General features: G+C 42.2%; 1 protein-coding gene across 1 annotated transcript; it reads left to right on the forward strand.

Annotated features, from left to right (window-relative positions):
- The first annotated feature begins 15,324 nt into the window (after nucleotides 1-15,324).
- On the forward strand, nucleotides 15,325-39,537 carry TFAP2B (transcription factor AP-2 beta). Its single transcript, XM_034990301.1, has 8 exons — nucleotides 15,325-15,411; nucleotides 17,650-17,676; nucleotides 18,898-19,356; nucleotides 24,140-24,200; nucleotides 31,697-31,916; nucleotides 33,557-33,675; nucleotides 35,843-35,984; nucleotides 38,899-39,537. The coding sequence occupies exons 2-8, from the start codon at nucleotides 17,650-17,652 to the stop codon at nucleotides 39,197-39,199; spliced, it is 1,329 nt and encodes a 442-aa protein (XP_034846192.1). The 5' UTR covers nucleotides 15,325-15,411; the 3' UTR covers nucleotides 39,200-39,537.
- The last annotated feature ends 32,552 nt before the right edge of the window (nucleotides 39,538-72,089 follow it).

Below are 72,089 nucleotides of genomic sequence, written 5' to 3' on the forward strand. Positions count from 1 at the left end.
TTGTTTGTTTGTTAATTTTCACAATGCCTGGCACCCATTCCTCCTGCGTCTCTCTTTGTGTTTTTCCTTCTCCCCTGCTTCCCTCAGGTTTTAGCTGTACATCCACCTTTTCATAGCAATTCTCTCTGCTTAAAATCATATCCTGACTAGTACCAGCTTTCCCTCCTGTCCATTTTCCTTTTAGACTGGGTCCAGCATTTGACGTCAGTGCACAGTTCATTCATGTATTTGATTTTAACTTTTGAGCTCCATTCTCCCATGGTTAAGTTACACTCAGGAGCAAGTTGTACGCATTTGAAAAGTTCATTAAATGAAGAGCAGGAACGAATTAGTAGTGTTTTCATCAGTTATTCACAAACTACCGGGGCACCTGGGTGGCTCAGTTGGTTAAGCGTCCGACTTTGGCTCAGGGCATGATCTCTGGGTGGTGAGACTGAGCCCCGCATTGGGCTCCCCGTTCAGCAGGGAGTCTGTGTCCCCTGTCCCTCTGCCTCTTCCCCCTCACACCCCTACTCGTGCATGCTCTCTCTCTCTCTCTGAAATAAATAAATAAATCTTTCCCAAAAAATTTCACAACCAACCATCATCGCAAAACCATAACTTGGTTCAATCAAAAACAGTCCAGTACTTCATCATTATTACATTTCTCAGAGGAAAGAGCAAATATTTTATCAACCATCACAAAACTTTCAAGAGAGTCTGTAAATGTTCATGTGTGTGTTAGAGATGTGCTTGTGTCCTTGTGTGCTTTTTTTTTTTAAATTTTATTATGTTATGTTAGTCACCATACAATACATCATTAGTTTTTGATGTGGTGATCCATGATCCATTGTTTTTGTATAACACCCCGTGCTCCATGCAGTATGTGCCTTCCTTAATACCCATCACTGGGCTAACCAATCCCCCCTCCTCCCTCCCCTCTAAAACCCTATTTGTTTTGCAGAGTCACAGATGAATGGATAAAGAAGATGTGGTCCATATATACAATGGAATATTACTCAGCCATCAGAAAGGATAAATACCCAAATTTTACATCAACATGGATGGGACTGGAGGAGATTATGCTAAGTGAAATAAGTCCTTGTGTGCTTTTAACTAACAGACCTGAGGAATCATAAGGATGGACGTTTAAGTGTTTCCATGGTACGTGTTAGTAGTGAATTGCAGGAGAAAATTTGCTGGAGGAGAAGAACTAAGAATCGGAAGGTAGAAGAACTGGAGATTCGCCCCAGCCCAGCCACTTATGACCTTAGGCAAGTGATTCACCTTTCTGAGCCCTAACTTCCTCCTCTGTAAAATGATGGGCCTGGCATAATGGTTTCTTATGTTCCTCCCAGTTCTAACACCAGGCTTTAAAGTCTCCATGCAGAACAGTTAGAACATTGTTCAGTCCAGTTCTGCTTCCTTAGAGTTGACTGCATTTAGTTGAATTGCAAATTCTATTAAAAAACATTATATAGGATGCCTGGGTGGCTCAGTTGGTTAAACAACTGTCTTCGGTTCAGGTCGTGATCCCAGGGTTCTGGGATCGAGCCCCGCATCAGGCTCCCTTGCTCAGTGGGGAGTCTGCTTCTCCCTCTGACCCTCCCCCTCTCATGCTCTCTCTCTCAAATAAATAAAATCTTTAAAAAAACATTATATAGATTCAATTTATAGTAAGGGTATAAAATGTATCACTCCAAAGCTACATTATACAATTTTTTTCTCTCTTAGACCTTCAGGGAAAGAAAGAGGTTAACAGTACTAAGGCTTCTCTCAGGTCTTTGTGTACCCCAGACTTGTTTGAGGATTATGATGTAAGATCTCTTAGAGAATTACAGTTATTCCAAAATGTCCCATCTTAATGGTTGGATCATCAAACCCTAGACCAGGGTTTCTCAACCTCAGCACTATTGACATTTTGCTAATTCTTTGTTCTGGAAGCTGTCCTATGTGTTGTGGGGTTTTCTAAAAATATTTTTTTAATTTATTTATTTTAGAGTGAGAGAGAGAGTGCCAGTGAGCTCAGGGAGGGACAGAGGGAGGGAAAGGAAGGACTCCACACTGAGCTTTGAGGGCTGAGTGCAGAGCCCAACTCGGGGCTCCATCTCACCACGCTAAAATTGTGCCCTGAGTGGAAAACAAGAGTCCGACACTGAACCGACTGAGCCCCCCAAGGCACCTGTCCTATGTGTTGTTTAATGTTTAGCAGCGTTCATGGTCTCTACCCACTAAAGCAGCAGCACCCCCACACCCCGAATTATGACAATTAGAACATATCTCCAGATGGGGGCACCTGGGTGGCTCAGTTGGCTAAGTGTTCAACTCTTGGTTTTGGCTTAGGTCATGATCTTGGGGTCCTGGGATGGAGCCCTAACTTGGGCTCCTCGCTCAGCATGGAGTCTGCTTGGGATTCTCTCTCCCTCTCCCCCTGCCCCTCCTATTCATGCTGTCTCTCTCTCTCAAATAAATAATAAATAAAATATAAAGAAAAGAAAAGAAAAGAAAATGTCTCCAGATGTTTCCAAATGTCTCCTGGGGGTGAAGGTCATCCCCACATTATGCTCACTGCCTGGACAGAAAGCCAACAGCCTACTACATGTGTACCTGTTTTCTTTCCTTTCTGTTCATTTTCTCTCTTTTTCCATTCATCTTTCTTTCCTTTCCTCCATTTGACTCCTTTTTACTCCTCCTTTTATTCTTCTCCTTTTCTCTTTTCTGTCTCTAATACATGTGACCTAGTTTTGCCATCATCTACACCACTGGCCCTTGGAAGTCAGAGAAAAGCTTACTCTGGGCCTCAATGAACACCCATAGACCAGCTGTCAGGCTAAAGAGACAGTTCTGAAGTCAAAGTGGGACTCAAGGCCTACTTCTGTCATTTACCCATTTTATGACAGTTTGGGAAGGTTGCTAAATCTCTTTGGGCTTTGGTTTCCTCATCTGAAAACTGGAGTAATAATGCCTTTTTCATAGGGCTTGCAAAGAGTAAATTAAGTTAGCTCAAGTGCTTAGTGTGCTTAGCTTAAGGCAGGGGACACGGTGAGGTTTCAGTTGGTGACAGATATTATTGAGTAATACTAGGTTACTAGAATGAAGGAGGCTGTGCTTTGATCACAGTGAAGAAATTTAAGAGTGGAAAGGTCATAATAGAAATTGAAACATTATTATTGTCAGCCATCAAATACATAGAATCTAATCAGTCTAAAGAAAATAAATGTTAAGGGCAAAGTTAATGATGGTTATCCTCTGAGTCTTTCTGCCCAGTTAAATCCACAAATTGATAATTTAATTGAAGTGTCTGTAATGTGACCATTTCATAGAGGAAAAAGCTGCATTTATTCTCAAATGTAAGCTGGTGTTACTTGAATTTATTAATAATAATCCTTCCAAAAGCAATTGTTCTCTTCTTCTTTTGAAGAAAAAAATAAGCGTTGTCTGGGAACAATAGTTGAACTAACCAAATTATGTTCAGAGAAAATTTTTGAAACACCCAGATTCCAAAAGGCTAGAGCTAGTATGCTTCTACCCTTCAGATAGATCTAATATGGCTGGGAAGGCCTTAGACCTCTTGTCTCTGTAGCCGGTCAGTTTGTTCTTTTGAGTCGCTTGAGCAAAAGGCCACTTTGCATCATCATCACATTCTATAAAATTGTGTTTCTCATTTTCTGGTACTGTCCTCATAACTAGATCTGAAATGAAAGGTATTTGCAAAAATAACATCAAGCTCTCTGATTTAAAAAAAAAAAAAAAAGAGCCATTGCCCCAAGATACCAGGTTAAGAATAAACAATGGTCAGACTCGTATTACAGTTGTGAAAATCAGAAGGGTGACTGCCAGGTAAAGCTGTAAGTCCTGAGACAGATCCTTTTTAGCATTTCCACATATCTGACTAGTTGCTGCCTCATCCGGCTGGTTCCAGGAGCTGTCATTCAACCTGCCATCACACTCACAGAATCTCACTCCGAGATGCTGAGACCCAGGGAGGGAAGAAGACCAACCAAAGCCAGAGGATACATTGGTGTCCAGACCAAGACTTGCCCCCTTATCGGTACACAATCCAATGCTTTTTGTTTTCCAAGGGTCAAGGGCTAAAAGCTATGAAGGTAATAGAGATGTGGCCCTAAAGATAGGCTTCCTCAGGTGAGTGCATTAAGCAAGACCTGGAGACACTCAGGATGAAGGTTTATGGGACAAAGTCACCCCCTGGTAGAATACGGAAGTTGCTCCTATTAAGAAATGGAAAAGGGGCACTTGTGTGGCTCAGTCGGTAAAGCGTCTGCCTTCCACTCGGATCAAGATCCCGGGGTCCTGGGATGGAGCCCCGCATCGAGCTCCCGGCTCAGTGGGAAACCTGCTTCTCCCTCTTCCTCTGCTTCTCCCCCTGCTTATGCTCTCTCTCTCTCTCTCTCTCTCTCTCTCTCGCTGTCAAATAAATAAATAAATAAAATCTTTTTTAAAAAAAAGATATGGAAGAGTTTGGGATCTTAGCACCTGATAGGGAACAAATAGACACTCCCCCACACACATACACACATACATGCATTTCATTTACTAATCACTAATCATGATTTTTGTTTAAAATTAAACAAAACTCTTAAGCAAAAAAGTAAAATTTGTCAAAAATAGGGCACCTAAATACTAGATAGAATGTGATAAGTTTGGGGTGCCTGGATGGCTCAGTTGGTTAAATGTCTGCCTTCAGCTCAGGTCATGATCCCAGGGTCCTGGGATCGAGCCCCATGTTGGGCTTCCTGCTTTGCGGGAGTCTGCTTCTCCCTCTCCCTGTCACTCCCCCTGCTCATGCTCTCTCTCTCCGTGTCAAATAAATAAATAAAATCTTAAAAAAAAAATGTGATAAGTTTAGAAACTTTAACTTAGAAACAAAATACCACTAAATACATGTAGTTTCATAGTCAAGATCACAAACTCCTCATCCCATAATATTTCGTTTTCTTTACTAAGACAGAAAACATTCTAAGCTATTTCCTTCTCTGATGTATGTTCATATCTACTTAATGCATTGCAAAGAAAATAGGCCCTGAATACATATTTTTTGAAAGGATGAGCCATAGAAAGTCATCAAATGGCTTCAGAAGCTGCAAATATGACCTCACTAGAGTCCCTATTTCAATTCCTTGGAAGATTTCAGGTAGTTTTCATGATGAAAAGTCCATATTTCACATATTGACCAAAATTCTGAAGGAAATCAGAGAAAGAGGACTAAAACCTGCCCGTTCTTGGGGTGCCTGGGTGGCCTAGTCAGTTATGCACCTGCCTTCGCTCAGGTCATGATCTCAGGGTCCTGGGATCAAGCCCCACCTCAGGCTCACCAATCCATGGGGAATCTACTTCTCCCTCTCCTCTAACCCTCCCCTCCCAATACTCTCTCTCTCTTCTCTCAAATAAATAAAGTTAAATAAACAAATAAATAAAATAGAAAGTGCCCATTCTTAATTAGGTCTTAAAACATTTTTTTTATTCTTTGTTTAGTTCATAATGCTGGAGTTAAAATATTTTACAATACAGCAGGAAAAGAACATGCTTCATAATTTCTTCATAAGTAACAGTGAAAGTTTTATTAAGAATCTTCACATTCCTCTACAGTTAAGGAAAGTCTTGGAAAGGATTGCTTTTCTATTTGTTATGTGCTTATTAAATCACCTAAAGACTTTTTGTTTTTATTGTTGTTTTTAAATTATTTACTCTTTTAATATACCTTTCTGTGAATTAAGATGACACAGTGTTCCTGTCATACGGAGAGCAAAAAGATTTGCTTATACAAAAAAAACCCAGAAATAAAAATTACTGTACATTGTTTAGAACAACAAACCTATAATAGCTTAAAGATTTTTGAAAATTGCTCAAAGGAAGTCTGGCTTGGAGTGTGATCATTGGATAAATCTTCTACAAAGGATTTATTTCTTTTAGGGATCAAATAAATGTTCGCAAAAATGATTGCAAATAAATGCCTAAAAGGCCCTTTATCCATACTCCAAATAAACAAATTTCTTTTTTTTCATTCTATAAAACTACCCACAGAAATTTAATTAAATATGGGGGGGAAAGTGATAATGACAGAAGCAAAACAATCAGAGACTGACAGACCAATAAGACTATTGAGTATAATTACTGTGATGTTATTCCTACTAATAGAAATCAGATAACATATGCAGTACATAGAAACATGGGCTCAGTAAATGTGTCCAATTCCCCAATCAGATAATACTTATACAGATGCAGAAACAATGAGATCTTCCACATATACATCTCAATGCTAGTCCTTTACAATTATTAATCTGCTAAACTCAAAATTCAGCATCCAGCTGAGCACATGGAGTAGAATCACAATATGGTGGCCTTCTAAAGGACCTCCCGCCCAGGCAGGCAGACCTCCTGCCCAGCGCTACCACATCCCTGACAGAGGTCATCCAGCCTCTGTTCAAATCCTGTAGGGATTGGCAGTTCAAAACAATCAAAGCTGTTTTGTCCAGTACATCCAATTTTTAGAAAAATGTTTTTTTCTCACACCGAGGTAAATCAACCTCCTGGGGTAACATCCCTCTACTGATCTTTGTTCTATATCTTTAGAGGGAGAGAATTATTTCACCTAAAATGCGTTGAGCATGTTTGGGCCAGCCACTTTGCTATATGCTGGCTATAGGGCGATGAACAAAACAAATACCAACTTTTTTCTCCATCCACTCCTTCTCCCCCAAGACCAACCCCAGATATTGGAAGACAGAGTTCACATCCCTACATTTTCTCTGGTCTAGGATGACTATCCCAGTTTTCTCAACTCTTTGTCCTTTGACATGGCTTCCGAGACTTTTAAAAATCTGATTGCTTTCTTTTAGAGAGCTTTTGGTTTATCAATGACAATCTCAAGGCAGTCCACTTGAGCTGAACACAGTGCCTAAAAATGCAGTTTGTCCAGTATATAGGACTATGGGATTGCAACTTCTCCAGAACTGAACACAGGAACTTTGTTAACATAACCTGGGAGGTCACTCACTATCCACGTTCACCAGTCTCAATACATTGTTGGATAGAATCCTGATGTGATTATTGTGTTCCAGATACCATAAAGACCCTGAGCAGTGGAAAACTATAGGTGTTTTCCTTTTCCTTCCATTCTTTCTTCTTTCTTTCTTTCTTTCTTTTGTCTTTCTTTCTTTTCTTTTTTCTTTCTTCTTTCTTCCTACCTTTCTTTGTATGTTGTTGTTGTTGTTGTTGTTGTTTTGAGGTTGGGAAGGAGCAGGGGAAAAGGAAGAGAGAGAGTCTCAAGCAGCCTCCATGCCCAACGCCCTGTGTGGAGTCTGATGCAGGACTCAATTTCACAACCCTGAGACCATGACCTGAGCTGAGATCAAGAGTCGGACACTTAACTGACTGAACCACCCAGGTGCCCCAACTGTAGGTATTTTATTATCTTCCTCTGTCAGTCTCTGATTCTCCCCTTCACACTTACATATTTGGTACTTTTGTGTTTGTTAAAATTATAGATTTGGGGATTTGTTCCAGAGTATTATCCTGTTGAAATGTTTTAATTCCTTAGCCCATAATCCAGTGTGTTGACTGTTCTCCCCAATGTTTAATACCTGAAAAATAAAGAACACATCTTCTGTTTCATCTTCTGATTCACCAATTTAAAAAAATATATATTAGAATAAGACTAAGGACCAAGTCCCACAGAAACTATTGAAACTACCGCCTCAATTTGGTTTTCATCAATCAATCAATCACTTTGGGAGAGAATTATTCAAATAGCTGTAAATCTATGATGATAACAGTAGACAGAACATACCAAGTGGTTTCCTTAAGCTGGAGGCCATGATACATATTTTATACGTATTATCTCATTTAATCATCATGACAACCTCATACATTGGTTATTGCTATGTACAAGTTCCACATAATTATAAGTCTCCTAATTGTAAATATGTTTCAAATGTTTCATATAAGGAAATTGAGGCTGAGGGAGGTTAAGTAATTTTCCTACTATCCAAGAAAGTATGTGGCAGATCTGGAATTCACACACATCTGTCCCACTCCAAAAGCTCATGTCTGTAGTCAAAAGGCAGACTGCTTCCAAATACCATGTCATCACTCAACTCAGATGTGCGAGCCAATGAGAAATTCTTGACATGTCTCTGTGAGCTCCAGATACATTATGTTCCTGATATTTATATAACAAGAGGCAATGGGACAATCTGTTCTTCCTGAATCTATGTTGATTCCTAGGGACTTCCTCTTTCCCTTCCAGAGTATGTGACTAACCACTCTGAGAGCCTAAACTATCATTTTTCTGGCTAAACAATAGCACGAGTCCCTACCTGTGGTTTTCTCTCTTTCTGAAAAATGAAGTGTTTTCCAGCCTCTGCTATTAGCCATTGCTTCCCTTTTGCATATTTTATCAAATGTTACTGGCCATAATTTCAAGATCAAAACCACAAACTCTTTTAGTACATTAGGATGTAATTCTTCTACACTTAGATGCTTGACCTCTTTCAAAGTGCCAATTAGGTACTATTAAAATTACATCCTCAGGTGCCTGGGTGGCTCAGTTGGTTAAGCGACTGCCTTCGGCTCAGGTCATGATCCTGGAGTCACAGGATCGAGTCCCGCATCGGGCTCCCTGCTCGACAGGGAGTCTGCTTCTCCCTCTGACCCTCCCCCCTCTCATGCTCTCTCTCTCTCTCATTCTCTCTCTCAAATAAATAAATAAAATCTTAAAAAAAAAATTACATCCTCTTCCTAGAGCTGTATTCTTATCCTTTCTTTGTCTGCTTTCTTCTCAGATGATATTCCTAAAAACTCTGTGTGTGTGTGTGTGTGTGTGTGATTAGTATTTATCAAAAGATCGGGGTCAATTCTCTTAAACTTTCCCCTAGAGAGTCCCAGAGAGTTGAGATTTTGTTGTAACATGTTCAAAAAGGAACACTTCATTTTAAACTTTTCTTTAATTACTATTTGATGTTTTCGTTAAATCTCATAAAGTCCATTCCTAAGGAAGAAAATTGGGTTATCACCCAGTAAATCTGCTTCATTTTATAGATAAGAAAACTGAGATCTGGAAAGGTCAAAGGACATGCCCATGGTGGCATATCTGATAAGTGGAAGAAACATCTTATGTTAAGGGAGTAAAAAGTCATAAAATGAATATCATTTTTTATTTCTATCAAAATGCATAAATGTGAATTTTAGCAAGTAGTTCCATGGTAATGTTAATTTCTCCCAAATGTTCCTTGTACTTAAGAGACATTTCAGTCCTGATGTTATACATTGTATGTGTTTATTCATGCTTTAAAGGTTATATTTCTGCTCTACATCTTCCCACGTCTTTATTTGCAAATTTTTACTTACAGATATGTATTGGTCTATTGGTTGCATTTTGAAACCAAATTGTTTAGTGTTCTCACCCTTTGAGATTGTTCCTTCTTAAAGCAATAATATGGAAAATGTCCACAATGATGGAAATACCTGTCCTCCCGCATTAGTCACGCCAGGGAAAGCGCACACCTCTCACATTTTGTATATGAAATATCCCTTAGTCTTGGGAACAACTGTGCTGTGGCTGTTTGCATCATTTACTCCAACTCCCCATCTTCCGTTTCTTAACCTCTTTATCTCCAGGAGATAGAAATTTGAAAATTGTCCCCTTGGCAACTTCATACCCCCGTAATTAAACAGAAAAGCCTAAGGACTTCAGAGCATCTAAAATATGTGATAAAATTACTACTGCTCCTCAAAAGTCCAAAAGAAAGTAGGAGTTTCTACAGTCACAGTGATTTTCATTCTTACAAGTGATTTCAACTAAATATCACTTTACAAATTCACAAGTGCACAACAGTTTTAATATTGCAGTTAAAATAATAAATGCTATTTCCTTTCCAATGTTTGCCTCACTCTGTATAATCATGAAGAGTCAATAGTCACTTTGTATAGTCACGAAGAGATAATATCGTCTTCGTTTAATTTTTTAAAATGCTCCTGTGGAAGAACTAGCTCCTCCTATTTTGTTTCCTCAAACCTAGACCACTGCAACCTATGTGGTAGCAAAGCCTTGTATATCCAAGGACAGGTGCTTGAACTGTGCTTTCACACATTTGACAGTAATTTTTCCAAATTGATGTTAAAAATATATGATCAAGGGGCACCTGGGTGGCTCAGTAGGTTAAGCATCTGCCTTTGGCTCAGGTCATGATCCCAGGGTCCTGGGATGGAGCCCCACATCGGGCTCCTTGCTCAGCAGGGGTCTGCTTCTCCTTCTCCCTCTGCTGCTCCCCCTGCTTGTGCTCTCGCTCTCTGTCAAATAAATAAAATATTATATATATATATATATATATATATATATATATATATGTGTGTGTGTGTGATCAAGATTCTCAAAAAACTATGATCATGAGAAAGCTTCAAGATAGAAAGGTGTTAGAAAAATAGAGTCAGGCTGTCACCAATAAAAACTGCAACTGTCATGTCTTATTAACCAACTTGGTGGAGAATTAATGGTTCTGATGGGTGAGAGGTGAGAGTGGAATCTGTGCATGTCAGAGTAAGTCAGTGCTCCCTTTTCTCTCCTCCTTTGCCTGTTTGTAAATCCAGGACAAAAACAACTCTGGAAAAACTTAATCCAAAAATACTATCATCTTAATTTCAGAAGGAAGGGAGGAACGAAGGAAGACAGCCTCATGGTGCTGTGAGGAAAGTGCTCAGTACATAGAGGACGTAAATTGGTATTTCCACCCCCAATTTCCAACAGGGCCCTTACCCGAGGCCCTGGCACCTAGACTGAGAAAGGTCAGGGTCTTGACTTGGCACAATAATCCTAATTCTAAGTCTTGGCTTTTTCCATTTTATTATTCTTGTGTTAGTGGATGATTAAAAAAAAAAAAAAAAAAGGAAACCCAGGTGGTTCCATGTAATGTGTAAAAGAAAAGGTAGTCCATCAGGCAGCTAGCTGCAAAGGGAGATAGTTTATAAACCTGAAATCCTAGGTGCTAAGGTGAAGAATAGGAGAAAGAAGAAGTCTGAGAAAATTAGTTAATTCATAATTAGATTTTTAGAAAAAAGGAGACATGAGAGTGCTAGTAGTTGATCTTGAATTAATATAATGTTATTTTTCAGTAACACTTTTTATGAGACATTATAAACCTACTCGAAAGCCACCAGCAGAGGGCTCTATCCTAGGTGCATTAGCTTTCAATTACTGCCGCCTACGTCTACCAGAAAATACTCCCTCCATTTGAGACTGAGAAAAGGAGGGCATTATTAACTCTCCTCTCCGCTCTTATAAACTGAAATAAATATAAGTGAAAGGGGGAAATACGAATATAACTATCTTGAATGTCTCCAGCAAGCTTTTTACCTAGGCGACCGGATGCGTGCCCTGAAATAGAAATATAGGCACAAGGCAGGACGAAACGAAAAGTGAAATGATGAAAATGCATATTTTACTCGTTTATCTTCCTTTTCAAACCAAAGTTTGTTTAGCCTTTACGTTTGCTTTGTTTTGCATTTATTAAGTCCTCCCGGGGATCTTTTCCTACATCATGTGATTGGAGGTTAAAGCGAAATGCATAAGAGCAAAGCAAAGCAGGCTCAAGTAAGGAAAATTTTCTCAGTAGAGATTGAGTTTTCATTTGTACATTTTTGAAACTTTTGAACCTTTTAGATCTTGAAATAATCGCTTCAAAAATTAGTAGATATAATAAGAATTGAACTTTTAAAACGCTTTTAGCGATAACAGGTTTTCAAGAGTGGAAAGAAATCGCTAAAAAATAGAGCGGCCGTGCAGGATTTGCTTGTATAAAATCCCGACAGAGGGCGCTGTTGCCCGTTCGATGACTGAGCGTAGGCCTCCCAAGGAAAGATTTCCCTTGCAATTTCTAGGATTTTTTTGAATAATGCCCATGTTGAAAAACTGACGCGGGTTTTAATTATCGTTATGTACTTCTTTGCATATCTCTTTATATATGTGTATATATTTTTAAATTTATGCTTCGTTCTTAATAAAACCAGATTGGTTTTTTTTCAGTTTTCCTAAATAATTTATATAAATTTTAACTAAATATTTCAACATGTTTCTAATCTTAAAAATACCTAATATTAGAAAAAATTCAATTACATATGTAAATTTTTAAATTATACATATACAATGCTATAAAATAGCTATGCTAATAATATATTTTAAATAGTTTTACATATAAAAGTATCTTCATGGGGTTTTTTTCTTGCTTTAAGCTTTAGAGTTTATTTATTTTAGACTAATCAATGATATACCAGAACGATTTAAAAGATTTTAGAGGAAAAAATTTTTTTCAAATGCTTTTTATTTGGGTTGGAGTGATCTTTAGATTTAAAAAGATAATGGAGTTAATTGACTTGAAAGGAAAAAGACAATTATTCTCATTAATAAATTTGTGTCTAGAGCATCTGAATTTCCAAGTCTATAATATCTGCCACTGATTTTAATTCTGGAAAGGGTGGGAAGGAATGGTAAAACCGGTACCAAGTCCTACCACACAATGAAATTAGAAAGAATGCCTTCCCATGTCCAAACCAGCTCTGGGGGCAAAGAAGAAATCTTTGCTCACGCTCCCAGTGGGAAATCTGTATAGATTTTGTATGGTTTAAGATGTTAATATTTAAAGTAGAGGAAAAGAAGAAGGAAGAAGGGATAACAGGATGGAAGGAAGAAAAGAAGGCGGGAGAGAGGAAGGGCAGGAGGGAGGGAGAAAAGGAAAGGCGAAACATGAAAATTACAACTGGAAATGAAGAAAAAAGGGTTTATTCCTGAAGTTCTTTCTGAAGCACCTTTGCACCTATTTTTGTGTTCCTTTTATTGGACTTATCGTTAAGAAATCAAATCAAAAGCCTGCAGAATTTTTCGTTCTGCATTATATGAAGCTTCTCCTTGGTGTTTATCGAGTCCACCGCGGTTGTCCGGAGCCCTCTCCTGGAAGAGCGTCCGTCGCGGCGCGCACAAGGCAGCGCTCAGCAGTCGTGAGATTCACAGACAATCGCCCTTTGCAGATTCACTCTTATCAGGTTTAATAACTTCCACCCCAAATTGCCCCGGTCACTCCTCATTCCCTCCTGTCATTTATTTTCTGCCCCAGGGGCAGAGATCCTCCACTGGATTTCCCTTCTGGCTGTGGGAATCCTCCCGGACCCTGAAAGGGAGTAGAAAAATAGAGGGGGTGGGAAAAAGAGGAATGAGGTTGAGTATTCACTTTGTGATGAAATTCAGAAACCCTGTGCCTTAAAGGGCGCCCATTTTCAAGGTTTGGTTAACTTTGTTATTGTTGCTGTTTATGTGTTCCTTTTTGGAAAAAAAAACAAACAAACCTACACAATTCACCTCCCTAAGGAAAAAAAAAATACACTAAAAACAAAAAAAAATCCGTACATACTAAAATATTTTTCACTATCTCTTTGAAGAACATTTTGCTTAAATCTTCCAAAGGTTCAGGTGAACATTTCTTGACTGTCCATGATTAAAACCACTTAAAAGTTATAGACAACAGATGCAAAGAATTAACAGTGTGCGAATGTGTGTTCCCAACATCTGAAAAAAAAAGAAAAAAAAAAACACTTCATAATATGGAGCCTCTAGCCAAGGCACAAGGAATTCGTTGAAAATGCACACAAACAACCCTTAAAACGACAAACAAGACAGACTGAGGTGTTCATACAGTATTTAAGTTTCCAAATGTGTAGGGCAAAGTGACCAAAAAATATTAGAAATGGTCACTGTGGTGAGCTGGCTTTTGTTGTTGTTGTTCTACACTGATAGAGGTACAGTTAAAAAAAAAAAAAGTTTGTAGACATTGATACAGAGAGATTGCCCTAAAAAAATCCCCAAATCCAGCTTTCAAAATACCCTCCTGCTGAACACACATGAATAGGAGCTTTTGTGTATAAAAATCTCAGTAATGGTCCCCCTTTTAAAATCTACATAGAAAATGGGGGACTGTTGGCCCCCTGGTTTCTCATTATGAATTGTAAAGACTTTAGTCAGTGGCTACAATGATTCATCATTTTCCATATAGAGGTTTTTAAATGTGTATATTTATATTAATCACACTGAACAACTATCTCTCCTTTAAATGGATGTTTAGAGCCTGTAGACTCTGCGTGACCCAGGGGTGCTTATATAACTCAATGTGGGTGTCTGGGTGTAAATACGTGTTTATGATTTTTATAATATATATGTCTGTGGGTTGCATCTAACTCCTGTGTGTGTAATAATGTTTTTCTCTCTGCTGAGGCTTACTTCTCCAGCCTATTGTTTGAGACAACAGATATAAGTTGCGATGGGAGAGGAGCGTCGGATTTGGTGTGTATCCCCCATTTCCAATTATAGATGGATCATTACAGACAGCGGAGTCCTGAGAAGCCAGACATCTGCTCCTCACATGAATGCACTCACCTCCTAGAGACCAGGCTGCCATCATGCTCTGGAAGCTCGTGGAGAATGTCAAGTACGAAGATATCTATGAGGTGAGCCGACACCCCCAGATGCATCTTAGAGCTTTGCAGATAGAGAATTTGAGCTTCTTGACACCCCAACTGATATATATTTTTCAGCTATTTAGTCGTAGATTTCAGGCCGGTTTTCTCAGCTTTCTCTAACTTTTAGAAAAGCTGGCTGGGGGGGAGACGTCGCGATTCGGAAAAAGAACTTTAAGGTCGAAATCTGGCTACTTTAAGTTAGGAGATTTTTTCTCTCTTTCTCTCTTTTTCTTTTATTTTTCTTTCTCTCTTCCTCGCCCCCACCCCCCCTTAAGGTTCTGATGGGAAATGTGGTGCTACTGAATGTGGGCAGAGAAAATAGAGACCGATAAAGGCAGAGGCTCTCCTCGTTTTGAGTATGGGAGAGAATTAGATTTTCAGGCCTCATTCGTAACAGACTCAGGCTTTTAATTTTTATTTTCAATAATATTTCTGAAATCAATAACAAACGGATCCAAGTAGAGGACGGAAAATTAGGAGGAGGGAAGTAGATAGAGGGCTAGATTGGTGTAGATAGAGCACAAGCCAAGGAGCCCTAGCAGATCTCTTTTTTTCTCTTTTCTTCTTTTTTCTTGTGTTTTGCTTTTTGAGAGTCAGTGCGTCCAACCACCCCATGTCCGGGCATTTTTAACTCAATGTTCTGCCCTTGTTCAGCGCGCACTGCTCTCCAGCGCTGGGGTTAGCGCAACTCTTCCTCGGGCTGGAGAAGTTGCCCGCCGCCCGGCGGGGCCGTGGCCCCGCTCGCCGCCGCCCTCCGCGGTCTGGGGCGCCCACTGATGCGGCGGCGGGGCGGCTCCGGGGCTCGCGGGCGAGGCGGGCGTCCGGGCGGGACACGCGGCGGGACGGGGAGGCGACGGCGGCGGAGGCCCGCGGAACTTCGCTCGGAGCGGAATGGCCTCGCAGACCCGCACTTAGGTGCCAGGGGAAGAGGGAATGGAAGGCTGGAGGAAACGTCGAGGGAGGGAGGACAGAAAGGAAAGCTTCGAGGAAAGGCGCCGCAGAACTAAGGCAGGGGGGAGGTCGAAGCTGGCGGGCCGGGCGACGGAGACTGCAAAGCGGGAGAGCTGGAGAGAGGAGGGAGGCCGGGAAGCAAAGTCCCGGGCGAGGAGCGCGGGTAGCTAGCGCTCTATCGGTCGGACCGAACGGTCGCGGTGGGACGCCCAGAGGCTCCCCCAAACCGGCGGGGGGAGAATATGCGACCCCCGCGCTCCGGGACGCCTCCGGAAAGCCCGGCAGGGAGCCGCCTTGAGGATGAGGGGCCGCGCACTGAAGCGGCCGGTAAGCCCCGACTGACGCCGCGGGCCAGGCTCACCGGGCGGACCCGGCCCCGAGGCCCCGCCGCAGCCGGGCCGCCGCGTCCCGCAGGCAGCTCACCGACCGCAGCTCGCGCCAGCCCGGAGTACTAGTTTTAGTGTGTGTGTGTGTGTGTGTGTAAGAGAGAGGCAGAGGCACAGAGACGGAGAGAGAAAGAGAGATCGAGGAGATTCGTCTTTCTGCGGAGCGATGATGAGGCTTTTCCTTTCCTCTTTGTGGCCGTGTATTGACTGTAACGAAGAGCCGCGCCTCCGCCTGGTGCGTTTTGTTTCGGTTCGGCCTCCTTTTCTTTCTTTAACACGCGGGATAATGGTAAAGTCGAAGTTGCTGGAACTATCCTAAAGAATGTGAGCGCCCGAAGTGGGCATGAGAACGGGTGAAGACGGGGGCACGGTGTGTAAATAGCTCGGAATATACATAGAGGGATTTTAGTGGGTTCCCAAAAGTAAGCAGGATAAAACTTGTTCTTTGCTTATGAAAAGTAAACTGGCTAAATGGGAAAGGAGGGAGGGAGAGCAGAAAGGACGGAGGGAGAGAGGAAGAGGGAGGGGTGAAGTGGAAGAGGGGCAGAGAGGAGAAAAAATAGGAGGGAGGGGGAAGAGAGGGAGAGAAGACAGGGGAGAGGGGGAGGGTGGAGAGGAGGGAGAGGAGAGAGAATATTGCAGGTATCCCTATTTGCCTAAAATTTCTGCTCAAAAATATAGGAGAACCCGCAACCCTGTGGAAGGAACCTTTTTAAGTCGGGAAGAAGGTTGAACTTTAACAGAAATGGCAGTCAGGCCAGTTGAACGGGTTCCTGAAACATCCAAAAAGGTTTTCTGTTGCCCCTGGCTTTGCCTTTTGAAAAGGATAAGTTTAGTGTACTTGAAGATTGATTGCATATATTTTAAATTGAGGTAAAAATCACGGATTGTATGAGCAGTATAAGGAGGGAAAGGCTACACAAGGGATGAAAAGCCCCCATCTTGCCCCTGTCCTTTAATAAGTAAGCATAATTTCCAGTATTCAGTGCAAGTCTCTAAACGTCACTGTAAACAACCAGGCCCACCGGTTTACTTTTCTCTCCCCTCCAAATGATGAGGCAACGCCTTTTTATTTTGTTTTTTAATCTGCACACAAAGCACCTAGGGCAATCAGTTCTTCCCATTAGGAAAGTCCCTCTCCAGGAACAAGGACACCTACGTTCTGTACAAGCCCCCCCTACTCCCTGATGCTCTCCCTCACTGCCTTGTCCAAAGGAGCAGGGGCTGCTTTACGCCTGTCCCCGGCTCAGTTAATTGAAGTTCTGCCTCTTTCCTGCTAAACTTTTTCCCCAGTCTGCCTTTGCCAGCCCCCTCGTCTGATTACATCTAGTAATTCTCCACTGAATGAACGTCATTTACAATAGTAGGGGAGCTCTGCGCTCGCTGCTGCTTCACGCTCCATTTGTCCTCCATTCTCCCTTTAAAGTACTCGTGTAATATTAATAGTCATGAATATCAATTATTATGAGGCAGTGTAGGCAAGCGGAGGGAGGAAGGGGCGCCCGAGCAGTCTGAGCCCAGCTTCGGGTGGAAGAGGACTGCATCTGGAGCCCCGAAGAGCGGCAGAAGAAAAGAGGCCAAAAAGACAGCAAGAGACCGATGAACAGCTCTGTCTGTGTGTGACAGGCATCGCCAATCTTGTTTGGGGGTGGGGGGGGGATTTTTTTTTTTTTTTTTTTTTTTTTTTTGATGGCTTGTCCTGGAAACCCCTCAAGCTCGGCTCCTGTGTCCAGCTCGTTTCTCTGCTGGACTCCTTGATTTTTTTTTTTTTTAATCATTGTTTGATTTTGAGCAGTAACCAGGCTTTTTTTTCCAGATGTTAGTCCACACCTATTCATCCATGGTGAGTTTGGATTCACATTGTACCAGAATTGCATGCTCCCTCCTCTCACTGTCTCTCTGTCTCTCCATCTCTGTGCGTGTGCCTCACTCTCTCTGTCTCTGTCTTCCTTTGAGCGCCTTTGGCTTGGTAATTTAGCACCGTAATTGGACGAGGCTGCAGCTGCTTCTCTCTGCATTGTGTGCTCTCCGTCTGAGCTCCATGAGTCAGCTGGGGCGGGAGGAGGCCGCAGAGAAAAACTTTTTATTTGCCATTGCAGTTTGGAAATTTAGGTGACTATTTCTCCAAAAAGAACCAGAGGGACTTTACCAAGGCATTTCCACAGAGGAGAGGGAGAAACTTAAACACTCCTCTCACACACACACCTCCCCCTTCTCCTTCCACTTAGTTTGCTACTCCAGATAGAACCAACAGTAAGTTGTCTGGGCTTTTTCTTGTTTTATCCTCCCAACCCCAGGTCCTTCATTTTCACACCCTGGAGTATAATAGCATTAGATACAGAAAAGCAACCTTAGAAATAACTCCTCAGAACCACAATTCAACGTAATTTGACGTGGGGTCAAGGTATGATTTCAAATGAGATCCATTTCAATCAAACACTATTTAAATTATTTAATTCCTCTTGGGGAGGGAGGGGTGACTGGGAACTCAGATCAGGCAGATTCCTCAGAGCTCCTGGAATTACCAGGTTTGTGTGGGGAGCTCTTGGTCAGCTGGCTGGGTTGCCACTGAAGGCCGGAGTTGGTTTTGAACAGAAGCAGCACAGCAAAAAGTATGACGTTTAATTTGTTATGCTTTGGACCTCCGAAAGATTAGGAAAAATAGTTTAAAATACCCAGAAGAGGAAATACTCTGTGTAAGGCTCCTATATTTTTAACCAAGGAATTTAGAATCTCTTCCCATACATAGTTACTTTACCCTCACCCCTTTTGCCCGCTTTGCACTCCCAACACAAGGCTCAGATGTTGGTTAAGTGGATGGTGATTCTCCCCATTTTTCCCCCAAAGCCTGGCGTTTGGAATTGCTGAAATCATGTGCCCTCTGAGTCAACTTGGGAGTATAAGTTTCAGACTCTTGCTTCCCCTGTCCTGGGAAGAATATACGGAAGCCGGGCTTCTCCATTAGTCGCTTGTATTTTTTTTTTCTTTCTTTCTCTCTCTCTCTCGCTCTCGCTCTGTCTCTGTCACTCTGTTTCTCTCTCTCTCTCCTTCTCTCCGCTCCCAGGACCGGCACGATGGCGTCCCGAGCCACAGCTCCAGGCTCTCCCAGCTGGGCTCGGTATCCCAGGGACCTTACTCCAGCGCCCCGCCGCTGTCCCACACCCCGTCGTCAGACTTCCAGCCGCCCTACTTCCCGCCTCCCTACCAGCCGCTCCCCTACCATCAGAGCCAGGATCCCTACTCCCACGTCAACGACCCCTACTCCCTGAATCCACTGCACCAGCCCCAGCAGCATCCCTGGGGGCAACGGCAGCGGCAAGAAGTGGGTTCGGAAGCCGGCTCTCTCCTGCCCCAGCCACGGGCAGCCTTGCCCCAGCTCTCCGGCCTCGACCCCCGGAGGGACTACCACTCGGTCCGCCGGCCAGACGTGCTGCTGCATTCGGCGCACCACGGCCTGGACGCGGGCATGGGTGACAGCCTCTCGCTGCATGGCCTCGGCCATCCCGGAATGGAAGACGTCCAGGTAACCACAAACAAACAAATGAAAAGGACAATAAATAAATAAACAGTGAATGCCCTGGGAGATGAGAGGGGTGGGGGAGGGGCGGCTCTGTATCCTTTGGGGGAGGTAGTTTCCATCTTTAGAACAGGAATAGCTGGACACCACATATATAACTGTTTCTGTGTTATACATGTATGGCTCTGTAGTGGTGATTTCTGGAGGTCCATTTATGAAAGCTGGAACCACTAGAAATGAAATCATGAAGGAGAAAAATATATGTGTGTGTTGATAGTTTAGCATCACCAGAATTAAGGCTAGATGTTTTTTGTCTTGCCTTAGCTACTTCCTATTCTCCTGCACTTTGTGCTAGCAAGCTGGGCACCCTTCCCAACCCACTCCCCATGAGTGTCCCATAGTGGGCCTGGCCTCCTGACAAGGCAGGTGAAAGACTGGGCTGCCTAGAGTATGGAGCGTCAGCAGAGAGGCACAAGGTCCTCTTGGGCTCCAGAGGTTCCTGCTGGATGTTAAGCATGACAATGCACATGGGAAGAAAAACATGTGCTATGATTGTCCAAACCAGGTCCTACTTTGAATGTCTCATAAGCTGCTGAGCCCTTTTTCAAGATAAGTGAGTTCCAGAGTCATCTCCTGAGAAATGGAATAATTGTGGGGAGAGACCCAGAAAGCCATAATTCTGCTTGGGAGTCCAAGAGCACACATACCATTTTGGAGATTGTTTTCACCTTTTGATCCATTAAATGACTGTGGAACAATATTCTCCACATCCCTCCTCAGTCCTCCCCCTCCGTTAATACTCTCCTCTCCCCAAAGCCACTATCCCAGTTAAAGAGGCATCACGTGTTTGTTTCTTAAAACAAAAGGCTCAACACACTCCCCCCACCCACTCCCTAACCCATCTGCAACCTACACAATGGAGCCTGATTTGGTTGAGAATACTTGGTTAAACTAAACAAAGAAACATCAAAGAAACGATTTCTAAAAACTGTCTGGGTGATTCTGAGCAGGTCTCCTTTTGCTCCCTAATTTAAATAGTCTGCATAAAAGATAAATATGGTTGAAAGGTATTTGACACTTCTGTCTCATTGGCATAGTTGTGTATATTATGCATCATTTTAGACATACCTCTAAAGCAAAGAAAAATGAAATGGGGAAGAAAAAAAAAGTACTTGAGTCCTTTTTTACCTTACTTGAAAAAAAAAGTATTTTGAACAGTTAAAATGTGGTGACAGCATCAGATGCTGCCTGTGTGTAGTCTATGATGGCTTATTGTTTTAAAGGAAGTTCAGTTATTTATTATTTCCAAAAATGATGGAATCACCTGATTTGTGGCTGGATTTACCTGTAGTAATAAGAATGATCGTTTTGTTGGTTTAATCAAGCTTGATTATCCCTGTCTGGAGGGATTGCTCGTTTCGGAATACCATACGAGAAGGAAATATTTAAGAGCTTTTTAAAAAAAAAAATGTACTGGGGTAATGTGTGTGTTGGGGGGGGCGCGTAAGTTCTGAAATTAACCTTTCTGAGTACGCTCAAAGTGCTAGATAATGAAAGTGGATCAACTCATCACCACTGCTGTTGGCAATGCCAACACACTGGCGGCGTCATCATCACCCTGCAGGCCGAGTGACTCAGTCAACTGAACCCAGGAATTCTCTCAAAAGAGGGAATAGATTTCTCTGGTTTCAGTTTAGTTTAGGTTTAGTTTAGTTTTTAAAGATACAATTGTGAGGGGTTTTGAGTGTTTGGCCAAATGCAAAGGACGAGAGAACAGGACCAGTTCAGTATGTATTGGGGAGAACAGCCTCGTCAAAGCGTCGCTCGGCTGGCTGAATTGTTGCGTCGGAACGCGGACCGCGAAGTGCAAAGAGCCCAGAGCAGAGAAGGTGCAGGCCCCGGCCCACGCATGCTCCCCACCCACACACCTCTGCCCTGTTCCTCCCCCAGAAGCTTCGCAGCCGCTCCTCTGGCGACGTGGGGTGGCACGCGGGACTTTATCTGGACGACCCTCAGTGCAGGGGGTTGGGGGGAGACACCCCCCCTCCCGCCTCTCCCAGGCAGCGGGGACGATCTCGGTTTCCGTGGCGATGACAGGCGTCCCAGGCCTGGGTGTGCTTGCCGCGACACGGGGCAGGTGACAAAGAAAGACCGGGGAGGAGATGTACCTAGGACCAGAGCCCCGAATGCAGAGGCTGTGCCTCATCAGCTCCATCCCGGAGGATCCACTTCCGAATTAGGGATCTGGAGCGCAAGGGGCGAGGTGAGAGGGGGGAGCTGAAGTTACGAGCCTGTCGGGATCTCGCCGTTACTTGTAGCTACCGATTGGGTTGGCTGCGCCCGAACAGTCTTTGAGAAGGGACCAGAGAGTGCCTCGGCCTGGACCTCAGTCACTTGTTCGATCTCAAGAACCTATTATGTGTTCCGGATTCCTCCCCCCTCCTTCCAGCCGCGGACCAGACAGATCCCCAGGGCGCTGCTGGGCCGGTGGGCCTCTTAGCTAGGGGTATCACCTGGCCGAGGGTTGGTATGGGGCTATGTTGGGTGACCCAGACACACACGCGGAGGGCCACCGCCCCGACCGTGAGAGAAGAGGAGGAGAGGAGCTAATTAACCAAATGCTTCTAATATTTTTTTAAATGAAACTATAAAACCCTGTCAATTTCTATTTCAATTTACTCACAGGGGCTATTAAACGAGCAAATCGCTGTTTGGGTTCTGGGTATGCTACATTTCACCCATTGTGTGTATGTGTGTTGGGGGGATGCAGTGTTAAAAACTCAGAAAAACAGCATCAGAATGGAGTGAGATGACACCTAGTTTGGAGTTTAGTTGTCATGAACACCTCTTCTTCCGATCTTTGCTCTCTAACCTCTCTCACCTCTACTACCCCTGAGTATAAACATATCAGGATGTTGTCAAATCCACCACACACGCACACACACACACGCACACACACACACACTCAAACACATCCTAGTGTCTTAAAGCAACCCCTGGTATCACTTTTAACTAAAGAAGTCTAGTAATTACGAGTCTGAGTTGTTTTTCTGCGCTTCCGCATGCAGTCCTAATTAAATCTTTACGATCCTCCCTGTGACGATTAAGCGCCAGCATGCTGCGTGAATATCCTGTACAAAAACCCAGCAGGCGGCCGTAATTAGATAGAAAATCAGACAAGAGCCTTCTCATTAACTACCACAACTACCCCCACGTCGCTGATGAGGCGTATATACATATTTACGTATCGACGTGAGGGTGAGGTGTGGGGGCGCCCGGGTCCTGGCCCCTGAGATCCCGGGCCTGCCCGCCCACAGACACAGGCGATTACTTTTGTCTTGAGTGGACACCTCGCGTTGTAGACACGTGAGCATAGCAAGGCGTGAATCTTGTGTGTGTGTGTGTGTGTGTGCGCGCGCGCTTGTGCGTGGTGGGGTCTCCTGAGGAGTTTTGAACAAGTTATATGAAGTCTTTTTTAAAGAAGCTTTTACTATTTCTTAATATGTACATGGCATGTTGCAACATGGAAAACGGTTCTTACGGAGAATAACAATTTTCCTCACCTTTCCGACAACTGAAGAGTGACTATTAAAAACGAAAAGAAACAAACTAACGTGCTCCCTTCGTGATTAGATCATCTCATTTCTAATGCTGCTTGTTTGGGGTAGACAGTCTCTTGCTTGTGATGAACACACGCCCTGTCTGGGGATGCACTGTGAGTGGGTGGAAGGTGCTGTGAAAACACAGCCTCACTCTCAAGCCCTTGCTCTTTACTTCTCTGTAGAGTGGGTGACAAATTGGTCCAAACTTGGGTTTCTAAGAATCAGGGAAAGCAGCAGGACATTTCAGAAAGACGTAGCATTTATCTTTCATTGGGGGGTGGAGGAGGGAATACAATGCTTTTGGACGCTCTGGGATGCACAGCCAAAACTCTGTTCTTGTGCATCCTGACAGTAAGAAACTCATCCCAACAGCTCTTTTCCCTCAGAAGTGCTGCCAACACCCAGCGTTGAAACTTTCCTTCTTTAGGATAAGACTGTGGCACAGAAGATGAATGCTCTTTGCCATTACCTAGGTGCTGACTGGGAGGATCTGAGTCTCTATCCGTGTGTCTGTAGTTATTACTGCCATCCTAACAGGTGCGCTTCTTGCTGGGAAGTAGCAGCGGCAGGTCTGGGGGGGTGGAGCAAACTGTGCAGGTTCCTCTCAGGGATTATCACACAGCAAGAAATTCATAGCACACAAGGACATGTATGGACTGCATGGGCGTGTGGTCCTGCCAGTTTGCAAACGTGTTCCTATGTGTTGCTGTTTGCATTCCATTCCAAATTGCTCAGACTTTAATTAAAATCCCATAATGTAAACTATTATGTATTTGTAAAATGACTCTAGGGTTAAGATGCGCTGGGATAAAATTGAAAACAGAAATTATTCTTTCTAATATTGGTGAAAATCTTTCAGCTATTGCCAAATTTTCACAATTCATAAGAGCAAATAATATAAAACTTTATATGTCTGTGTAACATCTATGTTTAATATAATAACTAAACCAATACTGCATCCCAGATGTCTCTCACAGTTCCTTTTTCCTCTGCTTCCATTGGAAGAATTTATAATTTGGGTGAATTTCATTTCTATGTTGATTTGGAGGTAATAATAATAATAAAACCTCCCTTTGTGAATTAATATAAATGGAAATAACAGGAACTCCAGTTTGGAATGACATGATTTATGTGTGCAATTCTTTAATATCCAGTCAATTTGAATAGTGATGTTTTTATATTCACAGTCAGTTGAAGATGCCAATAACAGCGGCATGAATCTATTGGACCAGTCTGTCATAAAAAAAGGTATGGATTATTCCTCCCAAAAGTAAGCAAAGTTTTCCTGTGCAGTCATGTCTTTATGAGTTTTCACTTTGGGGGAATTAGTTATTTTATAAGACAGAAATGTTTGTTCACAATCATAGGACAGGGGCTGTCTAGATGAAAAAGGCATGTCGGGAAGAAGGAAATTTGGGGGTGGGGGCAGCCAAAGGCAGAAACCCAGATAAGAGACAGAGGGACAGAGACTATTGACATTTTTCTCATGGTACATTTGGTAGCAATTCTAGATATATCTTAAATAATTGAACTACCATCATGTATGAAACTGACTAGGAAACACTGCTTTCAAAAATGTGCTATAATTATTTCATTGATAACTGGAGTTTGCTGAGCTAAACCCTATGTTGTTGAGATAGTTCCTCTTCTTGTTTTTGCATTTGATTTGTGTGTGTGTGGTAATTCTGTTTCCAGTTCTCTGTGTTTTATGAGTTGTTTCTTATTATTTTTTTAAAAAATTGTGCCAAATGTGTTGCTAAATATGCACATCCTAAGGAGTTGAGACAGCCTATGCACATTTCTAAATCTTTCTACATATGCATTCATGATTTAGTGTGACTGTGGAATCACCCCATACTGTTAAAGGGCATGTGATATTAACAAATGTTTGCAGTCTCTTGTACAGCTGTAAGCAAAATAATTAACTAATTAAACTAATTAAATGTAATTACAATAACTCATTTCGGGCGTATTGCAGCTGCTTAATTTTTCCCCCTCTCTTCTGACAGTCACTGAGAGAATGCCTAGCGATTAGTGTGGCTGCCGAAAGGCCCGAATGTCACTCACGTGCCACCAATTTAGGAGCTTGAATGTGTAAACAGTGCAATCTTTAATTATCGCAAGAACTGCTATTTGGAGATACAATTTTAACTACTGTAACCCTTTCTTATCGATTCTGGAAAAGGCCCGTCCTTATATTTGGTGTCAACAACCCCTAGCTTCAGTCATTTATGATTAATTTGAGCCACATGACACTCAAAAACAATTAAGGAAAAAGCACTTTGGAAAGTAACCCAAAGTCAAGGCATTACAGTAGGAGGGTCGTGAAATCAGAATTCCAAACAGGGTGAGGTATTCTAAATTATCTTCTTTTACAGAGACAGAAAAAGTGGCTTTAAGAGGTGGAGGATGGGAGGAGGGGAGCTGTACTTGGAATAATGCCATTTGGCTTTGGAATGTAATATCTTGAAGAAGAATAGTAAGATTTGGGGCAAAACTCTTTATTCTAAGTGTTGCTCCAAACATCCCTCCCTCTATTCTTTAGATAGTATCATTTCAGTTTTTAATGCCAGCTTTTGGGTTTGCTCAGACACCCAGGCTTGGTGCTTAGATTCGCAACTGTCCTGACAGCTCACTTTCACCATTTCCTCTGGGGTCTTCTCTTTTGGTTAATTGCTGGTCAATGGGGGTAAGTAGGGGAGGGTGGGGAGGCACTGCTCCATTGGCTTTTTTATTTCAGCTCCCCCTCCCTTTTCAGGGAAGGCTAGAACCCCTTATCTCAGGGCTCTGTATCCTAGAAACAACATTTGGGCTGTCAGTGGGGCATGCCCAACAGATGACCAATCAGAAATATTATTAATAGGTAGGCAAATAAAAATATTTGGAACTTAGCTTGCTTAACAAAGCGGAGCTGAAAATATTCTTAGATGTGGGATGCTTTGGTTTCAGGGCTTGTATATGTTTGTCAGCAAAAGGTGATTATCTATGTAGCAGGGTATCTCCAGTAATAAAGGAGAATATGGACTAAAGTTGCTGGTTCTGTTTTGAAAACACGGAGTACTTTTTCTGGCTCTGAAAGCCCCTTTTTTAAATTGTGCAGCTTTAAATAACTAAGTGGCACCCCAGTCACTTTATTGATTTAGGGGATAAGGTATGAATATGAAGTTTTAGGTTAACTCCATTATTTAGTATTTTAGGTATTTGCTTTATTACATGAAGAAAAGATCCTAATATATGTTTATCTCTAGAGAGTCATGGGCAAAATAGGAATAAGTGGTTGATTTACTGTTATAGATAACTATGAACCACTTGAGGCTATGGATTCACTTGCTCCTTCCTGGCCCTCTTTGTCCCCTCCCCTCCCCTTACAAGGGATAGCTCCCAGAGATTAATTTCATAAAAAAGGAGGTGAGAAAGTTTCTGAACTAAATTTTCTAAATTTCAACAACTGGCAAGGAACTTGGTTGCTTAATTTATTTTCTAATGGGCTTTTAGAGAGTTTTTATAATTTTTGTTTTTTGTAGAAAGATTTAAAAAGTCTACCTCATTAATAAAAAAATTGTAGCCACTGATCCAGGTTCGCATGTCTCTGCCATTACGTATACTGAAGCCAGAAGACTTGGGCAAAAAAGATATATGTCTCTATGTCTCTCACTCTAATTATGGAAGGACTCTCTCCTAAAATTTAACCAGCCCAATTTTTCACCCGTGTCGATATCACCCCATAGATTATAGGCTAGCTCTCTTGTTATGTTTGCTATCTGGGCTTAGCTGACATTTCTGAAGTAATTTAGTTAAGAGGAAATGAGTTGTTCCCAGTAGAGAGAGCAAACGAGTGGAGTGAAGGTAGCCAGCGTGATAAATGGCTCTTTCATTTGAAGATCTCCAGAGCTCGTTTACGGCTAATTTTCTGTATTGGCCCCCTTTGAGCTATTAATGCAATCGGCAGGGACCGTGGCCCCTCTCCTCTTAGCTGCCCCATTAGAGCTCCCATTAAGATGTCGAGTCTCAACTCCAAGGCAGGAGTGGAGGGAGTAATGAAAGGTGCTTTTTAAACTCTCCTAATCTAAACCGGCAGAGGGTGGTTAATACGATTTGAAGGGGGCTGGTCAATGAGCAATCAATAAAGTAATAATGAGAAGGATTCGGTACATTAACAGTCTAAAAATCCAACGAGACATTAAAAAATCATTCTTAACTCTCAGTTCCATTAAGATTAGGAATCTGGGCTGGGGAGGGGGTGGGTTGGTGCCCAACTAATATAAATGATCACTGCTAACATCCTATAGCCTAACTAAAAGAAGGCTCACCTAGGCTTTAAGAAAAAGTTTTTGGTGCAATCAGAGGCTAATATGCAATGGGTCTGACACCTTAGAGAGCAGAAAATATGCTGGGATTTCTTGGAAAGGCTAGCGTGGCTGGAGTCCAAGGTTCAAATGTGACTGTGGGGCATTTTCATTGGTCTTAGGGATATCCTGTTTGGTTAGTTTCAGTTCAACCTCAGTTCTCTCCCACTTTTTTTCCCGTTAGTTCTGGCCCCTTCCCCATATAAACACTTTGATTAGTGTGGATTTTCTTTGGGGCGGGGGCGGGGGGAGCGCTATGAAGAAATTGCCAATTTCAATTACAATGTTGGGATTCTTCCTTCTGACCTAGAAGGTAAAAAGCACCAAGAGTATGTCAGAGCCTCTGAAAGGGTATGAGTTTCCCCTCAAAAGAAGAGGTTCACATTTCCAGGGCTGACTTGGATCCCAACAGGTATTTATTCAACCCGAGACTCAGATACATTCCAGCCACCCAGGGAGTAATCAGAGTTCACAGAATTTCAAAGTTGGAAAGGTTAGACACTCTACTCCAACTCCCACCCCTACTCCCGGTGAAAAAATTGAGACAGAGAGAAGATAAATGACTTGCTCAAGATCCTACACACAGAGTAAGTGATGGAACCCAATTCAGTTTCCAGACTCTTAGACTTCGCCCCTAAAGGATACTAACCCTGGATGTTTGTAGTTCTTTATATTCCAGATTTCTTTGTGAGAATCCTTTTATTTTTCTTTCCAGGATTTTGGTGCTCACATTTATAGATGTGCTATATATCCATGTGAAATAATATTTAGCCCTCAGGTAGATGAGAAACAATGCAAGTATAAAGGAAGGGGGTGCTCTGCTGGTGAGAAGTAGTTATTTCAAGCACTGTTCAACCTCTTGGTGGCTTCCTGGTGTAGCTTACATATTTAAGTCTGAGTATCTTTCAGAGGGACTTACCCTTGAATCTTTTAAATGGGTTCATTTCTTCCCTTCTTCCCCACCAGCAGATCAGAGCCACAGAGGGTCTGTTTGCAGTCAAACACAAAGATAGCAAGGCTCCAATTTTATACTTAAGTTTAAAGAATACAGATTAAGAGCTAGTCTATTAACACATTGGCTCTCTGTAGTCCACTAATGAATATTTTCCCTAATCAGTCTTTCTTCCTCTCTCTCAAATAAAACTCCAGTCACTGTAATGAAATATTATCGGTTTTAACCCTTTTTTTCTTCTCCCCGATATAATGCAAGAAAAAAAAGAGGGGAGCAAGGTTTGTGGATGTTACATCCAGAAGTTGGTCATGATATGCAACTGAGAACCGAATAGGAAAAAAAAAAAAAAAACGGTTTTAATGTATGCACAGAAAATTGTAAACATGTAAAGAACTGAAAGCTTCACGCTGAGTTTTGCTATGCTCCATTTCCTTACCATTTCCTGCTGTCGCTTTAAACCTATCTTAGTCATCTCTGGGTTCCATGAGCAGGAACAGTGTGCTCATAATTACTAACAAATCAACCGGGCCCTGTTGCTCTCTGGGTTTATTGATAAGCTGGAGGAAAGCAGAAGGGAAAAGACAAAGAGAATAAAATACGGGGTTAATCAGCTGAGCTAAGCAGGTGTGAGAGTGGAGGGGAAGGTAGATAACAGTGCGATGGATTTTAAGGAAAGTTAGGACAAGAAATGGGTAGGGTCTAGTCTAAGATACCAGGTCTAAGGCCAGAGTAGGAGAGGGTTAGAACCTGAAGATGAGAGAGTAGATGGTAGGAATACGATTTATACTTAAATTAAAAAAATGGAAATATAACCTGAAGCATGTCTGCTCAAATAGTTTGCATCTTTGTGGGGAAAACAACAACAACAAAAGAAGACGGCAGTGTGCTGACAGAAGCTAACTGGATTGGTGATATTTAGGTGATAATGCATTTGCGGAAAGGTACAGCCCAGGGAGGGAACAATATACATTCCCCATAGGAAATGGCTCTTGTCAGGTAAATCAAGCAATTAACAATAGTGAAATTAGAGGGCAGGTTATAAAGTGTCTCTTAAGGCCTGGCTTTTCAAGAGATTTGGCAACTGGGACTCTGAGAAGCAGATAAATTACAATCCTAAGGAGATATTTGGTTGTCCGATATGGGAAATAGGAACTGAACTTACTATTTTCAGCTTAGTGAGGTTTTTTTATTGTTAAAATATTCTTTCTCAAGAATATTTAATAGTATAAAATACAAAATACTAAATATAAAAACATTGCTGAGTGTTGAAGATGAGATTTTTGTGCAGTTTATTTCTATAGTTCTTCCCATGTTAAAATTACAAAAGGCCATCATCTATATTTTGGGGAAAAGTTTCTCCAAGGTTATCTGATGCTAATTCCCATGATCATAAATTATTTGCTTAGAGTTCTTGAATATGAATATGAATCTGAAATATGAAAATATGAAAATTGAGAGTATTGCAAAGAATAAGACAGATCAACATAGATGTGGATGTTGTGTAAGAGAATTAAATGATTTGTTCCCACCCAAATCACTGTCTTTTAAATAACTTTAACTCCATATTTTACTCAAATTTAATTAATACTCACACTTGGACTTTTCATTGGTTCACTCTCAAATGGGAAGCAGCTTCACTGATAATATGATGAGGGGAATCAGAAAGAAGACAGCACCCTCTGTAGCTCCCCACCACCACCATAGCAGTGCAGAAGATCCATTCTGTTACCCAACATCATTCACCTGCCCTGAGACAAGGCTTTGGACTCTGTAGACAGATCCAGAAATACTAAAATGTCTACTAAGGAGTAGCAAAAGGGACTGTTCCAAGACCCCCATCCATTCTCCTAGGAAAATCCTTTTCCACAAGGTGTTTGTAAAGGGCCAAATGCAATTCCTAATAAGTAAGGAATTTGGGACCTACCTGGGTTTCAGTCTCTAAACAATCATGGAGGTCTGAATGCCAGAATCCGTAGTGGAGAGAATAGCTGTTAAAAAATACTCAGTGTAGATTGGTCTGTTCTATACAAGAGAGGTCATGCAACTTGTCTGACATATAAGTGTTCTAGGCTCTAGACGGTGGAAAGAGCATATCTTTCCCCTACCAGGATTATAGGATGAGACACTGTTGTTTATTAAAGAACAGGAATGGAAACCTCCTTTTTCATGCCAGATGCATGTTTCAATAAATCCCCTGGACTGGTGATCAACAAATACCGTTTGAAGATTTGCGAGTTTCATATCCCACTGGAAGAAGCTAAGGTTTGTAAGGCAAATCAGGAGAAGTCCCCTGCCCTGTGGCTTCTAGAGCCTGCAGAAATTCAGCAGTGTAGCACTCCAAGGGAGTAAGACTGCCAGTGAATTGGGAGGTTGACCATTCATTGTTCCTCATTCCCAGCCTTCTGGTTCTACTGAGCCCCGCCTCTTCCTGAGGTGCAGATGACACTGAAACACAATTAAACAGAAATACAGGCTGGTGAGACTGAATGCGCCTGGGTAGCAGTGGCAACCAGCTGTCAGCTCTTATTAACTTCTGCATAAAACATACCTTGAGTGCGGTTTGTTATCAATTACTTGCCGAAATGAAACAACTGGGGCAAGGCAAGACCTCCGCTCACATGAATTAGAGTGATTGGTTGATTGATCAGGGCACCTGTTGTAAATCATAACTGCTCCAAACAATCACCAGCCGGTGCTTTAGTTAATTTGTAAACAAAATTCATGTCACCGTGGAATTGCTTTCACTGGAGAGGAGCATTTGGGTTCATTTCTAAATGAATGTGTTGTTATGATGTAGGAAAGAATGAGATCCACTTTAGAGAAATGAGCAGCTCTTTTGAGCCCAAGCTTAACGGTATTACGAGGCTGTTCTTGAGCACAGTGTCTCTGATAGGGCCCACTCTCCAGTGCTCTCCAGTGATGACCACAGATTTGGGTCCAATAGGAAAGGAGGGAGGGGTTCCCATAAAGAACACCGGTATTACCATTTTATACCATCGATAGTATAATCACTCTCAGGCTTCAGCACCAAAGGTGATTATTACCTCAGGAGACGGATGAGGAATCTAAGATTCAGAGAGGCTCCCTGAGATGTCCCAGGTCACAACCTAGCACACGATGGAATAGGACTTGCTGGGTTTCACAGCACAATCCAGACTCTGGGCTGCGTGTTTTCTTGATCTGTATAGCGAGCGGGGCTGTGGCAAGCGACACTCACAGGTCTACACACATGGGTAAGTTTCCAGAGGAGTGATGGCTTTTCCATTTGTTTGTACACAGTGCTCTGAACGCACCGCAGCCCCACTGGAACAAACACTTCCTCCTCCAGCTTTCCACTTGGCGCCCGTCCTGTGGCCTCGCCCCTGCGCACGCACCGACACATTCTATCAGCCGGTCACCAGGACTGAAACCCGGTCACCTTTATGGCATATTTTTTCTCTCTCTAGTTCCGGTTCCTCCCAAATCTGTGACTTCGCTGATGATGAATAAAGATGGCTTCCTGGGAGGCATGTCCGTCAACACCGGCGAGGTCTTTTGCTCGGTCCCGGGCCGTTTGTCTCTGCTCAGTTCGACTTCAAAGTACAAAGTAACTGTGGGGGAAGTTCAGAGACGGCTTTCGCCCCCCGAATGCCTCAATGCGTCTCTCCTCGGCGGCGTCCTCAGAAGGTAAAACCCCCAAACCGGTTACTGCGGGGTGAAGGAAGAGGGCTCTCCCGGAAGCCTACAGCGAGCCGGACGCAGTTGCCTAGCAACCGGGCGTCCAGAGCGCGGCCCCGCGCTGCGCGCGCGAGGAGCCACGGCCGCCACGTGCTGGGGGCCGCGCGCGCAGACGCCGCCGCCCTGGGCCCCACGCGCCGCCAGCACGCGCCGCCGCGCTCTCCCGCTGTTGTCGGCGCTGGGAACCTCCCTCTTTCCCTGCCCTGTGCCTGGCGCCCGGCTCTCTCCTGTCCTCGGGACGCTTGGAGGGCACTCTCTAGCCTGGGTGAAACTCAGAGCCTACACACACTTACCTAAGACAGACGTTTCATGGAGTAGCCTGCCTTGTGCCAGTAACGTACTGTAACATTTCTCTGTTTTGTTTTAAAATACGCTTGGCGGACGACTAAATTGGTCACTACCTACCAAGGCATTGTGCCCTGAAGTTTGAAAAAATGCCGTGCTAGACTTGCGACCTCCTGTCTTCAGTAAGAACACCACCAGTAATAACGATGCAATAGTAATAGCTATTTTGGGGGGCATTCGAGTGCTCCATAATACGGGGAGAAGACATTCCATAGACTTCCTTGTGGAAAACGGGGGAAGAGATGGCTTTTATCTTCAGATTTAAAGCCTTCACCCAGAATCTCTGCCAATGCCTGGACAAAGGACACTTTGGTAGTGTCTCTGATATGAAGGTGACACTGTAGGGGATGAATTTTTCAAGTTAGCCTCTTTGGGGAGTTGAAAGTCCCTTTCTTTCCTAAAAGTGGCTGTGTGAACAGTACAAGAGAGGTCAGAGTAACTGGTTTTTTCTCTTGTATTTTTGCCCAGAATTTAGCACATACAGGGAAAGTCTGGGGAGGAGGTAAGGGTGTGACTCATGGATTTTTCTCACTTCCAATCCTCTTGCCCTGCTCTCCTGAAGTGAGTCCTTTGAGCCCTGGAGTGTGGAAGTTTCTTTCAATCACCCCTGGGCATTGAGCGTGTGTGTATAAAACCTGCTATGAGATTAAGTGAGATAATCAATATACAGTGCTTATCGCATAACTAAACTCCCTAAAGTGTTAGTTTAACTGTTATTGCGATTACCATCATCATGCTGGTTTCATGTTTCAGTCTTCCTTCCCCTTTTAACCCAACTCCATTTTATAGTGACTCTTGACCCCTTCCTTGCTCGAAAACCCCACCTGTTTCAGCTAGTTAGTGCCTTCTCTCTGAACCACCCAGTTCTTTCCCTCTTTTCAGCAAAGTTGTGCTTGCCCAGTTTCTGTTCACCTAACTGGCTCCACTACAAGGAAAGAGCTTCTGTGTTGCATGTGCAACTTCTACCTTTTCTGGACCCACAACCTACACCGTAATTATTCCCATCTGGTATCATTTTTTTTCTCACGAGATTAAAAAAAGACTCATTTTTTTTAATGCTCTGTATTGCAGAAATTAAGCAAACCTCAGCAAACTATCAGCAAATAACCAAAAGGAAAGGGGGAAAATGTGCTAACCTCAAGTTAAAACCTCTTCAAGCTCCACTGGGCTTTAGATTGCTAAGTCTAAACTTTGTTTCAGGAACACTCTGAGGTTAATCAGAATGTTAATTCTTGCAATTTCAGAGCCAAATCGAAAAATGGGGGGAGATCTTTGCGAGAAAGGCTAGAAAAAATCGGTTTGAATTTACCCGCGGGCAGGCGCAAAGCTGCAAATGTCACGTTACTCACCTCCCTGGTGGAAGGTAAGCAAGACGTGTGGCCATTTCACGAAGTTTAACTGTTGGCTGAAGGCTGACATTTTACACGTTTCATGATTAACTGGAAATCACTGCGATTGTTGTGCCCTTATGAGTTGGATGTCAAGCGGCTGCCTGAGAGAAGTTCAAAGGTCCTTTTACTTAGAGGGAGCTGGCAATTGTAGAGAGGCCAAGGGACGTGTGCGAAGGTCCCTAAGCTCTGAAGAGTGCTCAGGTCCAGACTCTAAGGCAGTGCAGGGGTCACTTCTGCCACCAGATGCAGGACAGAGTGCATGAAACACCCTCTGTTTGAACTCTTGCAAGAGTAACTCTGGAAGCAGCAATCCATTCTATACCCCTCTCCTTCCCAGGTTCTACCTCTGTAGTAGAAAACACATTGTCAGTTTATGAAACTATTATTGCATTCATGACCCCTGTGGTTATTTTAAAACTCATGCCACTCCCAGGGTCCTATCTCCTGCTGGTTACCTGGGACTTACTATGAATGAAATATGGCTTAGTGAAGCCAATGAGGCCTAGGAGAAAATGGAGTCAAGGGTAGGGTGAGGAAACAAGGAGGGGAGTCACGTATGATCTTCGGTGTAGATCCATCAATTGTGAATTAAAGGCCCATAATTATAACAAGCACATTCTAATTTACTCATCATTTTGGGGTTGGGGGATGATATTTATGGTATGTAATAAACAGGATCTTCTACACAGTTGAGAACAAGAGGATCTGCAGTTAATTTGCGGGATGGGGAAGGGATAGGAAATACAGCCAGATGGTCCTAATGAAGGAAGTTGTAGAATTTTCTCTAGAGTCTAACATGTTGGTCTTGGTTTTTTCTTTTATTTTTATGGATGTGATATTATGACACTCCTGTGGGGAATTGGTTTTTGGAGATCTTAGAATATGCAAGGAGCAACCATAAAGTCATCACATTTATAGGCTTTGCACTTTGCCATCTTCAAGGCAAAGTTGCCTGGCCCAAATTTACCCTACAGGGGCAGCAGTCACCAAATTTCCTGAGCACGCTTATTAGCAGTTGACTCTCAGCCGGGCTGGGGGTGGGTTACTTTTTGCCCTTCAGAGAATTGCTAATATCACCATCCTTATTTTGTAAAAGCAGTCAAGGTAATCTCTATCCAAGACATGAAACTGGGTGGAGAAAGGACAAAACAGGGAAACTACTGAAATGCCAATATTCGTTTAGCAGTTTTCAGTTTTATGGATCTGGATCACTATAAGCATCATGCCTGAAGTCTTTTGTTGTTACTATAATAATGATGATTAAAAGTAAGTCATGCTCCTTAAAAATAACATAGCTATGGGACAATTCAACATGTCTCTTTTTCATGTTTGGTATCTTCCCTTGAACACCCAAGGCTGTGCATTAAAGGGTAATAATGCTTTATTTGAAAGGGGCTTCCACATAAGCTGAGGAATCTCTCAGATGTCCAGGTTTTCTATAGCTGCTGTGTCATCTTGTGCAGTAGAAAGTCCTTAAGTAGGAAGATGATGACAGGAACCTCTGAGGAGAAACCTGAAACCTATCAGGAACCGACAAAGAATAAATATTTCATTGCTGGACAGAAACACTCATTCCATATGTTATTACATATGTTCTTTAATATGTGTGGACATGTACACACATGGAATTATGTTTGTATATATTAGTTATTAATAAGAGGTTTTTTCCTAGTGCAGTTATAGGAAGATACAAAAGATAATACAAAAGATAGGAATACTTTTAAATTTTACTTAAAGCAGGTGTAACAGGTGCTTTTAAAAGGGGGAGGGAAATCTGGCTTGAATATCCAGCCAATTGTCTAGGTGCAATTGTAAGGTGGCTCCTGAACATATATGCCCATCTTTCCCTTAAGAGAAAGCATGGGGTGTAGGAGGCCTGAAACTATTCAGAGGATGCCTAACTAGGACTTGGCTAAAAGGATCATCAGGGAGAGGCTGGAAAGAGCAGCAGGGGCAAAATTTCTTCCATCAACTTTATGGCCTGAGAATCATTTTTATTTGGGCATCAGTCTGACCTTTGCTTTTGCCCCCAACAGCTGGCCTCTTCTGTAAATAACAACAGTTGACCAGGAAGGATCTCTTGTCCTGGGATGATTCGGGACTAGGTGCTGAGTATTACCTCTGCTGCTGTCTTTTCAGGAGAAGCTGTTCACTTAGCTCGGGATTTTGGGTATATTTGTGAAACGGAGTTTCCTGCTAAAGCGGTTTCTGAGTATTTGAACCGGCAGCACACCGACCCCAGTGACCTGCACTCACGAAAGAATATGCTGCTGGCTACCAAGTGAGTGTCCCAGACCCTCAGCCCTCCTCCCTGACTCCCACCTTGCTGCGTCACCTCATCACCTCGCTTGGGGAGGCGGTGTTGGGGAGCTGGGGAGCGGCAATGCAGACCTCATTTGTGGAGCAGGGAAGCAGCTCAGTGGTCAAAGTAGCTTTTGCAGCCTGTGGATTGCTGGCTAGGAGCCCTCCCGGCTCCACCCTGCTGCCCCTCTCTCTCTCACCCCCCTCTCCACCCAAGTTGATTATGGGCTATGGGTTTCTCTTGGTCTCCTCTATTACCAAGTTTCTGGGGGAGAATGGCCTTATTAATATGAGTCCAGGCTTTTTACAGTTCTTATCGCGTTCTTCTGGGTTGGTCCTTGTTCCAGTTCTTCCCTGGGTCCCTAGGTGCACATTTCTGCCCGGTTTCACATCTCCCTGTCATATCCACGCTCGAGGTGTCTATATGTCACCCACGTGTACCCATCTCTACCCGCAGCTCTAATTATTCTCTTTCCTACGTTGCTGTTTGGCATCTTCCACTGATGTAAAATTTACTACAACTCCAGAGGGGAAAATAGTAAATCTCTGGCTAAATTTAGGTCTAGAGCTCATTTGAACTTTTACAGTGGGTTTTCTATTTATTTGATTTACTCTTGTCTTTGGCTTTGGTGTCATATTGTTGGTGGTTTATGGCCGGCTCAGGCCTGCAGTGGGCGGCGCTGCGTGCATCCGCACGTTTCTCTCGCAGGCTCGGCCCAAACAGCGGCGCTCATTTATTTAATGCTGGAGGACGCGGTTTGTTCCGTTGACAGCGTAATTTAAAGAAATATATGGAAGGCTGAAAAATCATTTGCTCAAATTTGTCCAGATGTTTTTGAGACGTGATTGGAATTTGATTGCCCCTTTCCGCAGGGTCAAAAAATATTAATGTCCCAGAACTTTAATTGCTTACAGACCCTGCTTTGGGCTTTGAAGATTTAGAATGTTTGACTCTAAGCATTTGTTCTCCCCAGTTCAGAATTTCCTTTTTGGCACTTTGGTAATGAGTACAAACTTAAGGAAAGACTTTAACCATCTCTTCAAATGATCAAAACCTGGCACCCATCCTGGTTATGGAAGGTTTCCTTCTGATCCACCAACTAGCAATATAATAGATCTATTGCCCTCCTGCCCCTTGCCTCACTGTCTGGTTGTGGGGGACCTGTCGGTGCTTTATAAAAGAGTAAGTGTACTTTGGGGAAAAAATAAAACTAAAGTGCATAAATTAGGTAATAGGAGTCCACAAATGCTATCATTTCCCTAAGGAATGCTTGTAACTTCCCCCACCCCATCACCTCTTGAAACCCTGTGACTTCACTTAGGACACCACTTCTTAACCTGGGGTGAGTATCAGAATCATCTGGGGAGCTTTTCCAAGATACTTATTTGTGGACCTAGTCCCAAGCTCCCTGAATTGGAATTGTGGGGACAGAGGCATGGATGTGTGCATTTGAGCCCCACAGGTGATTCCAAGGTACCCCTGGCCTAAGAACTGCCCTATTTAGATAGAACCGTTACCTATTTCTTCCTAGTTGTAAGAATGCATGTGTGCATTTCGAGTGGAGAAACCAATAGAGGGGAGGGTAGAGAGAGGATACCTGTTAGGATTCTCTACCCACCAGCCTTAAAACCAAAACCCTTTCATCTGCTGCAGATGGGGGTGGGGGAGGTAATTCTCTGTCTTGTTCAGGCATTACTCTTCCTGAGAGTAATCCCCTTGGCAAAGGATGCCCCAGGGTCACTCATATGGGCTTCTAGGTAACTGCCTTGTTTACCTGTTGTCCAGGCCCCACGTGTCCCCAAATGTCAGGCCACGGGGAGGGCGGTGGGGGGTGGTGCGGGTGCTGAGACTGGACTTCTGTAGTTTTTCTTTCTCACCACCCCCGCCCCCTACCAGTGGAAGCAGTCTGCCGGTCTGTGAAAGGCTATGGCCTTTGGGATGCCATTCCTCTGACTGGTAGCCGAGCCAAGCCATTGGACCTTCCGGGCTAAAACCCTCCTATATTAACCCTCTTGTCCTCCTCCTATATTAAAAATTTCTCAAATAAGCTCAATTCGTAGTTAGGCGCATAGGATTTCTAAGGCTGAGAGATTCCTCTAAATTGTAGTTGCCTTGAGGAAATAAAAACCTTCAACAAATAAAAAATCTACCCTCCCCAGTGTCTTAACCATCTACCTGTAGGTTTTATTTAAACAATGTAAGAATCCTTTTATATTGACAACAATCCTGTTGTACAAAGATTTCAGTAGCCTGTGCTTAAAAGAAAGGGGGAAAAGGGGAAAATATACCTTCCTTCCCAAATACTGCAGGTAAACAGATTTTTGCTTTAAATGGAATCAGCATTCTCTCCTGGAATAAACAGTTGCTTGCCCTGGGCCATTCAAGTCTCCCGCAATCTGCTTCTGTGCCAGGGACAGGCTTGTGGCTCAGGGGCCTAAATCTTTCAGGGCTTTTTGAGCCTGATCACCAAGAGGTTAGAGAGGCAGAGGAGAGAAGGGGGAAGGGGTTTTTACAAAAACTGGCAGGTAAGAGCGAAACATTACTGAATATTCAAAACCCAACGCTAAAGCCTAGCCGATTTCCCAAGCAGAGTTTAAGCGGCCCTGGAATGAAGGGGGGGTGGGGGGGGGGGAGACTGGGTTTGAGAAAAAAGGCAAGGCTTTGGGATAGAAGGGGTGCCTAACTTCCCCACCCCCCGCTTTCCTTCTAGTCCCAGCTGCTCCAGAAGGGAGAGCTCTGGGAAGGGAATCAGAGCGGAATCGTCCACATTAGCCTTGCTCCCCGGCTCTATGGTGACCGGGCGCCTCTGGGCTTGTGTGAGCGTCTCCTTTCTAATGCCAGTGACAACGACACTGAGGGTGATTTTTTTAATTCCTCTCCCACCTCTTTGCAGGCAACTCTGTAAAGAATTTACGGATCTGCTGGCGCAGGACCGGACGCCAATCGGGAACAGCAGGCCTAGCCCCATCCTGGAGCCGGGGATCCAGAGCTGCCTCACGCACTTCAGCCTCATCACGCACGGCTTCGGCGCCCCGGCCATTTGCGCTGCGCTCACGGCCCTGCAGAACTATCTCACCGAGGCACTCAAAGGCATGGACAAGATGTTCTTGAACAACACCACCACTAACAGGCACACGTCTGGGGAAGGCCCAGGTAGTAAAACTGGCGACAAGGAGGAGAAACACAGGAAATGAAAAATTAAAAAAAAAAAAAAGAAAGAAAAATGTTTTAAATACAAAAGGAAAACAGAAAAAATTTAATTTTAGCTTTAAAATGTTGGATTGGCTTTGGAAGAATTATATTAGGTAGAATACACATACAATCAAATTTTAAAAAAAAAGAGCTAAATAACTTTTAAAAAAAACTGAGGCGTACAACGGAAGCAACAATATCGGTTCTCAGTGTCTATTTCAAGATACACTTGGAGACAAACGTCCGGATTTTCCACTTCGGTTCTTTCGAGCTTAGTAATACTGATAATAAAAGAAAACCATGATTTTCCCCCTTTGGAAAATAAACGTAAGACTAAACATGAGAAAACGCTAACTTATTGGAAGAAAATCGGAGAAACATTGTTGGTGTCAGTGCTTTGAGAGTTGGTTGACTGAGACGCACGAACTTTTTAATTTTTAATATTTTTTTAGGAAACACTCTTGCAGTCCCCGCCCTTCCACCTCACCTCACCCCTCTCCCAGCCACCCTTTTCTACGTTGCCCTGCCTCCCTCAAGCTGTCACAGGAATTTTCTGGGATGAAAATGAGTGTGGTTAGCCCCTTTGCGTTGTGTTTCAGTCCCCTGGGTACCCCCGCCCCCGCCCCGCACTGCGTTCTTAACTCACTGGCGCCCAGCTCCCAGGCCATTGGCACCCTTGGGAGGGCGAGGGTGGGCGGGGAGGGAGGCCCGCGGTGGTGCCGGTGGGGGCTGCCGCTTGTGCCGGGCGGCTGAGCAGAGGCTCCTGCGGCTGAGGAAAATCCGGATCAATAAGTTGATTCAGACTCATCATCAGTTCCTTTCAGAAATGTTACTAATTCCCAGCCTTGCCGGCATCTGCATACAGAGAATCTTGCATTTGTTATATTTGTGTCATCTACCAATTTTAAGAACAATAGTAAAAAAAAAAAAAAAAAGCACAATATGAATACGTTGATTAGTATGTAATTCCTTCGGAGGGGTATGTACCATTTCATTCTCTTCTGTTTTCCAAAGCTTTGCCCGCATGGTTTATGAGCTTCTTCAAAGAGGACTTGGGCTTCCTACACAATCTATAAGGTACAGAGAAAAAAAAAATCCGATCCCTTTTTAATCAAAGCCTGTGTGTCAGAATTCTGCAGGTGCACTTCTTTAAAGAAGCTCAAAGGGAATAATTTAGAAAGTGGCCAATAAGAGATTGAAGCAGCTTTGAGTCTAGTTGCTAACAGATACCTCAACATGGAATTCCACAGGAGGGGGAGCTGAAAAATGAATTTTAGGGGAGAAGAGTAAGGGTTCTTGGAGCCCAATATTTTTAGCAATATTGACCTGCCTTTGAAATAGATTCCATTTCCTTGGGCTCCTTGGTGATTGCTGTTTTAGCCGGTGAAGAAGCAGCTTTTTGAGTGGTTGTGGGGAGGAGGGTGATGCAAGCTCCTGTGTTTTAGCAACAATCGCTTTCTTACAAGATGCTTTATGAATGAGACACTCCCCCCTCTCAGACGTGCACTTGCTGTGGCATATAATGGCAAAATAATGAATGCAAAGTGAAAGGAGATGTATTTCAGCTTTGAATTTTACTGTCTGTATACACTGGGACTATTCTCAGTGGATAAAGTTTCCTGCATTTAATGTCTCTCATTTTGGCAGCCCTGCTCCTTTCTTGGGCTTCATCTGAGCATTATCATGAAATAAGATCTGGAACCCATTGTTCCCACCCTCCCCAAAGCAGTGGGGAAATCCACACCCAGTGGTCTCTAAACTTAGTGTTGATACACCTCTTTATACCAACTAGACCTTAGGACCTTTGCAACAACCCTGAAAGATAAAGATCCTGTCTGTTCTGCAGGGTTTACACTTAAGATCCACTGGGACTCTCAGTTCTGCTGCCCCCATGGGCTTTGGCTTTGGGGGTAGGTTGGAGAATTGGGGTTTAGGCACCTGCTGAGAGCTTTGCGCTGACACTTTTATGGGGGAGGGAGTTAGGGAGCTGGTTTCAGATCACCAGGAAGGTCCAAGCAACGGTTTTGGTCACATCCCAGCCCATCTACCGCTAGCTCCTTTGGGGACTTCTGGGTGTGCAGGGCTCAGCCCTAGACGAGGTGAAGTACAAAGGCTGGGAACTAAACCTAATGGAGAGTGTAGACACTCCATCTCTCCCCAGCTCAGAAGCCTGCGCCTTTGTCGGAGGGCCTGGCCGCTTGCGTTATATGTATTCTGACTGCAAAAGGCCAGGAGAAACCGCACTGAAAACCATCGTCTCCTTTCCTTGCAGGGCAACGCGCCCCACGCGTGTGACGTGCGAGAGACGCGATGGACGCGCCTTGCTCTTACTGTGCAGGTCCTGAGAGCGTGTGGGCCACTCGCGCCCAGTCGTGTTGAGGACATAGAATCAGCCGCTGGAGGGGCCTCGGGCCGCGCGGGCCCTTTTCGCTCTCGGTCTCACCCTAAGGGCTAAGGCGACCGAGAAAGCCCCATTCTCCAGTAGGTAATGGGGCGGCGCCACGCGGGCTGCAGGCGGGGAGGGGTCTCAGCGTTGCCCGTGCCCTTTGCTACCAGCGGCCGCTCCGGGCGCTTGCTCCCGGAGGGCAAGTGGCCTAGAAATGTCCGGGGAATCGGAAGCTTCCCCAACCTTTGGCAGGACGAAAACTCTCCCTCCTCACGCTCCTAAAGGCGGGTGATGGGATACGAATTGTCCATTTTGGCTATGCAGGCTCTCTTCATCGCCCTTCGCCCTCATTCGAGTGTTCCTCCCGCGCCCCCGCTAAGTAGAGCCCCTTGCGCGCCTCCCGCGCCCCACCCCCCGCGTGGAGAGAGTCCACTGCCTCCCCCGCTCCCTCACTTCTCCTTTTATGTACTACCCCCGCCCCCTTTGCTTTCGTTAGCCAGGCCCGCTACGTTTATCTGATAATTGAGTTATTAAAAGATTTGGTTTCCTTGGGCCCATAAATCAATAAACAGTAGGATTAACGCAAGAGTTTGCCTTTTAAGTCAAGGGAAACGTTTAAAACAAGCCCCTTTGAGCTTTGTTTTCAAACCAAACAGGTGAGTTGCAGCTTTTCCTCCACCCTGCACTCTTGAGACATTTTATCCTTGCCGCGTGCCCCCTCCCGAATGCTTAGTCCCAAACCAAAACAGCTAAAGATAAAAAAAGGAGTCAGGATGTGGCAGCGCTGCCTTCACACTTTCCACTTTGCAAGTTCCTTTTGGAGGTTCCAAAGGTCTCCTGACCATTCTCTGTCCAACCGTGCCTCCTCTTACAGGTATCATGGGTCTCAGGGGAGCAAAACAAACAAACAAACAAAACGGAGGAGCTCTCTGAGAGAGGCTTCCACCATCAAAAAAAATGATCTTTAATTTCTCCCCCAAACTGGGAAAGTAACTTTCTCTCACCACCCCCACTCCCCAAATTATCTTGCATTTTCTTTCCTTCTCCCTGGCTCCACATCCTTAGCTTTCTCCACCCCCACATAAAGAACTGAAGAGGCTTTCAAAGATCTGGCTGTTTTATTTTCTTTGGCCAAGGAAGCCACTTTCTCTCAAGCAATTATTTCATATCCTATGAAAACTTTGGTTGAATGGAAAACCTGAAGCCCCCGGACTTATCTACACACTGTTCCTCTGGTACAAAGCCTTACTTAAAAGGGCAACTCCTTCCAACTTAGAGTGTTTATAGAGAATTTGTCATCACATCTGATATCCTGTATGCGTAATACATTATGTGGAAAGGAAATAATAATCTTAAACCATCTGATGTTGCCTCAAGAGCCCAAACAGTGTTTCCCCTCCTGTGCCAATATATGTTAAATTATCGGGGCTAAAAAGAGAAATAAAGAAAAAAAGAAAGAAAAGAAAAGAAAAAGAAAGAAGAGTAAGAAGAAATATCAAAATATCAAAATTCATTTTTGTTTTCTTTCAAAAAGTGGAATGAACACAATTCTTTAAATGCCAAAATTGACTCCACTGTTGAGTTGGTCTCTAATTCACTAACATTGTTTTTGCCACACAATCAAGAAATATCAATCTATTGACTCTTCGGAAGAAGAGTTCTGGAGGGTATCCATGTTAAGTTTGTATATATTTATTTATGCTTAATTTAATGGGAATGTGTAAATATGGCAAGTAGTTTGGGATTATTTATCTGTGAATCTATACCTCTGTGAATGGGTGGTTAAAAAAAAAAAACAAGAAAAAAAAAAAACAAAACGCTTGACCCTAGGTAGAATCCTATCTGAATTTTTCTGTTCTTTATAGACAAGCTGTTATGGTAATGGGTAGAAATTGGTTTATTGTCCAGTGTTGATCTGATTTACACAAATAAAAAGACTTGTGTTTTTGTTGTGTTTTCATCTTCAGTTTCTTGAATATGGACATTGTTTAATTCTACAAACAAAAAAAGTATAGCCAAGAATTCTTTTCCTTTTTGTCTCTTCTCACCAAAACACAGGCAATGTTTTCATTACAGCATAAATACAATAAATTTTGTTTCTTAGAAAAACAGATACTTTTGTTTTCACTAGGAGGTGTTTTTTATATTCTTAATTCCAAGTTGACACTCTTCTCTCCTCTTTCTAACTAGATTTGCAATAAAAGCTCATGTTAACTGCATCTCTTGGTTTATTTTTGCCCTTTAAAAAAATGAGGTGTCAAATTTACTTCCCAGGTAACTGAAAGACTCTGTGTCCCGGTAACTAAAGGGCTCTGGGTCCAAGTCAAAGATGATGCTCCCCTCCCACTGCTAATGGGATAGCATTCTGGCATGGTGTTCCTTGGAGAAAATGGTGCAGGAGATGCCCACAGGGCCAGGTATGGGCTCCTGCACCCCACACCTGGGGATCTGGAGGAGTTAACTGGCTTATTTCAGGAATGAACCCAACCCTGACCCCACCAGCTATGCAAGGCCCTCCATAAACAAATGAGGAACAGCTCCTTTGACCCAGAGGAGGAAAAAGACACAGTTGTCTTAGGAGGTTGGTTCTTACCTTAGGCTCAGAGGCTGCCTAGAGAAGCCAGAGCTTTTCTCATTTGGGTTAATGGGCTGCAGCCCAGCCCTAATGGGCTGCAGTGATCAAACATCTTCTCAATCTGTATTTCATCCCAAGGCTTGGGCGTCTTCCCTGAGGCAAGGAAAGTAAAGTCATCCAAGATGTTACACAGTTTGGACAAGTCACTGTTTCTCTTTGGACCTCAAGGTCTTTATCTGTAAAATGTGGGCCTCCTAGGGTCCTTTCCAACATCCAAATATTGCCTGGTTTAATTATAAAAAGCAGAAACAGTAACATGTATATACATTTAAGGATAATCAACAAAGTCGAATCTTGATAACCCCAGATTATGAGTACTTAGCATGTAGTTGGTGCTCAGTTAATTAATAATATGCCTCCCATATCAATTTTCTGTTTTTCAGGTGCATCATTCCCTGTTGGACTTCCCTATAGGGAAAGACAGAAGGGACAATGGAATCTGCTTTATGTGAGATTTTCCACTTCTTGGCTTCCTTATTAACTAAAGAAAGGGGGGGAGGGTATCATGGCTAGAACTCTAAGTGACTAAATCATAGAACCCCCCCCCCCCAGAAAAGGAAGGGAAGTAGAAGGAAGGAAAGAATTGCAAGGGAAATGTGATTAAGAGGCCATGCAATCCATTTATCTGTAATGAAAATAGGTATATGTATTTGTCTCTGACTCAACTGTATTACATTGAGTTCCCTTTCCATTTGCTTTTTGGAGAGTGAGGGCTTGGTTACCACTGGGATTCTACAAAAGAAGTGGTGAGTAACTTCCATCTCCTGTGGCAAATTCTCCTAAAAAAGTGTCAGCTCCAGCTCTGGAGATCTATTATCCCATAGGTAAATTCCAGACCACCCCCCTTCCCACCACCATTTGACAAGGAGAGTATCTGAGACAATCATCTTTACTAGGTAAAACCCAGGATCCTAAGGGTCCCAAATGTGAGAAAGAGAACTAGAGGAAGACATGGAAGGAAGAACTAGAAAGAGAAGGAAAGGGGTAGGAAGCCTGAGACAGCCTTGCCTAACAAAATGGCCCTGTCACAGCTCCCCAGTCCCTTTGTTACTGCTTTACCAGTCTGCAGAGGGAGTTAGAAAAGCCACAGTTGGAACCGCTAGGCAGAGGACCCTGACCACAAGCCCTGCACAGGGACCCTACGTAACCTTGGAGGAAGTGTCGCTGCCTCCCCTGCCTGCTAGGAGGTAGCCAGCCGGGTTGAGCGGCTTACAGTGCCCCCTTAAGCCCGCCTGCCCGCCGGTATTAGCGGTTTAAGGGCCCTGATTAAAAATAATGCTGGGAGGAAGACACGATTATTTTTTTATGAGGCCACATTCTTTTCCTTCGTTTGCAAATAACGGCCCCAGGGGGTCCCTCCCCGAAGACCCCGGGGCAGCCAGAGCTTAGAGCCCCTAGAGAGAGATGCTGGCCCGAAGGGATGTGTCCCTTCCTGAGGGCGATCAGGACTCCCGGACGCAAGCTGCCTTCCATGCTTGGACTTCGACGGAGGGCGGTTGTCTGTCATGTAGAAGCCTCAGAAATTAAACGCGTAGCTCACAAGTCCATTAATTTTAGCTTCCCATTAATCTATTTATAAGTGAGCCAGCGCTGGCTCTATAAATACAGTCCTATAAAATTGAACTCCTTCCCATAAATCTCCCAAGTTGTTTATTTACATGTATTCCCTCGCCCTCTAACGAGCCTCGTTTAAACTTGGGGAAGATTCCGGCAGACTGGACCCGGGATGGGGTGTGCTCACCCCTCGCTAACTTCCTGGTTGGAATCGTAAGCCTCCTGGGGAAGGAAGGAAATGCACGGAGGCAGAGGACGAGGAGGTGGGGTGGAAAAAGGGGGCGAAAACTCATTTTTCCTTCTTGACTTTGTTTCCTTGTTTCTAATCCCAAACTCACGCTCTCCATATTTCCCATCACAAGCTCCACGTTGATTTATATCGTCATAAACAGCATTCTTGAGACTATAGCTTCTCTCATAGCTTGGGGTGAGCTCCTTTTTCACTTCCCTAGCAGCCACTACTTTTAAATCAGGGCTCATAAATAACCACGTCGCTTCTTTAGAATGAGGTCAGTCAAACGCCTCCCGGGGTCCACTTGCTTGCTTGCATCCCTCCCTGCCCTGCCTCAGGTCACTAGTTGGCCACTCCCACCGCCTTTCCCGCACGTTTTCAGAACGCAGCCGCGGACAGCAACGTTGAGCCCGGGCACCGGAGCGGTGACACACACCCAGGCAAGGTGTCCGCGTGCGCACGCACGTACTGCGCGTGCGCCGCCCCTGCCTCCACCGAGCCCACGCACACCGCGCCGCTGCCCGAGTCTAGGCACGCTCTCCGGCTTGCGGGGCGGGGTGTCAAGAATCGCGCACGCGCGGACACGCGCGCCGCGGCGCTCGGGGGCGGAGCTCCAGCCCCGGCTATTGCCCAGGGCGCGGCACGGGTTTGCAAGGATTTTTGCTGTGCTCCTTCGGGATTGAGGCGCCCAGTTTGCAAAAAACGGCTGCAGAGTGTGTGTGTGTGTGTGTTCGTTCAGATTGAGGGAGCAGTTTTGTCGCACAAGTTCAATACGTTCCACGCAGGTCACAAGCTAGCAAGGTCAGGCGGTGATTTTTTGCCCACTTGTTCGAAACCTTGCTGGTTCTGCCCACCCTGCTTCTTTTCGCCTTTTCTCTTCTCTCTGAAGGTCTGCTGCCTTCTGGAACTGACTCAGGCGACAGGCGTCCAGACCCAAGTAGGGGTCACACCTGCTGCCGGGAGTGGCCTCTGCATAAAAATGCTTTTTAAAAACTTCAAAAAGCAGTACAATAGCCAATGGACTTAGCAAAGCGTGACTTGCCCAGACCGCAAGGAGAGCAACTCTGGCAGTCATCTGTAACTCGCCCACCAGTTAACGTCCCGGACGTGCCTGTTAGTGGAGATATTAGACAACGTTTCTAGGATGTGGCTGTCGAATGTCATTAGCCAACACACTTAACTGAAAGGCGGGCATGGGCAGGGCATCTATGCGAATATTTTGGGGAGGTCAGAGTCCGTCCTCTGTAACAGTCAAATGTCTCTTCCTGTACGGACATTGTTGAAATGACCAGAGAAGAGAAGCTGGCATAAGAACAGTGGTGTATAGAGACGTGGGAAGGGGAGCTTCTTTGGGACTGAGACTGGGCGTGCGAGTCTTTTCTGGCGTGGAAACTGGACCTAGGTCAGAGCTGTACTACGGGAGACGGAGGTGAAGGAGGATCGAGTCAACCCAATGAGTTCTAGCACTCACCATGTGAACCATTGGGTCCTGAGACACAAGAACCTGGCATCCGGATGAGCAATTAGAGGCTGGGCACCTTGGGAACACCTGATTATGGAAGGGCCCCGTGGCTGTTCAAGTGGGAAGAGTGAGTGCGACCATAATACGAGTTTCTGAGGAAGTAGGATTTTAGATAGCTTCTACACAGCGGTGGTTTTTACTGTTGAAATGTCAACCGTTCTAGGTTTGGAAAGGGGCCGGAAGGGGTTGTACAAAATGGCTGGGAAAATCACAGTCAAGACAAAGAAAACAATATCAAACCAAACCAAACTTCAGTGTTCCATCAGTCCTCACAAAAAAAAGGGGGGGGGCAGCACTAACTTTGAGGTCAAGGTATTAATCGTGGACCAGAATGAATTTTGTGTATATGTTATCTTCCTTTTTAAATTATTCTACAAGGAAACTAGGTGAGAGACCTTTTTTTGGGGGGGGGGGTGTTGTAGCTATTTACACACACACATACACAATTCACAATATGGGAAGTCCCCAAGACCAGGACTAAACAGAAAACAGCCACAGTGAAACACTTACCAGTGGGAATTTTCTTTGCCATGAGAGTCCCATGTGTTGGAAAGATTTTTTTTTTTTTCACATCCTATGTTTTAGGGCTCTTGTTTTCAAGACCAAATTCTTTTGGCCAGAGATTCCTGAAGATAGAAAACTTCTAAGAGATGAAGCAGAAGCACACTTTACTCTTTAATGTGTTGTTTCACACACTTTCCCTTTTGCTGTCTTTAGGAAGCAGGGGGTACAGGCATGAGCCCTACCAACAAAATGGGCCCCCTGAGTGATTCATTCACTTTTATGTTCAATCTAAATATTCTTTTCTTTTTCAAAAAAATAAGGGCCATTCAAGACAATGGGGCCAAATAATCCAAAGAAGGATCTAGCTGATCTGGGTCCCTGTGACCTTTTACCCTTCCTTTAATTCTCAATAGTGAACATCTGTGTTTGGTGGACAATGTCTGAAAGTAATAAAGACAATTAGAGCATTTTATTTTTTCTTGGGGGAGAGGGGTTTGGTTGCCAGTGTGGAGAGGTAAAAACTTGTCTATGACACTGTTTTGCAGGATGAAACTAGGGGAATACCAGCCACTAGGCCTTGCTGCTTGATAGGACCTGAGGAATTGAGCATAGTAATGATGTACACTGAAGTTATAGGTAATTCATATTGCTCCTTTGTTTATTAGCCTGTGTAAAACTTTTAAAAACAATCCTATCGTTTGTCAACTCTACCACAAAAAGAAAATAATGTCCACCTCTCTCCAGCCTTGTTCTGAGTTCCTTCCAATTGTGAAGACTATTAAATCAGGTTACTGAATACGTGCTCCCTCTCCCACCACTTTTGTGAGGGCTCTTCTCTCTCTTCCACCTAAGAACAAACTATCATCAAGCCAAAGCCAAACAACTTGACATGTTAATTGATTGAAAAGTATCTTAGCTTTTGGTGTGTAAAATTGTGAAATCCACCGATCTTGAGGCCATAAAGGGTCAAAGTTCTGAAAGAATAAGATATTTTAGGGATAATCAATTAGAGAAATATATTTCCCAAACAGATGTCAGGGGTGAAAGAACATGTTTTCTTAGTATGTGTTGTCCTCTTGGCACTCTTCTGTGGGTTTCTGATGATGCAAAGGTGGTTTCTTGTAAAGGACATATGAATGTCCTCATATGAATGAGCAAACCTGTTATACATCCATGCATGAAACTACATAACTATTTTTTTAAAAGATTTATGTATTTATTTTGAGAGAGAGGGAGTGTGAGTGGGGCCGGGGAGAGGGTGGGGAGAGGGGGCAAAGCGGTAGAGGGGCCAGAGGGAGAGAATCTTTCAAGCAGACTACCTGCTGAGTGAGGAGCCCAATGTGGAACTCGACCCCACAACCCATGAGATCATGACCTGAGGTGAAAACAAGAGTCAGATAGATGCTCAACCCAATGAGCCATCCAGGTGCCCTACTACATAACAATTTAAAACTCTTCAGTGAAGTTAAAGTTGAAAACTGACTATATTATAGACTATATTATATATGGACTATATTACATATTGCATGTAATATATATATCTCCTGGAATCTCAGTTGCATTGTAACTTTTTTTTTTTAAGATTTTATTTATTTATTTGAGAGAGGGAGCAGAGCCAGAGAGAGAGCAGGAGTGGGGGCGGGGAGGGGCAGAGGGAGAGGGAGAAGCAGGCTCCTCACTGAGCAAGGAGCCTGATGCGGGGCTCGATCCCAGGACCCCGGGATCATGACCTGAGCCGAAAGCAGACGATTAACCGACTGAGCCACCCAGGCACCTCTGCAGTGAAACTTTTTTAAATGGAGGTGTTTTGGAAACATTTTTAATGTTCTAAAATTTGTAGAAGCGTGTGTGTTTAAGAACCAGAGCATGAAACTAAAATGAGGCTAGTGTTTTCCTGTCCACTGGACACTGGATGGCTTCTGTGCATGTCATCACTCTAATGTGCACACAGAAACATGAGTTTGTAGTTGAATTGTTCTACATTTAATCACATATGTGCATAAGCACACACAGAAGACTGTTTTCATTCACCATTTCTCCTTGATGTTAAACACATGTTGGGAATTTTGGAACTCTGACTTCTCCAGATCATATTTGTGACTTTGTTCTTACACATGCAGTTTAGAAACCTACAAGGTGATAACTAGGTTATTCTTCCTCTCTCTCTCTCTCTCTTTTTTTTTTTTTTGCTGTTAATAACTCTGTCCTTCTTCCTTTTCTCTCCCCCACTGGTTTTACCCCTCCCCAGCATTCTGTCAAGCAATAGGCTGTAAAATAGTTATCCAGACCAGCAGCCAGGCAAGTGCCGGTTGAGAGTAATTTCTGCCCCAAGCATTTAGCCCAGGGCAAAGCAAGCGTGCTCTCTAACTGATCAACCTGGATATTTCATTATTCATTAATTTACTGTTTAACCAAATCCCACTCATTATCAGAGGCAACGCTTGGCAGAGCCCAGCGAACAGTAGCAGTTGGTGTCAGGCGTGGAGAATTGGCCCATTTGATCCTGGGCTGTTTTATTATTCAACACCACTGACTGAGAAAAAGGTCCATGAATAATAAAGAGCCAAAGCGTGTTTGAACTGAGAAGCATGACACAGCCTTACAAAACAGCAGTTAGAAAATTAAAGGCAAGGTGGCCCAGACTTTGCATTTTTTATCTTGGCTGTGGGCGCAGACATTTATATCCCTACATTGTTTTCAGTGATTTTTTTTTTTTTTAAGTCCTTAAGACAGACGCATTTGTTTCAGTCAGTCTCACCCTTTCAAAACAGACCATTGAAGAACTCAGGAGCAAACTTACACAGCAAGAAACAAACATGCCTCCAGATGGGAACTTGAAAATGTCATTCCTAACCTTATAATCAGTAGGGTCCTTTGTGGTCCTTCCCAGCTATGGGGAAGATTTGGGTGATTTTAATTCTCCTTTGGACCTGCCATGATTCATACCCTGGGTTAGTTTAATAATATAATTCATGATGCTGATCAAACACATGTTAAATTCCTTTTCTGTCCAACTGGTTCCTTGATAAGCCTTTGGGTCCATGAGCCCTTGGCCACAAAGGTCATAGCAAGGGCTTTAGGGATCCTGTAGGTTATATCTAAAATCTCATTAACATGAGAGAAGGGCCTATGAAATATATAGGGATGAAGGGAGGAGTTTATGCTCCCTCAGAAGCACCTGTTTTGAGTTTGCAGAGGCAGTGGTGGTCATGAATTCTTTGAGGCTCTGTTAAGTCTGTAAATGCACAATTGAGATGAACGCACTTGTTGGATCCATTGGTGGTGAGCTTGGAAGTACGACTGCCTTTCAGACCACCTGTCCTGTCATTCCACTCATGTATCCTTTTTATTCATTGACTTAGAGTCTTTGAATAAGCATGATGAGACTTAAAACAGTAATGATAACAGCACCTTTTGTATGTTGCCTTTTACTGCCTAGCAGCCCCTTCACTTTATCTACACACAGTCATACTTACGCGGACAAATGAGGCACAGGGGCTGTGGATCTTCCATTTAGATGAGTAATAGCTGTTTAGGAAGAAGTTTCTTGCAACCAATAAAGTCCATCTGGGCTGCCTATACTCATCAAAAGTAATATATGTATATATAATATATATATTATTTATATTATACATATATATATAAAATCTTCCAAGATTCTTCATAACCTGGTCAGGGTAGAACTGCGTTGGTGCTAAGATACTTAGAGTAACACATAAAAGACTCATCCAAAGATGTTGATGGTGGGTCAAACTGTGAGTGATTTTTTTTTATGTTCAAATCAGTAAACAAAGTTTGATAACACTAGAGGGAGGATTGGCTTTTTCTTTCCTCAGGATATTCTCTTGCCAGCCTTGGATGTATTTGGGATTTGTTGTTAATATGTTAAATTTAAAGTAGGACAGGATGGTTACATGGAAAAAATTCTAACATCAACCTCAACACTTCATTTTACAGATGCTTAGAGAATGGCTCATCCAACCTTATGCGTGTAGCTCCTGGTAGAACCACAATTCGTTCCAAAGTGCTTTTTCCTCTATAGAAGGTCTTAGGGCTTTGGTTTTTATCCTAGATAAGATTGTGGGATTTTTTTCTACATATATTTTAGTAGTTTTGAAGAAGAGGCTTTAAAAAAATTCTGATCCCATGTGACTGAAGTACAGTATTTTGAAAAACAGCTCTCTTATAATGGATGTTCTTTTGGCATTGCAATTTTTGGCATTAATTATAAGAAGAGGGTGAAAATTGTTCCTCCGACTTAATTGGAATTGGAGGGCCAGGATAATAAGATAAAAAACTCCATTGTTTTCCTTCCTAATATGGTGGACCAGGCTGTTCACTTTTAAATAAAAGCAAGTGTAAGTTAACATTAAGTGTGAACATGATTGAAACTTATGACAAAGTTAATACCTTGACTTCTCAGATCATACCAGCCCTCATTAAATCATAAAACCACACACCCTTGAGTATGACCACATATAAAGAACTCCCAAAGTGAAGAAATTAGGCAACATCAGGCAATTCATCCACTTGAGAGTCGCAAGTTCCCTGCCCCCCTTTTCTTTCAGCCCGGTTGCAGATTGAGATATTGAATCTTACTCCCTAGTGAATTCTATTTAGAACTCTTAAGACCCTCTGTTGCCCCATTAGGTCCTGGGGATTTAGAACTTCACAGGGTCTGGAAGAGCAGTGTATGGAAGGAGCTGGCCTTCGTAGTCCCTGGAGAGGAGACACTGCTGGAAATTTGGAAGAAGAAATCTCAGCATTTTTCTGGGCTTGATGGATCATAGGGACAAACAGGCCTGGTATAAATATCACCTCATCTGAGAAAAATTTCTTTCCTGACTCTTTTACCTCCTGTTACACTCTTTAACTTCTCTTCCCATGGTTCTCAAACCTGGCTGCACATTAAGTCACCCAGAGACAGTTTTTAAAAATACTGATGTCCAAGCTCCACCCTCTCATGTATTTGATCTTCTAACGTACAACTAGGATAACAAATCAATGCTTTATGTTCTCAGAGCACTTTCTTCAAAATATGGCACTTACCCCATTGTCTCATTATAAAAATCTCTCTCTGGCTGCCTTATATTATAAATTTTAAGTGTGAAGACCATGTCTTAATCAACTTACATAAAATATGGCATATAGGGGAGACAAACCATGAGAGACTATGGACTCTGAGAAACAAACTGAGGGTTCTAGAGGGGAGGGGGGTGGGGGGATGGGTTAGCCTGGTGATGGGTGTTAAAGAGGGCACGTACTGAATGGAGCACTGGGTGTTATATGCAAACAATGAATCATGGAACACTTCATCTAAAACTAATGATGTAATGTATGGGGATTAACATAACAATAAAAAATAGAGAAAAAAATGCCCTTAAAAAAATATGGCATATAGTAGTTGCTAATTCATCAAATAGATTCTTTTTTTTTTTTTTTAAAGATTTTATTTATTTATTTGAGACAGAGAGAATGAGAGAGAGAGCACATGAGAGGGGGGAGGGCCAGAGGGAGAAGCAGACTCCCTGCCGAGCAGGGAGCCCGATGCGGGACTCGATCCCGGGACTCCAGGATCATGACCTTAGCCGAAGGCAGTCGCTTAACCAACTGAGCCACCCAGGTGCCCCTCATCAAATAGATTCTTATTAAGCAGTTACTAAGTTGTAGGATTTGGGGATACATCAGTAATAAGATAGATCTGGTCTTTTACCTTGTAAAATTTACAGTCTTAAAGGCAAGTATGTAGATCCTGCATTTGTGAATCTCTCTAGGATTAGCTGATAGCTGGCCAAAAGACATTGTTGTACACCAGCTTATTGTTGAGTGCCTCCTATGTGCTAGACATTGTGATAGGTCTTGGTTACATTATAGTAGATGAACCGGGCTGCAAAGGCTCTTGGTTGGGGCATACTGTTTTATCTGCTCTTTGGATTGGCCCATCCTGTGTGTCCCAAACTCTGTCCACTTGTGAGATTTTCACTTACCTACATAAGGAATCTCAGATTTTTAAAATCTAAAAGATTTCTACAAATTGCTAAAATACCTATGGTTTCAATCCCTTATGCCGCACTGTAGGTGGTAAATGGAATGAGTAGGTGTTTGCTTCAATTTCCTTTACTACAGTTTTGCCCCAAGCCAGGACATAGTATATTTTTCAGGTAATAATGAATTTGAAATTTATATCTGGATATTTGAATATGGTATGCCTCATCAACATTTCCTTCTAAATCAAAGATATGTATCCATTATATAGATAATGGATATTATATTTGCATTTCACTTTATGAAGTATTTTCATTAATTTAAGTAACAACATTTAATTTGATCCTTGCCACAAGTTTGAGATGTAAGATCGGTACTAAAGCACCTCTCTTGGTTTTACAGGTAGGAAACCTAGGCTCAGATTGGGAAACCAAGCTTACCTTGCAGGAAAGTGGTAGAGCACATAAGTTTAATGCTCTTTCTATCATTCCATACTGCCATACTTAATGCAAGTATGTATCCATATATGCCACAGAAATGCACACATACTTTTTTATAGTACTAAAAATGCAAAAACAATAAAGCTAGCATATGAATGTATAATAGCATGATATATATTTTAATAGTTTACTAATTTACATCAACTGGACAAAGATGTGCATACATTTGTGAGAAGTTTGAACCATAAAATATTTTAAAAGGATGCAGTATTACCTCTTTCGAGTATATAGAAGTGGACCTGCAATAATTAAATCTTCCTTTTAGAAGTCCTTAGAGTACTAACTTTGATTAATACATAAGATTGCCTTGTAATTATACTCTCAATTATTTGTATGTAAATGGGTGCTCCTCAAGTGCTGGAGGATACTGAAAACAGTGTATTCTCTTAAACAGTTTATATACTCTCCCTGTAATCTTTATTTACACTAGTAATTTGTTCAGCAAGTCTTTTCTTCATTGATATGGTAAAGCAAACTTCACTCAGTCAGATCTTTGTTACATCAGAAATTCTGATCTAAGTGACTCTGAATTAATGAGGTTTTATTTTATTTGCAATGTAATAGGTCTCCCACCACATGTCTGCCTTTACATACAAATATAACCTTATTAATATATATTTTTATACATTTAAAAATATTCTGCAGAGCCAATGACTTGATTTATCAATGAACCTGAGAGGTTTCAAATTATTTTATAGCTTCTTAGTATAGATTTGCCTTAGTCCATCTGTAGCAGTGAAGGGAAAATTCTGTTTCCTTAAGTCCTTTTATGAGGGTGCCAAAAGGTATAAAAATATGAAGCCATTTAATAGCCAGGCTCTTTGAAAGTACCAAGCACACACAGTGTGCATGCTAAGTTTAATCACACTGATGGATTTCCATGTAATGTCTCAATTCCAGACTCCCTCATTAGTGCAGTCAATCTTGAAGTTCTCCCTGGTGAGTGAAGGGTGAAGGTGACTTGGAAACCCGTGAGAGGGTGGCAGGAGATTGCCAACACCCAGAAAAAGACTGGGAAAAAGCTCTACCACATGAGGCTATAATCCTAGCTGTGGTCAATGTGTTGAAAGCTTTATATTTCCTGACCACAGGATCTTTCTATAAAATGAACAGGGAGGAGGGATATTCCCAGGATTAGCCAGCTGGCTATTTCTATATGCTTATTAAAATTTCTGGAAGAAATAGTGGGGCCTTTTAACCCTTTTAAAATATATCTGCTTGGGAAATCATAAGCTTCTCCCTCATCCAAACTATTTAGTACAAGAGGGCTGGATAAACTATTTTCAAACTTAAATTTTGACAATTGCAGTGAAAAAAAAAAAGGGAATATAGAAAATGGTGGTAAAAACAGCAGCAGTAGCAGAAGCAGGGAGAGAATCCAGATGTCACCTTCGTAGGAAATCTTTTCCTCCTCGAAGGACCCGCAGGTCAGGCTTTTTAATTTTGGACAAAACACAGTTTCATTCTATCCCATGCAGGGTACAGGGACAGTCTCCTCTTTTAGAGGCTGCATTTGGAACCTGCTGCCTCTTTGTATTCAATATCCACATGCTATTCCCCTAGCTTGCTGAGCGAATCCCTGCACAATAGTGGCATTAAGGAAAGCAAAGCACGGGCAATGCATTTGGCTCTTTCTTTAGGGAAGAAAAACAAGCAACTTAACGCTTAACATTCATCAAAAGACACTGGGTCATCATGTATACTATTGAAGTAGTGGTAGAGTTGAGTCCATTATGTGAGAAGTCCTCAGAGTTTTTCGTCAGAACTATGTGACAGAGGGTTATTCTTACAGTTCTTATTCTTTCTCTTTCTCCTCTTTTCTCCCTCTCCTCCTCCTCCTTCTTCTTCTTTGAAAGAGATTTAGTAAATAAAGCCAAGATGCTCTCTCTCTCCCTTTCTCTCCCTTCCTCTCTCCCTTCTTGTGTATATATATATATATATATATATATATATATATATATATATATATGAGAGAGAGAGAGAGAGAGATAAATGAAGATAAACATACAGATATATAAATTGCTCTTCTCCATTTCCTTCTTCCTCTTCTCCTCCTTTAAATAGAGTCACTGAGCCAACCAAATCTTCATTTTCGATTGTAGGACTCCCAGGATATACACAGAGGAAATCCAATGTCCTTTTAGTATCTTGAAATTTTATCATTCCAACTGAGACATCTTTTTTCTTTTAATTAATATCTTCAGAACCAGTGCATAAGCATGGGTATTAGATTGGGGCTTTAAGCAAACTTGAAGAAAAACCTTTTGTTGAAAAGGATCATGAAAACGATAGTTTATGTTTGTTCAGTTTTTTTACATTTTATAATGTGCCTTCACAAATTCTGTTTCATTCGATCTCTCCCAAGTTCCCTGGAATATTATGGACCTCATAGGGTTGGTCAAATAAAGCAGGTTTGAAAATTAATAGGCCTGCCCAGTAACAAGGAATGAAGAGATTCTCAGCCGATTCTCTGGAAGTCTTCTAGCGGGCAACAGACATCCTACTATGCTAAAGTCCTCTAAATTGTAACAGAAAATACACACTTATCAATGTGACTATAAAAATTTAGGTGAATAGTGAAATAATGAATTAAATGACTTGTAAGTGTGTGTGTGTGTGTGTCCAATTATCCAGTTCCTAAGGAGGGGTTGTATGTCAGGTCAAGGGTAGAAGTAGAGGAGAAATAGAGGGCACTGATTTTTGAGAAATATCTCTGCTTTTTGGCATCTAACCATTAGGAGCTTGGAGCACAGGAAGACAAAGAATAGGTTGAATGATTATCCAAGGAAGGAAGGAATGATAGAAATACAGGGATAGAAAGGAAAGTAAGATAGACAGAAAGAAGAAATACTGAATTAAGGAATGAGCAAATGAAATGGCTACTAATGCCATTTTTCTTTCTCACCAAAAGCCTGATATCTAGGACCCTAAAGTATTATGTTTGCATTAGAGTTAGGCAGACATTTAATAAGACTGAGGCAAGAGAAGGCGTCCTTCCTCCTAAATATCTCTTCTACTTGCTTTTTGATGCCAGAAATTTTCTTCACACCAAAGTTCTTCAATTCTCTATTGGAAATTTAAGATTTTATTTTATTATTTTTTAAGATTTTATTTATTTATTTGACAGAGAGAGACAGCAAGAGAGGGAACACGAGCAGGGGGAGTGGGAGAGGGAGAAGCAGGCTTCCCGCGGAGCAGGGAGCCCGATGCGGGGCTCGATCCCGGGATCCTAGGATCATGACCTGAGCCGAAGGCAGACGCTTAACGACTGAGCCACCCAGGCGTCCTGTAAATTTAAGATTTTAAAACAAATACAGAGGTAAAACAGTACATAGCATGAATGATTTTTAATCAAAGTATAAAGGATGATATCAACTTATTTTCTGTTTGGATATAGGAGAAATATTTCTACCGACGTTTTCTTTGCACCTTGGAGAATGGGATGGAGTTGTTACTGAACTGAAAATGAATGGGGAAAGTCAGGGGAGACTCTTAACATATCAGTGGAGAAACCTGGTTAGCACCATCTTAACCAGTGTTTTGTGCCTTCTGATGTGATACATGGAGAAGAAAATGTCACTTAGGTTGTCACTATGTACTTTGAGTTCTTGCAAAAAAAAAGGAGGGGGGCATAATCTGAATTCGATCACAAAGACACATCCTATAAATCCAAATATAGGGGCCATATACATAACAAGTGGTATGTGCTCTTCAAAAGGATCAGTGTCGTGAAAGATGAAGAATGGCCAAGGAACTCTTTCAGATTGGATAAGACTAAAGAGACATGCAACCAAATGCAAATTATGATCCTATGTTAGGAACTGGATCAAAGAAAAATTTGCTATAAGGATTTATTGAGGAAATTGACGAAATTTAAATATGATTGCCGTGTTAGAAAGTAGTATTGCATCAATGTTAAGTTTTGCCATTTTGTAATTGTACTGTGATATAGGGATGTGGTATGTGCAACTCCTTGTCAAATAGTTCAGGAGAGAAAGAGCGAAGGAGAGAGGGAGAAAGGTAACAAATGTGGTAGAAATGAATCTAGGTGAATACAGAAGTTCTTGGTTCTATTTTTGTAATACTTGCTTGAGTTTGATAATATTTCTACATAAAAAGTTTTTAAAAAGTAGAGAAAACATTTTCTTTTCAGAGAAAATTTCCTTCTGTTGGAGAGGAAATTGAATTATGCATTTGGGCTGTGTTTCTACAACTGGTAACTTAGCAGCTCTCACTGGTGAGTAAGAGCAACAGGTTTAGATAATGTCACATTTCTTTAAGTTCAAACAGTCAGTTTTGAAGATTCCCGTTGGTCAGACAACATAGCTCATCCATTTGTAATATGTTAAATAATAGCATGTCCTCCACGTAAAGGTATAATATAAGATATATTCACACAGGGCTAGACCTAGAACAGACATCATTTTGTTTAACATGCTTCTCTGGATATAAAGATCTTGATTGAAAACCTAATTTGGGACATTTTAGTAGAGTTTACTCTCTTTAAAAATGATCAAATGGAGTTATTTAAAGTATTTATAAAGATTCTTTAGAAAGATTACAATAATGAAGGACAATTAAATGCTCATAATAGAATGAATTAGATGTGCTTACTAAATCATGAATGTAAGCACAGCTAGAGATGAAACAAACTCTAAGTTATATTTGGAAATAATGATATTATAGTTTTATGTTATGTCCCAGTTTCTTCTCACCAAATCCATGAGAAGCAGCAGATAGGGCTAGGGAAACATCTCTGCTCAGGGTCAGGTCCAGCCATTAGTTTTGTGTGTGTGTATGTGTGTGTGTGTGTGTGTGTTTAATCACCTGATGTCCCATTGATCCACGCATGCCCCATGTTGATGCATTCCCTTTTACAGTGGCCAATATAGGCACAATATACTTGTGTCAGGGCTGATATACGAATGGTGGAGAATTCTTAGTCTCTCAATCTGCCACAACAAAGTTTTGTATTAGTATTTGTTTTAGTATGTGAAATGCAAACTCCTTATGTACTGATTTTCATGGCTGTAGCTATTTACTTCCTATCTTTTGCTATATGGATTCATGTTAATGCTGGAAATGTGATTAGCTCCCCAATCAGTAATTGTATAGTTCTTCCATAGCTGCCTAGATAAAAATATCTTTCCTTTGTAGTAGCGATGAAGAGGTTTTGAAGTCTCTATTGGCTTTTAGGGGTGGGAAATAGAACAAACTTCAGGCTGAGCACTAGTTAAAAAATTGTTTCCCCCACCACTCAGAAGTCATTTACTTTATTGCTGTTTCCTGTGTTTTGCTATCAAGGACCCCCCCTCCCCCCACCCCATGACATCAACAGCCTTTGGTTAAAAGCTGTTCTCTGGTTGCCTTGACAGGCTTTTGCTGTTTAACTGTTTATGGCCACTTAAATATGTCATATATACATGCTTCCCAGCGATTTCAGTGGGTTTTCCCGTGACGTAGGTCCTAGATTCAGATTACAATCTACAAAAGCATGGCTGTTTTTAAAAAACTAGCAGCCTGGTGATGGGTATTAAAGAGGTCACGTATTGAATGGAGCACTGGGTGTTATACACAAACAATGAATCATGGAAGACTACATCAAAAACTAATGATGTAATGCATGGGGATTAACATAATAAAATAAAATTAAAAAAAATAAAGTAGTGAGAAATCCAAAAAAACCCAAGAAATTTAAAAAAACTAGCAGGTTTTGAGTGGAACTAGAGGGGGAAAAAGTGGCAAATGCACAGAATCTGTGGGTCTCCCACAGTAAATTCTTTACTGTCAAATTTCCATCATAGCATAGGACACAGTATAGTACAATGCCAGTGGGAATTTGGGGGTTGGGAAGGGGAAAGTGGGGTGTTTCTGCTTCTGTATAACCACCCTGATCCCTGCCTTGTTCCTGGAGAATTAAAGGTTGTACAACTATCCAAGCCTCTACCCAAGAGTGATTTCTGTTGAGTCTGAGTTAGCTCTATACCAGCATCCGTCAGAATACAGCCATTAGCAGAAGCTAATGTGGGGGCAGTAACAGGCGAAGATTCTCCCTTCAGCACTGGCAGTTCCTTGGGGTCTCAATAAACATAACCTCCTATCAGACTGGCTTATAGATTGCCATAGTGTTTACAGATTATCCTGAAAATGAGATGTCATGTGAGGGGATCCCGGGGTGTAGCTCTTGAAATGAATTCAATATGAAAAATTAAAGTGATGTGGGATCTTAGTACGAGTCAAACAACCTATGCAGAATTGTAGATGAAAGGAAGTTAGTACTGTAAATTATGTTATCATGGATGGGGAACATTTATATCAATCATCAGTGCTGGAGGATGAATTTATATAGGGGTAATTGATGAGTCACATTAAAGAAAAAGCTAATGTAGGTAATAAGTGAGTAGAGAATAATACCCCTGGTGTTTGGGCCTGAAGCTGTCCTCTGGGTCACAGTAGCTAACAGGCAAGAAATTATTTTTAACTATATGTATAAGAAAATGCTGAGTACCTTTTCCTTTAGACATCCCTGAACATCCTAAGTCATCACAGGTGCTAAAGCCATGTAAGGATTTTAAAGCACTACTCCCAGATTCCACAAGAAGAGTCCTGTGTGGTCTGTTTTACTGCAAGCACAGTAAAAATTAGGGGGCCCTATTTATTCATTACTAATCTGGTGGCAGAGATGTATCTTAATTCCTCATGTGCTTTAAGTGCTGCTGTTATTATTTGTTGGGAAAATTTCCCTTTTTTTCCCCTATTAAATCTTCATTCCAGGAGTTGTGTTTATTTGGCACTAAGTTAAAAGGAGAGGATGTTGTTAAAGGAAGGGACCACTTTACTGTTCCTATTAACACAGCATCTCACTCCCTACTGCTACTAAAATCCAATTGATTCAGTCTCTGAAGTCTGTCATCAAAGGGTAATTTGGAAACTATTAGAATTCACAGATATCATTTTTTAATTTAAATACAGAACATGGTAAAATGGTTGAAATTTGGTACAATATATTTCCTTTTTTTAGGTTTTGGTAATATGATAGTAGTCATATCATATCTTAATTTTATTATTTTTTCTATGGTAGTCATAGAATACTTTAGAGTTTCTGCAAATGCATTAAAAAAGGAGAGAAAGAAAAACTTTTATTCATAGAGTTCTGTCTACACTGACAAGCACAAGTGAGAGCATTTCAAATTGGAGCAGATAATGGGCAACATCTGAAGTCTTACAAGATTAAAGTGGCTAATAAAGATGTATCTGGCCATGTTTTAAAACTGAAGTAAACAGCATGGACAGAAATGTAATGAAATCCAAAGAAATACTAAATGGTATATTTTCTTCCCAAAGAGTAATAATTTATTTCCTGAGATTTCCCTTTTGCCCAAAGAACTCAAGTGACTAAGAAGGTTAAGTTCATTTGAAGTACTTTAAACTTCATATTACATTGGCATAATTGAGTGAACACTCCCCCTATGTTGAAACACAAACCCCCTCCCTATATGATATTATCAGGACGTGGAGTGTTTGGGAGATAATTAGGATTCAAGGAGGTCACAAGAGTGGAGCCCTTATGAACAGGGGGATTAACGCCCTCATAAGAGTCATTGTTTCCCCTTTCTGCTCTTGGCCGTGGGAGTATATAAGGAGAGGTGAGCAGTCTGTATCCTGGAAGAATCTCACCAGAACCTGACGCATGCTGGCATCATGATCTTAGACTTCCAGGCTTCAGGACTCCAAGAAATGAATTTCTGTTGTTTATAAGCCACACAGTCCTAGCTATTTTTGTTATAGCAGGCTGAGCTAAGATACTCCCTGAGATAATCCCCTTTACTTTTTAAAAAAGATTTTATTTAATCATTTATTTTAGAGAGAGAGAGCCCACACGAGCGGGGTACTGGGGGAGGCGGGGAGGGGGGAAAGAATCTCGAGAGACTCCGCGCCAAGTGTAAAGCCCCACATGGGGCCTGACCCCATGACCCCCCAACCCAAGACCACTACTGGACTGAAACCAAGAGTTGGACGCTCAACCATCTGAGATGCCCAGGTGTCCCAACCCCCTTTACTTTTAAACCTGGAGACCAAATTGATGTTTCCTTCTAGTATGAGCAAATTGATTGATTGATTGATTCATTTATTTAGAGGTTTTTTTTAAGATTTTATTTTTAAGTAATTTCTATACCCAACATGGGACTCGAACTTACACCCCTGAGATCAAGAGTTGCATGCTCCACCAACTGAGCTACCTCTGGTAGTGGCCTATTTTGATCCCAACCTGAGTTTCAGATGTTCTAGGAATACTGGAATTTAAAGCTGGTACTATTTTTGAGCATACTTGACAGAGTCAGGAGAATACTGTGGTTGGTTGGCTTCTCCTTCTTGTCACAGGCTCTCTGGAGGTAGGGAGCAGTGGCCACTCGACATGCCCTGGGCAACTCTGAGTAGGGAACCTATCTGGGGTAAAAGGTTATTTTTGACTTACGTTGGGGTGCATCATACATTGATTTGCCTGTCAGCCCTTTCCTTTTCCTTGCAAAGGCTTTCAATGGTAGTGCAAAACACTATAACTTGTCTCAATTAGTAGTTTTTCTTTCATTGAGCCATCTTCATTTTGTTTTTTTCCCTCGTTCCTCTGAAATGGGCTCCCCAAATTGGGCTGTTGTGAGGCCTGATGAACTCTCATGGCGACTCCAAAGACTTTCATGGCACTGTGTCTGCCCCTTCCTATCTATTCTAATGTTCGTACATTCAAGAGACGTTTGAACATTCTTGAATATGAGTCTTTATTTTTTGTTGCTCAGCAAGGAAGTCTTGTATAAGAATTCAATTTATTTTAATAGGAAAAGCATGCCTGTTACAGGTCAAGGATAATGCACAAAAACGAAGACATGATAAAAGAGGAAACATGCTGCTTCCATGAGATCATCAGAGAGCAGTACGAAGCAATGAAAACTAGTGCTGTTATGGTCCAACATGTCATTTCATTTCCTTAATGGGCAAATTTGGGAGAGAGTACAGAGTAAGCCTTATGATTGTGATGTCAGCATTTCCTCCTCAAGAAAATGGGACCCCTCTCTTTTTGGCAGCGATGACCTCCCCAAGAGAACATCCCTCTCACAGAGGATCTCCTACACCTCCCATCCCTCCAGACAGGAGAAGAGGAAACACGAGAAGAAGGACCTAGTGCAGTACACAAATTCCTACTTGGCGCATGTGAAACACCCACAATGCTATAAAACCACCCCTCTCAGGAGCCATGCCCATTAGCAGTTCTGTGTGTTGGCTGCAGAAGGAAAACCAAGGCTTAGAGGAGGACACACCTTCACACAGAAGCAGCACTAGAAGCCCCCTGTATCAAGATGAGTGGGAAACCATCCGATAAACACATTTTAGATAAAAAAGAAAAAAAAGGAAATGGGGCCACGACATTTCTATTTTAGTGACATTACAGTTGTTTCAGTGAATATCTGAAAGAACAATGATATGTGATCAACAGGCATAACTTAACCCTTGAGAAAAAACAATTTAACTATGTTAAATCTATAAACTATGAAAATAATGGAATAGCATATTAGAGATTACTTTTATCAGTGTGAGAAGAACCCTAGATTGGTGGTTAAGCTATTTGAGCCCTAGTGCTGGCTCTGTCACTATGTAGCCACATGAACTTGAACACCTCTCCTAAGTTCCTCAGGCCTTAGTTTCTTCACCTGTAAAAGGAGAGAGCAAAGGTAGACCAACTGGACTTCATAGGCCCTTTTAGCTCAGTGACACCATGCCTCACAAAGGCATTTTAAGAAATAATAATCATTTGGCTTTCTTTCCCTCTTTATTTTATTTTATTTTATTTTATTTTTTTAATTCTCCTGTTGGGGTATGTGCCCAGGTGACAGCTGGGGCTCTGTTCAGTCAACTTATTAATGAAAATATTACTGAGTTTGTTCAGGAGATCTACAGATATGCTAATTGGTAGCTGCTCCATTCTTCTCAGGGAGCGATTCCAAGGGAAATATTTGGAATTGGGTTTGAAATACTTCTTCCTTATTCCTGCCTGGGGCATTTATGTAAAAGAATAAAAAATTCACCCTAAGTCAGAAGATTCTCTGGTCTGATCCACCTTTTCTAGGACTTTATGAGCAGGAGGGAAGGTTATGGCCGTTTTTCATTTTCTATGAGAATGTCAGAGCTTGGAACAATAATGGAGTCTGGAATTGCTCTTCATAAAAGTGTATGAAATTATCAGCAGAATGGAAGGGAAATGCAGCAGGTGAGATCAGAGATATAAAAATAATTTTCCTATTACAAAGTAGTTTTTTTTCTTTAAATGGCATGCAGGACTAATCCACCCTGATATCCATGCTGGATATTTATCTGGTAATATATTTCTTTGCAAATAACTTCATACTATATTATTATTGTGATAAATTCTCCTCTATCTGGAGTTTTCCCAAGTGGCATAACATCCAAAGCAAAGTTGCTTCTGTCAGTGATGCAGGTGACTTTGTAACCCTAGAACTCCAGAGCAGGGATGAGGTACTCTGTGAAACATAACTTCCAAGAGGTTAATAAAAATCATGAACTTTAAAAGTCTTGACTAAGTTTGCAAGAGGAATGGGGGTAAAGCAACTCAAGTATCCCAGGACAAGCCAACCACAATGCCTGAGAGGAACTGGCATTCATGTAACCCTAAGAATGTAAATTGAATAATAATTTGTAGACTTTAAAGCCACAGAAGATGCCTGGAGTCAATATTAAATGCAGAAAAAAAGATTCTGTGCTTAAAATTCTGTTAGAGAAACTTGAAGACATTGTCAGATTTTCAAGGCTTTCTCTATACAGAAAAAACATATTCTGTTGAGCACATGCATGATACATTATACATGCAGACATTCTAGGGGTTTCTGGGTGGTGGTAGAGGGAGTAATTACTGACTACTGTTCAGAGAAAAGGAAAGAGGAAAGGCAGAATTGCATTTTAATGTCACAAATATTTCAAAGACAAGCTGAGACATTTTTAGAAAGGGAAGAAGCTGAGCAGATAGATGCAGAGCTGTCTCCAAAGAGATTTGCTCGGAGAAGAGAGCCCTCCAGATCATTCTCTGGAGAGTGGTCTTACAGTTAGAAAGAATCACTGAAGACCTTGAGCTTAAATTTAATTCCCTGCTCAGTCTCTGTCTGGAAATGGTGCCTTTCTTTTTGTGTTTGTTTTTTCTTTTTTTAAGGAAACATATCAGTCCTGCCTATTATATCCTCTTCAAAGAATTTCTTTAATTTATAAAATCAAAAGTTTTAATTCCAAATTCTTGATATTCAAAAATTGGTAAGTCAGGCCTATTCCAGTCAATTTCTATGTAATTCAATTCAATTCAGAAACACAGCTACATTTCTAAATGTACATGTCAATATTGGAACATATAATTGTTCTTGCTACTTAGCTAGGAGCTACATATAACACTTCTGGCATTCTTGTAGAGAAAACATTTTACTTCACCATGGATGAAAATTGTGATGCATTTGAGAAGTTTGGCAATAAATTTGCCCTGATGCAAACAAAAAAAAAGATGAGCAGCCTTGTGTAGTGAAAAAGAACAGTAACCCTGGAGTTAGACAGGCCTGTCTGACTCTACCTGTAACTAATTGTTTGGTCTTGGTGAAAGTTGCTTAAGACCTAAGCTTTAGCTTTCTCATCTGCAAAATGGGTTTATAATATTTATAGCAATATTCTGAATGGTTAGATGATTAGGGAGTATATAGATGACTTAGCACAATACTTGGCAAGTTACATAATTCAAATCAATATTAGTTTAGCAAATCCCCCCCCCTCCAATCCCTCCCAATAAAAATTGCACTCACATTAAAGGAATGTGTTCTAGGAGTTATGTCATTCAGCAATGGTTGAATCAAGTAGTGTATTAGCAGTACAGCTGTATTGGGCTCCAAATTGTGGTATTTCCACCTTGGTGGGCAGAACTTTTAACATCTTCCACATTTTTTTTTTTAAGATTTATTTATTTATTAGAGAGAGGGAGAGAGTGTGAGCACGAGTGGGAGGGTCAGAGGGAGAGGGAAAGAGAATCTCAAGCAGACCCCATGCTGAATCTGGAGCCCAACACAGGGCTCGGACTCACCACCCTGAGATCACAGCCTGAGCTGAAACCAAGAGTTGGTCGCTTAACTGACTGCACCCTCCAAGTGCCCCCCCCCCCAGCTTTTTGTTTCTTATTAGCACCTGCCCCTTCTAGTTTTCTCCCAAAGGACCACAGATCTCTGTCCTGAGGAGTGTAAACTAATTCAACTCCTGTTGGTTATGGCTTATAAATAAACATGGACTACTTTTTCGGAGAGGCTTTCAATTAGTGGTTCAGAGGTAACATAGAACCTGCTAAACCATATCCTTTTTTGTACTTTTTCTCTATTTTAATTTCAACATTAAATTGTTGAACTGTTGTCTAACTCATTTGATTAAAGATTTTATTATGCCTATATCATTTTGATATTAATTATAACTGTACGAAAACTACAAAATCTATAGAATCGTATTGGTATAAATTTTTTTTTCAGTTATGTATCTTGTTCACTCCATTTAAACATGGGTCTCTGGGTAGGGATTTGATTTGATAATAGATGGGAAGGATGACATCTCACTGAGGCTGGGGATCATCCAAAATAATGCCACTTATGATGAGACTTTGCACTTTGGTCCACAGATTGCTGGAGGCCTTCAGTATAAATCTGGCATATGTAACTCGATTATAAAACGAAACCGTTTGAGTATGGCACCAATGCTGTGCTTGAAATATTAATTGTGATTTTTGCTATATGTGGCATTTTACTATATATTTTTAAATAATTGTGACATTTGATGGGCCTGGCCATTTTAGAGCTCTTTCCAGTTGTCTAACAGGCCAACCCTCTGGGACAGTCAGAGGCCACGATCTTCTCCCAGGGTGTGTTTGTTGTAGTCTCATCTACTGACAGGCATTTTCTTTGCCTAGATCCCCCTTAAAGAGGCTGAGAAAAGGGCTTGGTATGGGTCATGTATCTTGGGAAGCGAACCCAAGAGAAAGGAGGGAGCGACTGGGTGGTGCAAAACCAGGAAAGAGGGAAGGCCAATCAGGAGGTGCGTTACAGAATCGGTCACTAAGCATGCACAGTCGAGAGACGAGAGAAGCGCGCATTCTCCGGCTCCCTCCCGACCCCATGGGTCCCGAGTTACGGTGGAGCGTCTACCGCCTTGTCCCTCTAGGTGTGCGCATGCGTCAGCGAGGCTGCGAGCTTCTGGGGCCCCCAGGACGGAGCTGGCGCGGAAAGGGGGTGGAGCACGTGCTGCTGGTCACCGGGGGCGCACTGAGAGGACACAAAATGTCCCAGAAGGTATAAGAAGTATCAAATCCAGAAGTGCTCTTTCCCTTCCAGTCTGTTGAAGAAGGACCTTGTTTCCTTGGGCACCTGTCTGCTTTGGTGAGAAACCGAAAACTTTTTACTTCCCTCTGTAATTAGGGTCCACAGGCTTCAGCTACTTTAGGGCACTGTCTTCGCTGGGGTCTCCTGAGAGAAGAGCCTGTGACAGTTTGGATGGACGTGGTTTGAGGTTTCCATCTCAGTGAGCTGGAATTCAGGAGAGGCGAACGGGATACAGGGAACGGGAGAGCCAATTCAAAGATGCAATAAGAGGCAGTATTGTTTGGTCACGTGGGGGGAGGGGGGGCGACTGGGGCTTGATCCTGCCAGGACTTTTGAGGGGCTTCTGAAATGTGTGAAATGTGTCTGCCTCATCGTTCCCTAGGCTTAGGGAAGTTAAGTACATCTCCTTAGACAACAGGGCTAAATAATGGCAAAAGATGGATTTTAAAGCAGGTCTGCGTGATTCCCAAGACCTTCTACTTAACTACCAGGCCATAATGCTTGCTTGATTTGTATAGCTGCCTCGTGATAATATCGTGCCTATTGAGAACCACCAATCTGGAAGATAGAAGAAGGTATGTGAAAGCAAAATTATCCCACGTTCTTGGTTATCAGACATAGGTTTGATCTCCAGTGGAACTTCTTGTAAAGATTGTCATATCACTGTCTCTTCAGTTCTAGCCATCATTAGACTGTTACCAGAATTTAAAATGATAAGAAATGGATTATCCTGCCACTGGTCATTCCCAGATTGGTAGACATCAGATTTAACAGTGAAGGTCTCTTGAGAGAAAGCATTACTTGTTATGCACATTGTCATTGTTTTTGTTTGTTTGTTCACTTTTGAAAACAACTAGGGAATCTAATGCTTAGGGATATATGTGTCACTATAATAATTTAAGAGTATATGAGATATTACACACCTTTTTGGTTTTTTGGTAATGAGAATGAATACAGTTGTCAAAATAATATTTTGATTAATCATAACATTGCTGATATTTTTGAGCTTCTCTGAATGTGTTTGTGGCTTCGTTGTTTATGTTGTAGGCAAACTTAATCATCTGTGGATGGTATTTTTTGATGTTAGTGGGGAAGTTGTTTATCTGTCTCTACAACTGTTGAGGACCCGCCTAACCAAAATTACAAAGGAGCAGTGTTTGTCCTTAATGTCTTTTGCTTCTTTTTGGGTACTGGTTTTTCCTTTCTCCACACTCTGAGATGCCAAGTTCATCTATCCTATCAAGAAAGGCTTTCTTGGCACACCTGGGTGGCTCAGTTGGTTGGGCAGCTGCCTTCGGCTCAGGTCATGATCCCAGGGTCCTGGGATCGAGCCCCGCATCGGGATCCCTGCTCAGTGGAGAGCCAGCTTCTCCCTTTCCCTCTGCCTGACACTCTGCCTACTTGTGCTCTCTATCTCTCTGTCAAATAAATAAATAAATAAATCTTAAAAAAAAAAAAAAGAAAAAAAAGAAAGGCTTTCTTATCCATCATATGTATAGTTCGGTATTGATGCTACTCTTCATCGCCTTTGTCTCCTACTCTGCAACAACCCTGAGTTATCTATAGTAGCCTAAATACAGCATGCTGGCTCTGCTTTTTGCTTTACTCACAAGGCCTCCTTTGTAAGGCTGTCCTCCCTCCTCTTTGCTTGGTTGTCTTCTGCTCATCCTTTGAGACTCAGCTCAGAGGGCTGCCTGGGTGGCACAGTTGGTTGACTGGCTCTTGATACTGGCTCAGGTCATGATCTCAGGGTCCTGGGATCAAGCCCTGTGTTGGGCTGCGCACTCAGGGGGGAGTTTGCTTGGGATTCTCACTCCCCTTTCCCCTGCCCCTAATAAATAAATAAATCTTAAAAAAAAAGAAAAAGAGACTTAGCTCAGGAATAACCATTTTAGGAAATCACCGCTGACACTTCTGTCCTTTCCAGAAGCTTAGGTAACCCTCTTTTCTGGTCATATAATGTTCTGTATAGAACTCTATTACTGTACTTATCACATGGTTTCATAGCTGTTGTTTCCATTACATAATGATCATCTTGAGGGCAATAACTGTGTTTTATTCACATTTGTCAACTCAGCACCTGGTAAGTAGTAGGCACTTCATATATGTTCGCTAAATTGAATTTGAACTAAATTTAATATTTTGGGGGCAGGAGTTCTTTCTCTCTCGTTAAAGTAATATAATAAAAAAACTGCTTCTTCCACTTTCCCTGGTGGAATATCAGTATTTCCATTCTATAACATCTTGCATTCAGGATTTATAATTTGGTGAAAAGTTAAACTTGATCCACATAGTTTCATTTGATTAAAATAATTTTACATAATGGTGTGTGTGGGGGGGGTTAGAAGGAGGTTGGCATGGATTAGCAAATGTGTTTCTGAATTTTAACTGACACAAGAAACCAATTTTTAAACCAAAGCATATCCTTTGGTTTTAGTGATGTTGTGTGCCAATTCTGAGTCATTGTGTAGCTAACCAGAAGCTTTAGAATATTTTTAAAAATGTGCATGCTCTGTAGATAGTGGAATGTCCAGAGAGTTATAACCTTGAACTTCTGTACTCAACTCCTTCCTTCCCTGCTCCTTGCAATTCTTTCATATAGGATGATTACCATATATATGTAATCGTTTATATTTGAATGTTTGAATCTAGTGCTTAGGCAACCTACATAATTCTAAATTTTAAAGACTGCATAAATACATGCTCATGGATATTAAGGGAATTTTCAATTCCCATTTCATACATAATCATGTCATGCATTCTAAAAGCACCGTGTTGGGGGAAAATCACAAATCAAAGTCATTTATATCTAATACCATTAGTGAGAAAACTTTAATATTAAAATGGTAAACATCAATTATTGCTATCACTATGACAGCTTGGAAGAGTGAACTAAAAAATTGGGCACCTAGACAGATAAAATACATGTTTTGTAGCATTTTAATTATTTGGAACTCTGTTCAGATATATATGTGGATATACATATAGTTCACTATTTACTTGTTCTACCATTGTTTCAGAAGTATTTTTCTCATTTTATTTTGCATTGTTATCACTTGACAGTCTACATTCAAAACTTACTCAGTGATTTCATTTCAAATATTTTTTTTCTTTCCCAAGTTTCATGACTTATACTGGCTTACTTTTATAATTTTTTCCTATTATTCAGCATTTATTTAAACTGTTTATCCTGCATATTTTTCTATGCATATAATACTTTGTTACAATTTTAATCTCTTCGGTTTATTCATTGGTATTAACTAGGCACCCAAATGTGAGTTTATATGTTTTTGTGTGTATGTTCTACATGATCTAGTTTCAGAAAGAAGAGATGGTTCTTGCTACTTACTGTGTGAATTGGTCAGGTTCAATGAGAGAAGTAGAATCAGTAGGATGGATATATGTGTGTTTGTAAGTGTGTATGTGTGTAAACAAAGAATTGGCTGACATAATTGTGAGGGTTGGCTTAAGCGAGTTCAAAATCTACAGGGCAGGCAGTCAGGAAGGGAGGTTAGAACACCCTTTCCTGGGCACAGGCCAAAGCGGTTGTCCACAGGCAGAATCTCTCTCAATCTTTCTCTGAATTTTTAGTTCCTTTTAAGGCCTCCCAGCTGATTTAACTCTGGCTCATCTCGGTTATCCAGGACACCTTCCTTTACTTAAACTCAAGTGATTAGGGACTCCAAATTCACCTGCAGAATCCCTTTACAGCAACTCATAGATTAGCATTTGAATAAATGGGGACTGTAGCCTAATAAAGTTGACACATCAAAAAAGCAATCGCACTACCTTTAGACTTTAATGGGAGGGTAATAAGTTATTAATGAGGCAACTGACCAAGAGGATAGTTCACAACTAGCAAGTGCTGTTGGAATTAGGAGGATTTGAAAGTTTATTGTTTACTGAAATTAATCTGGGAATGCTTCAAGCTAGGTCTTGAGCTATTTGAATATCCTAGTTGATCTGGAAAAGAGACTATGAAGAATGTTTCACATTAAGAAGGATAAGTATTGGGGCGCCTAGGAGGCTCAGTCGGTTAAGCGGCTGCCTTCGGCTCAGGTCATGATCCCAGGGTCCTGGGATCAAGCCTCGAGTCGGGCTCCCTGCTCCTTGGGGAGCCTGTTTCTCCCTTTCCCTCTGCCTCTGCCCTGGCTTATACTCTCTTTCTGGCTCTCTC

Source organism: Mirounga leonina, unplaced genomic scaffold, assembly GCF_011800145.1.
Source record: "Mirounga leonina isolate KUSES-001 unplaced genomic scaffold, KU_Mleo_1.0 Mir_53, whole genome shotgun sequence".
NCBI classification, from domain to species: Eukaryota; Metazoa; Chordata; class Mammalia; order Carnivora; family Phocidae; genus Mirounga; species Mirounga leonina.

Excerpts from the sequence above, each read along its gene's own strand:
- TFAP2B (XM_034990301.1), top strand. The coding sequence starts at position 17,650 with ATGTTAGTCCACACCTATTCATCCATG. Across the intron at positions 24,201-31,696 it reads CCAGTCTGTCATAAAAAAAG|TTCCGGTTCCTCCCAAATCT; the intron begins GTATGGATTATT and ends TTCTCTCTCTAG. Across the intron at positions 35,985-38,898 it reads AATATGCTGCTGGCTACCAA|GCAACTCTGTAAAGAATTTA; the intron begins GTGAGTGTCCCA and ends ACCTCTTTGCAG.